General features: G+C 50.5%; 1 protein-coding gene and 1 long non-coding RNA gene across 3 annotated transcripts in view; both read right to left on the bottom strand.

Annotated features, from left to right (window-relative positions):
* Positions 1-375: 375 nt before the first annotated feature.
* On the bottom strand, positions 376-27,295 carry FHL2 (four and a half LIM domains 2). Of its 2 annotated transcripts, none has more exons than XM_031691956.2 (6): positions 26,972-27,295; positions 17,676-17,857; positions 11,286-11,460; positions 5,376-5,545; positions 4,469-4,655; positions 376-2,937 (listed from the first exon to the last, which is right to left on the bottom strand). In XM_031691956.2, the coding sequence occupies exons 2-6, from the start codon at positions 17,829-17,831 to the stop codon at positions 2,786-2,788; spliced, it is 840 nt and encodes a 279-aa protein (XP_031547816.2). In that variant the 5' UTR covers positions 17,832-17,857; positions 26,972-27,295; the 3' UTR covers positions 376-2,785. The 2 variants fall into 2 exon arrangements, with proteins under 2 accessions (XP_031547816.2, XP_072807323.1); XM_072951222.1 differs by lacking the exon at positions 26,972-27,295 and adding an exon at positions 26,687-26,851.
* Positions 27,296-54,617: 27,322 nt separating this feature from the next.
* LOC140690134 (uncharacterized) overlaps positions 54,618-60,948 on the bottom strand; it is an 11,161-nt gene continuing 4,830 nt past the window's right edge. Inside the window, exons 3-4 of the long non-coding RNA XR_012065318.1 lie at positions 56,828-56,879; positions 54,618-54,911 (exon numbers count right to left, since the gene is read on the bottom strand). This is a non-coding gene — a long non-coding RNA (uncharacterized lncRNA). The remainder of the gene's footprint in view (positions 54,912-56,827; positions 56,880-60,948) is intronic.

Here is a 60,948-nt window from a genome sequence, read left to right as displayed (position 1 = left end):
GAAATGCTACTGCGGGTGAGATGCAGTGGAAGCGTCAGGTGGCAGACAACCTCAGAGTTTTCATGTAAATAATCAGGTAAAATCAAGCAAGTTGGCTTGCTATGTTCAGAGAAAAAAGGAAGCTTTTTTTTTTAACATTTTACAAAAAAATTTTTTATTGAAGTACAGATGATTTACAATGTGTTAGTTTCTGGTGCACAGCACAATGATTCAGTTACGCATACATACATTCTTTCTCAACACAAGTTATTACAAGATATTGAATATACTTCCCTGTGCTCTACAGTAGGACCTTGTCGTTTGTCTATTTTATACAAAATACTTTGTATGTGCTAATCTCAAACTCCTAATTTACCCTTCCTCCCCTCTTTGGCAACTGTAAGTTTTTTTCTATGTCTGTGAGTCTGTTTCTGTTTTGTAAATAAGTTCATTTGTATCATTTTTTTTTCAGATTCTACATACAAGTGACATAATATGATATTTGTCTGACTTACATCACTTAGTGCAATCAACTCCAGGTCCATCCATATTGCTGCACATGGCATTATTTCATTCTAAAAAAGACAAGCTTTCAAATGACTGTTCAGTATAGGCAACTATAAAAAGTGTAACACATTTTAAGTTTTTTTTATTTTTATGAAGATATCACAAAATACTATAAAGCTTAAAAAGTCTTCTGCAGCTCAGTGACTTTACATTTATATGACTATATATTCATATATATATATATATAAAACAACTCCCCAAGTCAAGATACAGAGAAAAGTTGGCAAACTTCCCATAAAGGGCCAGATGGTAAAAGTTTTAGGGCTTGTGGGTCACGCCGTGCGTAAATGAGTGGGCGTGGCTGTGTTCCAATATAACCATTGTTAAAAACTCAGGCGGCGGGCAGGATTTAGCCCATGGGCCACAGTGTGCTAACCACACACAGAACATTTCCAGCAACCCAGAAGGTTCCCTCAGGTCCCTTCCCAGCCGGGGGGTAACCACAGTTCTGGCTTCCATCTCCATTGCTTAGTTTTACCCACCGACATTCATCTTGTGCACTTTTATGGGTGTTTTATTTCACAACTTAATTAAAGAGTTGCTTAATGACAAGGACTATCATAGAACTGTGTTACTTTAGAGCCAGCCAGAAATACCGTGTGCTGTGATGATCCCACGATCCCACCTGCAGACGCCTGGGGAGACGTGGGGAGAGGCAGGGGCACGTTCCGTGGGTGGTTGGACCTGGGGGGGTGTGACAGCCTGAACCTCAGCTCACTTCTCTCAAGATTTCTCCTTCTCTCTTTGGCTTTCCCCATTTTGACTGTGATGTGTCTGGGTGTGGATCTCTTTGCATTTTTCCTACTTTGAATTTGTCCTGCTTCTTGGATGCGTGTTCTTAGATAAATGTTTTTCATCAAATTGGGGGAAGTTCCCAGCCCTTAATTCTTAAAATATTTCTTCTGTCCCTTTTCTCTCTCCTCTGCTGGGACTCCCATTAGGCATATGTTGGTACACTTAGTGATGTCCCACATTCCTCTGAGGCTCTGTTCATTTTCCTTCCTTTTTCTCTGTTTCTCAATTTCATAGTCTTTATTGATCTGTCTTCACTCATTTTTTTCCTTCTCTCAACTCAAATCTACCATTGACCTCTCTGGTGAATATTTTCATCCCATTGTAGTTTTTGACTCCAGAATTTCCACTTGATTCTTTTTTGTCATGTTTATCGCCTTATCGGTTAGTCTCTGTCTGATGAGCCATTGTTCTCACCCATGTCCCTTCAACTCTACATGTGGTTTCCTCTAGTTATCTGAACACGTGTATAACACACGTTCAGCAGTGTTTGTTGGGTGGATCTGTGCGCCCAGTAAGCCCACTGCTCTCGGCCGAGGATCTGGTATGGCCTGGAGAATGCTTTCAAGTCTGTGCACATCCCACTCTGATTAAGCCTGCGCCCACAGCCTCCTGGACCCCAGGGATAAGTGGGGTCCCAGGAGGGCTCTTCTCGGCTCTTTCCTCAGTTCTCTGTGTTAGACTTTGGACTGGTCTGCCATTTTGATTTCGCTGTTAGCATCATGGAGCCACTAGCCCTCTCTTAACTGCTTGCCTCTAAGATCTTCATTGTTTTTGACAACCCTCTCAGGGACAGATCTTTTGGTACCAAATAAAGTCAGTGGCCTCAGGCAGAGCTGCTAGTTCACAGCCAGGGAGGTGCTGACGCCTCCTTTTAAGTAACAGTTGTGATGCAAACTCAGTTAACAGGGACCCAGCTCATTTACCTGCAATAACGTGTTGTTTACATTTAGACCCCTAATATTTCATCATTTCATACACCGTGCCTGACAAAAGATTTTGTTCTGATAACTTTATTATAAGCCATGTAATCTTGCTTTTGGACCTGTAGGACTGGAAGTCACACCACTGTAAATACCAACTCTTCGTTACCTTCCATAGCTTGGAAACGTTCAAGTTCATGGTACGTTAACTGCGCTTAAAAATCAAATACACGGTGAAAGAAAGATATGTTTGTAAAGAAATCATTCAAAAGGGTTTGGACACTTGGATTTGCCTTACTTGATTACAAAGACTGAAAACCATCTTCCCACCCCAGGTTACACGGGGTCTCCGCCTTCCCTGGGATTGACCGAGCACGGGGGTTGATTAAAGGGTTTACACAAATGTGAGCATCGCTGAGAAGCAGAGAGGAGAGTCTCAAGGTGGCCGGTGGAACCGGGACATGGCATGGCCAGGGGGAGGGGGGGTCCGTCTCTCACAGCACAGGCAGTGACCGCCGGGGACCTCAGATGTCCTTCCCGCAGTCCGGGCACAGGATGTCGTCCCTCTCCGTGAGGAAGCCCCGGCCCACCAGCGACAGGGAGCACTTCTTGCAGTTGAAGCAGTCGTTGTGCCACTGCCGCTCCTCAAAGGAGATGTACTTGGTGCCACCTAGCCCTGCCAACCGAGGACCAGACAGACAGGGGTGGACAGAGGAGGGAGGAGGGCGGTTAGAGCCAGGGGACTGGGAGGAGAAAGGGGCTCAGGCTGGACCCATTTCAAGGGCTGGCTTGTATAACACGGACAGTATGAGCTTCCACTGACCTGGTGCCGGGGCTCCACTTTTTTGTTATTGTTTTTTAGTGGAGGGACTGGGGATTGGATCCAGTACCTCATGCATGCTAAGCACATGCTCTACCACTGAGCCACACCCTCCCCCTGATGACTACTTCTTATCAAATATCTAAGGTATGTAAACAGCCTACTGCAGTACCGTGGGAGTGTCCTGCCACCAAGCCCCCAAAATAAAACGGAATCAAATACACAGAGTTATCTTTAATGAAACATGGATAACGAATTCCAATGACAAGTTCTTTCTGGAGGTAACGGTCCAGCCTACCACGTTAGGAGCAGGCTAACCACACTGCCTACTCCATTCATCAAGGTTTAGGGTCTCAGACTAGCACGTGACGTCACTGACTCCCCCAACAGTTCTTCCTTTTGTCAGTTCATTACTTGGGCTGACATCTGGCATTAAATCTGTTCACAAGGGGGAGGTCTCTGAGCTCATCCTCTGGGCTAGAGAGAGAGAGGGCCGGGCGGGCACCCAGGCCTCCAAGGCAAGTTCTCTTCAACCCTTAACCCTCTGCCACTGCTGGGGCTGCGCTAGCAAAGCTCCCCCTCCTTCCCTGAACACCTTCGATACTAAAACGCTGACTCCCCTCACCAATCCTAGACTCGCAAGGACCAGGAGACACCCTCGGGTCACACAGCCCAGGCTCTGGCTCCAAGGCAGAACCAAACCAGTAATTCAGGCCTGAGAGTCTCAAAGTTTTCTGCACAGTTGAATCACCTAGGAAGCTTTTAAAAATTCTAACACACAGATCACAGCCCAAAGCAATTAGATCATAGCCCAGGCAGCAGACAGGTCTAAAACTCCCCAGGTGTTTTGAATGTGAGCATTTCCAGGGCTGGAGTCTGGCCAGTCCGCTGCTCTCCACACTGAATTTTCAGCACAAGCTGTAGTTCAACCAGACTGGGGCCCTCACTCCGCCCAACCCTTGGGGGATGCAAAGGAACTACCCAGCGTGGGACCCCCTCCCTCCTAGAGCCGGACCTCAGGGGGAAAGTCTCTGTAAGATGCCGGGGAGCATCTTCCAGAGCCCCGCACAGCTGCTGAGCCTGGACATGCCGGTTCCCTGGGCCAAAGGGTCATCACAGACTCACAGCCTCCAGCCTGGGAGAGAATCCGACCGAAAGCAGAAATCAGCCTCTTGAGGACAGACCGCAGGGTTTGCAGGGACCAGGTGAGTGAGAGGGGAAGTTGTGACCTGCGGAAGTACTCCGGGTGTGACAAGGGGGAAAGCTGGCTGTTCCCAGCCTCGGTCGGGGGCCCTGAGAGTCAAAATCCATCAACAGACTCACAGCTAAAACCTCACCCCCGGGTCGACCTGCAAGGGCCCGTGGCACTGGGCGGGCGGACACTCACCGCTGATGGGGTTAGCGCACCCGGCACACTTCTTGGCGTACAGGTCGCAGAAGCAGCCCAGGCAGTAGGCGAACTCGTCCCGGGAAGTGAAGCGCTGGCCGGACAGCGGCTTCTTGCAGGCGGCGCACACGAAGCACTCCTTGTGCCAGGGCTGCTCGCGGTAGGTGACGCCCCCGCTGGTGATGGGCTGGGGGGCAAAGGGGGACGGTCAGTGGCCACAGTGGCCCCTCCTCACCTGGGCGGTCGCCTCTGGAGGATGAAGGTCCTGCTCATGTTCAAAGCCCCTGAGAAACTGCGGCCACCCTTCTGCGCCCCTTCCCCAATCTCCCCCGGCCTCTGATGGGACGTGGTGTCAGGACTCAGACGTCTGCTGGGTGTTGGGGCAGCACTGCCTCCTTGCTGGCCGGAGGGTGAGGGGTGGGGAGACTGCAGCTCAGAGACTGGGATCTGATCCTTCCCCTGCCAAGGGACGAAGGGATGAGGTGCAGATAAATGCACGCAGAGGAGGGGGACTCAGGAGCAACAGAATTCTAAACAGTAAAGAAAAGTGGAGCTGAGAGAGGAGACCAGGGAGAAAGCCTGGAGGAAAATCAGCAGCACGGCGCCCTGGGAAAGGTGTGCGCGGCAGGGCACCCCAGGCGCAGCTCAGGAGGTGCAGGGGACACAGCCCGGCCGGGTCCCTACAGTGACCCAGCGAGTCCTGCAGCTGCAGGGCCCAGAAGGTATGAGGGAGGGGACACTCTGGAGGGCGCGATGGGGACAGGTAGGCAGGAGGGAGATGCCTTCCCCGCCATCCCCGCCCCGGAGTTGGACCTTTCCTTTCTTTAACCCAACGGCCCCCTGGCAGTCGACTGGACGGATGGACGGCAGACAGACGTGCGAGGCCCGGGGAGGACGAGACACCCACCTTCTGGCACTGGACACACTGTAGGGCGTGCTGCTCCTCGTAGCAGGGCACGCAGAAGTTCTGGCCGTCCTTGGGGATGAAGCTCTTGGTTCCGATGGGCAGCTGGCAGCCGTGGCAGACGAAGCAGGTCTCGTGCCAGCTGCTGCCCCTGTACTCCATCTTGCGGGTGCCTGGCCGAGTTGGGGGAAGAGAGAGGCGTTAACCACTGGCGGGAGGCGGGGAGAACCTGTGGGAGCTCAGAGCGCTCCTGGGTGCTCCTCTCTGTGGGAATCATCCCTGTTCTGTGCGGGGCGGGGACTGGTCCTCGTGGGGCCCTGCCACACACCAGCTCCTGGGACTGCATCTGAACTTCCGCGGTATTTATTTGTTGGCCAGGGTGATCTCGGACATTAAATGAGGAAATATTTGTCTCTCCCTCAGCACTGCAAAATTACAAGGAGGCATCTGGCAGAGATGGTACTAATCCTGTGGAGCGTGAATTTGGAGCGCAGGGACCTGTGGATAAACACCCATCTGGTTCTCAGCGGGAGGGAAATGGGGGGTATACCTGAACCCAGAGTCTCACGCCTGCTTTAGCGTCACTCGCCTGACGCAGCCAACTGTGTGGACCATGCTGAGATGTGGACCCAGCTGGGCACTTGTGACAGACTGCTCAGCCTACTGAGCCCCAAATATTACCTGGCTCCTTACGGGAAAGTGTGGCCACCCCCTGGGCACACTTAAGGGACGGGTTACAGCAGGAGGGGCACAGAAGTCAGACTCAGCTCAGATCAGGGAGCGAGGGGGATGAGACCAGAAGCAGGGCTGAGGCCAGGTTGGCCTCGTGCTGGGACAGCTCAGGATGCATAGCACAGGCATCTGTACGCTAGTCTTCAGCGCCAAGACCGCGACTGAAAGGTAGAAACGACAGGCCAATGGCTGCATTTCCGCTGGTTGGAAGGCTGGTGAGGTGACGTCCGTCTCTCCAGGGTCATGACATGGTTGTTTCAGCAGATGTCACTTTGGGGTCACTTTGCCAGCTTCACGGATTTGCTGTTGCCAGTCACCACCTCCCACCGAGTATACAGAACACTCAGGGTATGTGTGCAGGTGCTGGGGGTGCGTCGGGGCGTTGGGGGGGCACACAGTGATCTTCAAAACTATGGAATTCAATCATGGGGCGATGAATCCTGAAAATGAGATAAACTTACACTGGGCAATTCAATTTCAAGTAAAACCGGTGGAAGGATTTTGATATAAATCCTAGAGTGATTTTCCTTGGTCTCCGGGGCTTGGTTCTCCCAGGCACACCTTGGTCAGTTGCTCTTTTAACCTCCGACCCCTCTGATCACGCAGCCCAGAAACCGAAGGATTTGTCAGCGAATACAGGACGATCGTGATTGTCACTAAAACCCCAAGCCAGATCACGTAAGTGCCTTCTGCATGTCCTAGATGACAGTCTTCTGTCGACCGCAGCGCTCAGGGATCGGTTCCGTCCTGGGGAGGGCGTGGGGCGCACACCTGAGGCGCCGTAGACCATGAGGTCATTGCGCAGCGTGGCCAGCAGGGGGCGGCAAAGCTCCTCCTTCTAACGACCTGCGGCTTCGGAGCCTCCCAGGAGTCCGCCTCCTGGAGTAAGGGGTGTCTTCTGATGTAGAGAAGCAAGTGAGGAGCCAGAAGCCCGGTGCAGGGCTGGTGGCAGCTGAGCCTGCTGGGGGCAGCGGGGCACCTGCGCGCAGGGCTCAGTGTCCGTAGGCGAGGACGGCGCGCGATGATGTGGGGGTGTGCGCGGCGGGCCAGCTGTCCCCTCCGTACCTGCGCCTGGGCCTCATCTAAACGCATCGCGCCAACGGTCAGCACTGCTTTCCACTCGGTTTGGTTGCAGCACCTTCGAAAATCAAACCAAGGAAGGAAGCTAGTGCTCTGGTCTAGCCTTTGTTCCTTTTTTGGTTTTAAAAAAGCATCTCGTGCTTGCATGCTTTTCCTTCTTCGTCGTCATCTTCTGCACACACCAGGCCTTCTCCTGACACCCTGCCTCTGGTCCACTCCCCTGGCCAGAAGTGCCCTCTCCTGACTCTCCACCCCGGGGTTGAAATCAGCTCATCCTCCGATGTGATCTCCCAAGGGCCCCGTTCCTGGCTGCGGGCTCTGAGCTCTGACTCCCTCCCAGCAGGTCCCAGCCAGGCTTCTCCACCGTTTGTACCTAAAAATCCCAAAGGCAGAGACCTTGCGACGCACATCCCTGGGGTGGAGGCCCGGTGTTGCCAGAATCAAGAAACATCTTGGAAATCTCAAGGATTTTAGGAAAATTTCACGTTCTACTCTAAGATATATTTGTCTTCGTCAAAAATGCCAGTTAACATTTTTCTTCCCAAACTGGGATTTCCAGACTGTTGGCCTGGGAAGCTGTACCTGTCCCCACACGCGGGGCCCACCACCCGGGGGCTGCGGTCAGTCTCCCCGCAGGCGCTGGTGCTGCAGAGGGGGGGCCCTGTCTGGCCCGACCGTCCACACCTGACAGCGTGTGTGGTTGAGCTGACTCTCCCCAAACGTTACCTCAAGAGGTTACCCCCTGGACCATCCGGTCATCTAAAGGGGCTCCCTGGGGCTCCTCGCTCAGTGACAGCGTCCAGGACTGATGTCTGCTGAACTGTGGGGCTGCAGCACCCAGCCACCATTTCCCAGACTCACAGACAACAGAGAGCAGGACTTCCTCGGCACAGGGACCTGGCAGCTGGAGACCCCTGCCTGCAGCCCGCCCAGCACCCTGCCCTCACTGTTGTCCCCCCACAAGGAGCCTCGTGCCCCAGTGTGTCTCAGCCCGTGACCTCACCGTGCCCCTGGCCGCTCCTGGCTCCAGGTCTGCCGTCTGCAGGCCACCCCATTCTAGGACACTATGCAGGTGGGAAGTTCACAGGTCCAGGAAACATGCCTGTTTCCACATAGTGGTCTCCTCGCCAGAAAGATGAGAGAAGGCAGTCCTCAAGACCCTCCCCAGTGATGACCCCCCCGCCCCAGGCCGACTTACTTTGAGTCCAAAAAGGTCCAGCAAACGAGACATCACGGGTTTCTCCCAATCTGTGTGCCTGTAGGACCACCTCCCCTCGGGGGTCCGAATTACCATCCTCTGCTTTGGTCCTGTGGCTGATGGCTCCACTGCGGTAGGGATGTGGGGCGACCTGGTTTGTTTCCCCGACGTCTCCTTCACTTGGCTCCACCCCTGCACCCCCACTTCTCCAGGAAAAGTGAGAAACACACGAGTTTTTCTTCCTGGCTTTCCTGTTTTGAGACTCTGATGCTTCACTGGTTCCTGATCCAGAGGGAGGAAGAGGCCCACATCTCAGAAGTTGGTCTGACAGTGACTCATGGAAATGACTTTGCCATCTCAGTCCAGGGCTGCTCAAGACTTGCCACACTTAGCACTGCCGTCCGCACCCCACCTGGGAGCCGTTGAGACCCATCCGGGAAGTCTCAGCCCTCGGCCCTCCGCCTGCCACCTTCAAAACCCCTGCTGTCACCGGCGGGCACTGAGGCCTGGTCCAGAGGCCCCTGGCTCAGAGCTGGAGCTGCGGGTTGGCTATTTAAACTTGTGGTTCTTCACCGGTGAGGTGAGTCAGGCAAACCTCAAGGTCATTTGGCTCCACACTGTTGATGCTTTTACAGTTTCCTGTTGTGGGTCTGAGCCCCGTTCTCCTCACAAGTGCCCGGGCTGGGCTCTCCTCGTGCAGGGCTTGTCACCAGACGCACAGCCACCCCCTTGGAGCCTCAGCGCTTCCCCTGCAGGTGTGCCATCCACCAGTGCCTGGGGCTCTAGTGGGCCTTGAGGCCTGGTCCTCAGCCCACTACCCCACCACCAGGAAGGATCCCGAGAAGCAAAGGGGGCAGGACCCCACACAGAGGGCAGGACACAGCTCAGGAGCGAACCAGCCACCCCGGAGGGGGGACACGGAGGGCTGGGGGGAGCAGGACCAGAGCCCGCCTGCGCTGCAGACGGGAAGTCCGTGTGCTGGGAGGCCGGTGGGAGAGAGGCTTGAAGTCACCAATAGAACTTTCCTGGGCTCTTCTCATGAAAAGCTGGAAAGATTTCATTTGTTTTTCAATTAATTTTGCGGTTCCTGTCCTGCCAGGACTGCCGGCCAGTCCAGCACTGTGTGGCTTTAGTTCTCACCATGCTGTGGCCACATCTGGCCCCCCGTTTCGAACACGCTCTGCATTAACCTGACTCTGGAAGAGACCTTCCCGCCTGGTCTCCAGCCCCGTCTTCCCCACACGCCCAGCAGCCCGCGAGACCTCGTCTGGGTTTTTCAGTGTGGCTGTTACTTTTCCGATGTATTAACCAGAGCAACGTCGTAGTGATAAGAAACCACTTACTGAAGGCCTAATGATCTCCCTGCCTTTGTAAAAATTATTATTTCTCATTTAATATATCTTCCTAAAATAACACTTCCCACGTGTCTGTCCAGTATCTCTTCCCTGCCAAAAACAAAGCAAACCAAAAATAAAATAAAACTCCGGAGCTTGGCAGTCAGTCTTCCACTGACGAGTCAGGAGTCTGCCTCTAAATTAGCCCTGAAGCCTCGCTCCTTCTCGGTGTGACCCAGCCCCTGCGTGCGGTGTGGGGACTCAGTGAGGTACCCCAGCTTCTAGAAACTGACGGTCCCTCTATTGAAGTCAAAAATTCAAAACTCTCACCTGAAGTCCCTCCTGCACACCTTGTCAGTGCCTTCACAAATACAGAGAATTTTAAAAATCGTTTTTAAGGGGCATTTCTTTGTATCCAGCTCCGTTCACCAACATAGTGAAATGAACTCCTTTAAAAGTACATTTGAAAACTTGATGTATTTGACATTCCTTTTAAGCACCTCAATAAAAAACCGGACCTCCGGTTCTTAAGGAATTGTTGCTGGAGTGAATTAAACTTATAAACACGATGAATCATGACATATCGTAACTGTCAAAACAGTTGACAGAGAAAGAAAATTCCAGTGTAAAACCACAAGCCTAGATCGCTTATTCAATAGCACACTTTCAGTCAGAATCGTAAGGTTAATTTACTCTTTAGACCAATGTTTTTTAAACTTCACTCATACTTTTATCAGATTATTTAACATAATATTATTGCTCTGGGTTGGATCCGCTATAAAATGTGCATCCTTAATTCTAAACCTCCCTGGGATTAAAGGAAGTGTATCTACCAGAGAAGTTGCCTTGAGGTTGGACACCTTCCCTGCGCAGCTGCGTCAAGCTTCCTGAGAGCTGGGGGCCCGGCCTGTGCCCCCCACCCCCTGGCCAGCCTGAGCCTAACTCAGGGTCTACAGCCCCAGAGACTGTCAGTGGTTTTAGGTGGCTCTCCAGTGGGGATGCCAGACTAAAGAGGCCCCAGATCAGACAGACACTAAAAAATGAGCTGAAATTCTGATTTACCTGGAAATCCTGAATTTTATTTGCTAAATCTGGCAAGTCCAAGGTCCGGGCACCCCTCACTGGTCACGCAGAGGACGTCCCTGACCCTGTGTGGCCAGTGAGCATCCAGGGTCCAAATCTTAGGTTCTTCTCATTGGTTACCCTTCTTGCCCTCACTCTGTGTCTAACAGGGTTTATTTTTTAAATCCCACCTAGTATTTTTGTCCACTCTGTTTTTTAAAATAAAACACTCCTCTCTCAAACCAACAAACTAAGGACCCCCCCCCGAAAAAAGCAGCCCCATCCTCCCCATCAGCAGACACGTCCCCATCCTTGGCACCCGCCCCGGCTGTGGCCAAGTCTTCAGGAACAGAGCCTGCAGCAGGGCAGAGGGCCCGCTGGGTCTCCGGCTCACTGCTCCCCAGCGCCCAGCCCAGCGCCTGCTCGCAGGAATTCCAGGAGTAGGGATCACACGGTGGTGCGGGGGGCGGGGCGGCCGCGGTCCCCACCTGGCGTGATGGTCCCCACCTGGCATGATGGCCTTCTTGCACTCCTGGCACCTGGACGAGTACTCCTGTGAGTAGCAGTCCGTGCAGAGCAGCTGGTCCTCCCTGGCGGCGAACGGCTTGTCCACGAGGGAGCCCCTGCAGCGCGAGCAGTGGAAGCAGGCCTCGTGCCAGTGTCGGTCCTTGTAGGACAGGTCCTGCGGCCCAGAGCACAAGAGACGGTGAGGGGGACCAGACCTGCCGCCCGCCCGCCCTCCCCGCCGTGCGCTTTCCCTGTGTGCATGTCTGTGTATGAGAGAGATGCTTCTGAAAAACAAGTGGTTTTCCCTCAGGGATGGTCTGTAAGACAGGGAAACAGCACATGGAACTCATCAGCACGTGTCCAGCACACAGACCCCAGGAGCCCTGTGACCTCGAGGAAGCTCAGCAAACCCAGCCGACCCGGCAGGGTGGCCGTGACCCCCGGGTGAGACACCAGCTGCAGGAACGAGCCTCAGGATGGGGCCCTGGTCCGCCTGGTGGGAAGCGGGTCCAGACGGACATCCACTAGGTGCCACCAGCTGAACACTGACCTGTAGGGGCAGTGAGCTAGGCAGAGGAAGCAGAGGCCTTGGCGGGGGGCAGGGGGCTGAGCCTGTGCAAGGGAGGGGGGCCAAGACCAAGGCCAGGGGGCAAGAGTTCCCGTCGGGCCAGACCAGGAGGCCCGCTGTCCGCAGGGAGGGCAAGTGCATCCTGGAGGCCGTGGAGGGAGGACGGACCTTAAACGGAGACAAGGGGACAGGGCATGGGAGGAGGGAGGAGAGGGCAGATGGAAGATGACACAGAAGCCCCTGCAGGGACGGGGACGGGGACATGGGAACAGGCACCAGATGGCGGACGAACTGAGGAGACGGAGTCCACGCCTCTTAGCGCAGGGTGAACCCAGGAGAGGAAATCACGCTGGCTCGATGCCACCGTGGGTCCCACCTGAGGAGTAACAGGAAATCTCGCTCTTGTCTTTTTAAAGGGCAGTTTCTGTGTGGGCGAGGGCACAGCTCAGGGGTAGAGTGTGTGCTGAGCACCCATGAGGTCCTGGGTTCAGTCTCCAGTACATCCATTAATATAAATAAATAAATAAAATAAAAAACAAAAACAAATTTTTAACGAAAATTTCAAAATAAGGGCAGTTTGAAAGTGCCGGTGTGGAAGCGTACTCACTATTTACCCCAGCTCTGTCTTGGACAGGGTTACTGATCTACTGCTCTTTGTCCTCCCAGCTCTGACCTGCGACAGTCACCCATCTGTGGCCGAGGCAGAAACAGCACTGCGGGCCCCCGCGTGGTCTCCCGGGCCGGCTTCCGGCTCCCAGGTGGCCTGAGCACCCGCTGCTCCCGCAGACGGTGGGGAGAACACCCTCTGCACCCCCGGGCACCCCTGGTCCCGAAACCGACCCCGGAGCTGGCGCGATGCCCGGGGCGGGCTCTGAGAGCACACGTCCTGGACCGGATGAGAGAGCCCCCAACCCAGCTCATCCCGGAATCCAAGCTGGAACACCAGTTCTCGCCCTGACACATCGTGTGTGTGTGTGTGTATGTTCCCAGGGCCTCAACCCAAACCACAGTTACCTGAGCCAGTGATCTGCTGGCAACTCAACTCAGTTCAGGGAATTTAAAAAAAAAATACGAACCACAAACACGGAAACACTGGGGACACTGTGGAGGGTGAGTGTCTGTGAGAAGCCTGCTTCGTTAAGTGTCTGGGAGCGGAACTCTGGCCGAGCACAGAACCTTCTCAGCGCAGGACTGAGGATCCCAGCCCTGCCCAGGGCCGCTGGTTGCTGTCCTCCCCAGATGTCAGCTCAGTTGAGTCACCAGCCACCCCTTTCCTTCAGGGCAGTGTCTCCATCCCTGGGGCTCACAGCTCCGAGCAGATTTCCAATTCTGGGTTTTAATACCACACTAGTCTCATCTGGCTTAATTCTGTTATGTGCGAGTCCACCATGTGGTCCCCAAAGCCCCCATTTAGATGCTGGAGGCACAACGTTGGGAAGTATAGACTTGCTGACTTACTTTAAGAACTTTGAAATGTCCTAGAAATATCCTGGTTTTAAGGTTCTCTAGAGAGACAGTGAAGGGGAGAGGGAGAAAGAAAAAAATCTTCTGACGTGTCCCAGAAAAAATACCAAGGCAGATCATGTGCACAGAAATGTCATAAATCGCAGGAAAATGTTGATAAACAATGCAAGCCGAGGCCCAAGCACTTCCTTTCTGATTTGATAGTTTTCCGGCTCAGAAACGCTCCTAATATGGGAAGGCTCCTGCTTTGCCCCAAAAGTGCCCTTGGGGAGACTCGGCTGAGCTGCGGGTGACTTGGTGGCCTGGAGGGACCCAGGGCCCTCCTCCAGTTAACGATGGCAGTTCCGGGCAGCGGGGTCACTCATCCCCGTCTACATCCTGTCCCTCCTGGGCCGGGAGAAGTTCAATTCCCAAACCAAACATTCCTCAAATCCACGAGATTCCACCCCATACATGGATTCGCCATGTCATTGCGCTCAGCCCTTTGCGAAGATGTCCTTCACTTTAAGACCATCAGGGTGTCATGTTTCCAAATGCACCTACTTCCAGATCCTCCAAGATCAACACTGGCAGAAGCAGCAGCAATCACTCCACGCGGCCCCCTTGACGGTGAGCCGTTTAATTCCCACGCAGTCCCGTGAGGTCGGCAGACCCAGTTCTCAGATGTGGGGACTGAAGCCTGTAGGTGGCGTGACTCACCTACATCTCACCGCCGGTTGAGGGTGGGCCCAGGCTGCCCAGCTGAGCCCTACCTGAGCGGGCATGGTGTCACCGCTGAAGGCTGTCCGCCTTTGTGTCCTGCCTGCAGGTGACCCCGTGGTTTTCATGCACTGGGTTTTTCCTGTATTGCCCACTTGGTCAGCTTTGTTGTAGGATCTGAGGATCCTGCTTTATTCAATTCCCTTCAGAAAAGATTTTTCCACTTACAGGAGTTTGTCTAAATAAATATGTGTATTTTCAGGGCTCGTTACAAACTCTGTGGACAAATTACACGGAGGCGCTAAAAAGGTGATTCACTCATTAAACACTTAAAAATCACCTGAACAAATAAAGAAGGGCCGAGCTGGCGTGCTGGACTCTGAGAACGTGTTGGGAACAGCAGCTCTTCCCAGAAGGGCCCAGGAAGGCCAGCGGGAGAGGCCTGTGTCCTGCTTGAGGGAAGGACAACCAGGTTTTCCAATCCGTCCTATGTCTCCTAAACCAGCCTTGGCTGGGAGCCTCTAAAACGGTGACAAGGCCACCCGGACTTAACCTGGGCGTGTGGACACCTTCGTCTATTTCAGGGTCTCCCAGCTGCTTTCTGCCCAAAGACCAGCAAACCCTTCTGTCTTCCTTCCAAACGTTGGCTGAGAGACTTACTGATCACAGACTCGATGTTTCCCACTTAATTCCTAGGAGGCTGGAGGAGCGGCAGACACCAACAGAGCGGCTTTTCTGGGCACAGTCCTCCCCGTCCCACGGGGCCCGGGAGACAGCAGGAGGCAGATGCCTCTTACCCACAGCACTGACCACTGATCAGACCCGTGTCTGACCTGAGAGCCCGGGCCAGGGTCCCCGAGGCTGTGGGGACTGTCAGGACCCACCGCACTGCCTCTCCGCCTCCTGACTCCGTAACCCTGGAAAGACCTCCCGCCACTCGAACCTTAGTCGCTGCTCCATAGAATGGGATGGAAGGGGCTCCTCCCCGGAGGACGTCACCTGGCGTCTGGGTCGTGCGGTTAGGGCATCTTCACGGGCCTAGGACACAGCCATCGCCAGTGTGCAGCAGCATTTATAGCTACGCTTGGAGCCAAGCCTGAACACTAGGTTAGGACCTGCAGCTGGTCCTTTGTCCGTTACTACCTCTTCCTCCTTGGAGCCCTCTCCGGACACATGGGTGGGTGGCTTTGGTGGCCCATCTGACTTCACAGCCCTGCCCACAGAGACGCAGAAGACCCAAAGTCTGTGCCAGGCACACGGCTCAGCGTTTGCTAAAGGCCCTGATCCGTGGATGCCGGGACCACCTCTGAGCACTGGCCCAGCCTGTCTTCTCTTTACTTTCTTGGCTTTTTGAAGCCCAGGACTTAGGTAGACCCATCCCCCAAAACGTCTATAATTGGGCTAATAATATATTTCACTAGTATCCACAGGGATCTAAGAAAAATTTCAGGAACAGCAGAAGGACAGAGAATCATGACATTTTGTTTGTATGACCTGTCGTCAACTAGTCCACTGGCCAGAAACATGAGTGACTTCTATCGCCAGAGATTACAGCATCTCCTTGGAGAAACTAAACAGAATTACAGCACGGAACGGAGAGTCTGCATAAAAATGAGACTTCAACATAGGTGAGCTGACCACGGGAGCAGGTCCTGAACTCCCGCCAGCACCCACAGAATCAGCCTGGTCCCCACAGGCTTGCTGGGATGTTAACTGACACACACACATCCTTCAGGGAGAGACCCGCATGGGGCGGGGGCGCCCCTGCCCTTCTCAGACAAGAGAGGGGCCCCGGACCCGCCAGCTCACTCGCTCTTCCAGGCCTCGGATTCACTTTCCGAAACAGGCACGACTGTCCTGCCGTGGCTTCCTGAAAGCCAAGAAAACCGTTCCAGATATTCAAAAGCCCCAGAGGGCAGGCTCTAACTTCAAGTTCACATCTTTTTTCCTTCAAAAATGGAGAAAAAAACCCATGGAAACCCCACAGACAGTGAACCGTTACCCGGGTTGAAAAGTTCAGCGTGATTAATGCCCGGCTGTGCAGGAGTCTTGTTGATTTTGGCCCCGTTTGGGGGCTTCTTGTTTATTTGCCCATAAAACATGTGCTGGAGGAAAACTCGTTTGAAGGGTCTTTACACGAAACCACGTGGAAGAAATGATCGGTGACTTCGGTTTTGCCTTTCCATTAGCCCCCAGCCGAGGATGACGACCTCCACATGTCCAAATGTCTCCCTTAACCCTGAGCTGTTCTTTGTCAGAACGGTATCTAAACCTCTCGCCAACTGATGCCTTTTGCAAGTAAAACTTTAATAAAATAACTTTTTTTTCCTGCCTCTTGGTTCTTCCTTGAAGTGGACTTTTTTTTTTTTGATGTTCCTCCAATGAAAAGTGGTAAATAGAGAGGGTGACGCGTGGAGAGGCATGGGGAGGGGGCCTGCTGCGGAAAGCAGGAGGCAGCAAAAGAGGAGGGGGCTGGAGTTCATGACACCATCAGCCACTCGTTCGAGAGCCGAGCCCTTTGTATCTACACACCCTGAGAACCCTACGAAGCCGGGTCCCGTGTTGTAGCTCCGTTTTATAAACATGCAGCTGGGCACAGAGGGGTCAAGCCATCGGCCCAAGATCACACAGCCAGGGAGATACACAGGCAGACTGAGACGGGGCAGTTGGGTGTCTGAGCTCTGAAGTATGGCCCAGGGGATGAGTGCAGAGGGACTAACCACACGTTGGGCAGGGCTGGAGGTCAGAAGGTGGGCACCTTTCAAATGAGCAAGATTAGCCTTTTTTTTCTTTTTTAAATGGAGGTACCGGGGATTGAACCCAGGACCTCGCGCATGCTAAGCACGTGCTCTACCACTGGGCTCTACCCTCCCCACTAGACCAGCTCCTTGTGGTTGTCCAAATCTCTGGATGTCTTACAGCCGACACGGGACGACCTGGGTCCCATTCCATGACACGTGGCTGCAGCTTGGGCTCAAGCGGCAGCCTCACACCCCCTTCATCTCTGCTTGGAGCCAAGGCTTCCTTCCTCACAGGATGGAAATTATCGCTTGACTGTCCTAGACACCAAGCAGAAACTGATGGTGTGGCCAGCTGCTGACTGCCTGTCCTCAGAGGGATGGGAGGAAAGACAGAGACAGAGGGGACAGGCCTTGGACTAGTCAGAACCGCCCCACGGCAGACCTGGACCCCACTCTGCCCACAGCCACAAATTCTGATTCTCCCACCAAGAGGAAAAGAGCCCCTATCGCTCCATGAGACCATCGGCCTGGGGGCTGCGCCGGGTGCCTCGTGCACAGTCACTCTGCAAATATTTACCGCACAGCTCCTGCCGGGTGAGTCAGCCCGGGAGCGGGAGCCCTGCCCTCGGGAAGCGCGGGACTGGGCGGCAGGTGGCTGCTGAGATTAGGACCCCGATCCTGGGACTATGAGAAGCGGACTGAGGACGCTCAGCACCCACATCCGGGGAAAGCCCTAACCAAGGGCAGCGAACTGGGATGGGCAGAGACCAAGCCAGCGGGGAGGGGGCGGGGAACGGCCCACTGCAGGCTCCCAGCCCAGCAGCCGGGGGTGTCCACAGGTGATGGGGACCGGGACTCAAGCACAGACCACGCAGGGAAGCACATGGTTCTTGGGGAGCCCGGTGGGGGGAAAGGTACCTTGCAGTCGCAGCCAATCAGCTTCCCGCACTCCTCACACGTGCTGGCGAAGAGGTCCTCGAAGCAGGCCACGCAGTAGGGCTGCTCCTCCCTCAGGACGTACTTCCTGCCGAAGAGGGAGCCCTCACAGTGGTAGCAGTCGAAGCGTTCAGTCATCTTGGCGCCACCGGCTTCTCAGCCACCTGCCGGGACAGAGAGAAAGGACCAGCTCCAGGCGAGCAATTAACACTCACCCAGGAAACAGTTGTAATTTTCAATGACCCTTTTCAAAAACTTAGTTGGGGGTAGTTTTGCGTTTAAGGGCATTCTACTCCTTTAAAAACCCCAATCCCTGGTGATTGTCAGAAAGTCATCTCGGTTCTGTACACAAGGCGGAGTTCGCATCACAGCCCTCAGCCCGTGGGGGCACCTGCCTGCTTCGAACAGGGGACGTAACCTCCCAGCTTCCACTCTCACGCGTTCCCCAGAATAGCAAGGCAACATGTTCGTGTCTGTAAAAAGACTTTCCGTGAGCTTTCTGTCGGTTACGACTCATGAATTCGATTAAGAAACTGCAGAGGCCCCGGAAGGGGGATGTCGGAGCTGCTTAATCGAGGCCAAAGGACCATTGTCATCTAGACGCCAGCCTCCCTGGGAGGCACACCCGCCTGGCACGAGGAGAGATTCCCCAGGGCCTCGTTCCTCCCTGATGATGAGATCGTCCATCCTTCCTCCGCCCAGGTATCCAGAGAGCAGGATAAAGGGAAAGGCTGCCTTCCAGGAACCAGGATTAGCCCAACGGGAAGAGCAGTGACTGTGGTCACCCATCTCTCCAGGCAACACCTCGCGCTGCATTTTTCCAGGATGAGTGTGGGCTGTGTTTGAGCAGGTGTGAGCAGGGCCAGAGGGAGACCGGAGGTTCCCCTCCCCTCTCCTCCTGTGCCGTCCCCACATGTCAGAACTGCCCCAGGAAGAAGTCCGCCCTGGGAAGACTAGGTGTGGGGGATGCGCCTCCCGGCCATGAGAAACACAGTCCACCTTCTGGAGAAATGTCTTCTCGGCTGGCAATATTCAATTTGCTCAAAGTGAAAAGTTCTATACACTGAAATCTGTAGACAGGCTGCCTCTGTAACTCTGAGCAGTGTTTCACAAACTCCAATTAAACTTGATTCCACTTTCAGTCATTTCCACCCACTTAAGAGTGAAATTCCTCAGTGATTCCCTGTGAAGCAAATAAAATATTGCTGCCTGGTTTAGGAGGACAGCGATTGAGTGTTTATTCATGTTGTACTCTTGTGTACACAAGGCCCTGACAACTGTAAGCAAAGAAATGAACAACTTTCAAGCATCCATACGTGGCTGCTTCTTTGTTTACAGGACGATTGTTTTCCGGTAAGTATTAAACATGCAGCTGGGCACGCGTGGCAAGACCCGTCCTTCTCAATCGCTCTGCCTGGAGTGAAGGAAAACACTGTCTGGACAGTCCTGCGATAACATCGCAAGACGAGGCTCTCGAGTGTTTGAATTATTGTTCTGAAACCCAACATATAAACATCCCTTATCCTAAGACCAAATCAGATCACAGAGGCAGAAGATTCAATGCTTTCCTGTCATTAATTCCTCTGTTATCGCCCTTGAAAGTGGCTACCGTTGAGTTCACCCCGATGGAGCGATGCCCTTCCAACATGCAGATTTTTCCAGTAAAGCTGCCATTTCCCTGTGGAACCAGAGGCTTCCTGCCTATTCGGGTCCCACAGATTTAAGAAAAATGAGGATTTGAAATAAGAACAAGGAAAGGAGAGAGGACCATCGCCATACGATTTTAAAAGCTGGAAACAACTCAGCATTTGATCTATGATTGTCTACCTCATTTTACGGATGGAAAAATGAGAGACCAGAAATATTAATGAAAACGGAAGATTCCCAGACGCGTTTCCAAACAGCCAGCTCACTTAGGAAAAACAAGCCCTGGATCTAAATGGAAAAGTGGTTCCTGGTGGGTTCGGACAAGCACAGGGCAGGCTGGGGAGAGGAAAGGCACCCAGGCTGCACCCGCCACCCCCACAGAGCACCTTCCGCTGTTCTCGAGAAAGGACCGGGGTGAGCTGTTCTCCGAGGTGATGCCTTACGGTGCTCGTGTACCTGGCGGGTGCTTGCTGCCTCCTCCAATTCCGCAGAACCGGAGCAGCAGTCATCTAAGAGAGTGAGAACAGGCAGGGCTCGGCCGGCCAAAGCAGGACCGAGGCAGCCCCCAGACAGCGCCCTCATCACCGACACCGACTCCTGGCAGGACCAGCAGAGCTGCGACCTGCCTGGAGGGTCCGATGCTCCCATTTCTGCAGCATCAGTTCTGATGCCGGTGAACCTCCCTCCCACCTCGTTTCTTATCTTCTCCAAGAAGTCACGGCAGTTGTAGGGATTAGGTGAGCACTTCTGCCTAACCCAGCAGGTGGGGGTGAGAGTGGAAGCAGAGCACACAGACACGACCTGAGCGGATTTCCAGAGACTTGCAAGAAACACAAGCCTGGAGAGTCAGAATAAGAAGCCCGAGGCTAATGAGGAAACGAAGCGGCTCCCTTCTACCGCAAAGGGCTTAAGACCAATTCTTCTTTCATCAAATGCTACCAAATAGAAAATTCTTTTACAAAACCATGTATTTAAAGATATACTATCACTCTTAAACCTCTTTCTAATAGGAAAAATTTAGCCACAGCCTTGCATCAGACGCCCCCAATAAGTCCATTTTTAATCTTAAAAAATGCCTGATTATTCATTTACTCAAGAAGCATCTGTTGAGCGGGAACTGTTATGTAAAATGCTGGAGGCACAAAGATGAGTGAGATCCAACCCCACCCCCCCCCCCAGGCAGGACTGCAGTCTAGTAAGAACAGATACACAGTGCATATCAAGCAGGCATTGGGCTCCACGCTCGGGGCAGGGATGGGAGCCTCACATGGCATCTCAGGGAGCCAGAGGAGGAGCTCAGGCTGCCTGGGGAGGTGTCATCAGTGCCGGGGAGGGTCCTCCAGGTAATGCTGTGGCAGAGAGCAGAGGCCCGGAGACGGGAAACGGTGGGGAAAGCAGACACCCCAGGAAGACGGGAGGGACCGCGGCCACTCCAAGAGCAAAGGTGAAGCTGAAAAGACAGAGGCCAAGGAAAGGCAGGCCCGTGGCCGTGAGGTAGACATGGATGAGTCCTGCGGGCAGTGAGTTGTGCATGATACAGTCCGCAGTGACGGAGATTTACCACGAGACAGCCTGGCCTCGTTACGTGGGGCTAGGGGAGACAAAACCAGGAGGCAATGACTCTGAAAATGTTTTCAGGGTGTCCAAGGCCATTTCTGAATCACGTCTTCAAATAAAAACAGGACACCTTGGTTCTGTAAGGATTTTTTTTTTTTACCTAATTGTGCACAGTGTGCCTCCCCTTTCGGACCCTCCGGACCCCTCCTGACGGGTTACAGGTCAGCTCTGCCCATCACCTGGTGCAGACGCTGACAGCGCTCTGGAGCTGCAGGCAAGGAGACACGTGGACTGAACCCAAACCCTGGCGTCTGGGAGTTGTGACCCTTCGCCCAGCTCAGAACAACCAGGGTATGTGAATGTGGGTGATTTTCATCTTGGGAGATTTAAGACCTGTCAAACAAATGGAACAAACGAACGGGAGGAATAAAGGAAGTAGAGAGGGAGGAGAAGGTAGCTGGTGGCTGATGGAGAGGTAGGCGTTGAAAGCCAGGAATTGCATGCATTTTTGTTTTTTTTAAACCGGAAACATTTCTCGGGAATTGAGGGAGGACGGAGCTCCAGGCCTTTGGCTTGCCCTTGCTGAACAGGAGGCCAGTGAAGCCACGCGGAGTCTCGGTGAAGCATCCTTCTCAATGCTCCCTTTTTTCAACCACCTGCTCGAACCCCCAATGTCACTTTCCTCCCCGCCTCCTCGAAACCCAAGCCTTTTTCCCCATCAGCGAGCCTTTAGGAAACTCCCCGGAAAGTCGAGCCCTCAAGAGAAATCTGCAAAAATCCCCAAAGCCTGTCCCCCCCCCCCGCCCCGGGAAGCAGCCTCGGTCAGTCAATCCCCGAAAAAGCCACCCCCATCTTTCAGTGCCACCCACTTACCTCTTATCAACAACCAGAGCTTTTTAGAGAAAGTGGCCTGTGGCATGTGGGCTCTTTCACAGAATGTATTTGAAAATGCAGTGTTTTCAGGACCACAGGACACTGTGACCACCTGCGCACCCCCATCCCCAGACCATCAGTGCTGCAAAAGTGGGCCCCAGGATTCCTGCGGCCTCACCAGGTGACGGATTCTTATAAATACCCAGAGAATGACTGAATGAGCGAGTAGACGGACAGCAGTGAATGCAAACATCTCAGAGCACAAACACACGGCGGCTTCCAGAGTGGAAAGAGCAAGGTTTTAGGTGAACAGCCCACTTTGCACAGCAAACCCAAAGTGTACCCAGGTCTGGCGTCCGAGGCCATTACAGTTTCTAAGGCAACAGATCCGAGCTCCAGTCTCTCCCCTCTGCCTCTGGCCTCTTCTCCCCTTCCAGATAAACTGCTGCTTCCACAGCGGGTAGAATTTTTCTGACTGTGTTTGGATCTGAACCCATGTGGACCCATAGCAGAGTCCAGGATGAGGTCTGGTCAGGTTGAGGACCACGAGCCAGCCAGAGACACCCCCAGCATCTCTGCATGGACCTGCTCACACTCAACTCAGGCTCCAGGTACCAGTGAGGCTGGCGTGTCCTGCATGGACCCGACAGCCAGGGAATCAGGGATGCGCCATCCAAAGGCAGGGCCTCTCGCACCCGGAAGGGAAACCAAGGGAACACTCTGAACCCGTTTGTTTTTCTGTGGACAGAAGGGTCAAAACGCAGACCAGCTCATACCAATGCTCTTTCCTTTAGTCCAGCTGAACTGCTTCTTTTAAATAAAAATTTTGGTGAAAGGGGGCAGGGCGCCAGCTCAGGGGATGTGCTATTTTAAGAAATATGATCATGTACTTAGAATCCATTTGAAATCAATCTGGGGGTCGTTGTTAAGAATGACAATGCCCCCTGCCATATGTTCACGGGCGGATTTAATGAGCCTTTACTGAGTGTACAGGCAGAGGATCGATTATAATTTGATATATAAACCGGTGACTTTCAAAAACTTTCAGGAAGCCTGATTTGTCTATGATCGTTTTAGAAAATGTTTTATATGAGAGACAATGGTTGAAGGTGAAGTGCTGTCTCTGGAATTATCTTTTGGATACTGAATAATGAAAAGACAGGGGAATGGCAAATGTTAGATTTCCAACCTTAAGACCATAAAATAAGAGGAGTGAGACTTGTTTTGATGTCCAGTAGACTTTTAAATCCAGTCAACAAAAATGTATTAAGTAAGCTCTATTTTCAGGCCCCGGGAAACTGAGATAAAACACAGTCTCTCAAGGAGTTTAGTCTAGTTCTGCCTCTGAAGAATTTAAATCAGCTTTAAGATACTATCTTGTAATTTGATCTCAAAACGTGTTACTTCCGTCTATGCAGGACGAGCCTAATTACGCAGGCGAGAGCGGGGGATGGCCTCAGGTCCACACTCACACGGATGTGGTGGGGTGGGGGACCCCACCCTCTCTCTTCTGCCTCCCTAGGAACGTGTGTTCCAGTTACTCTTGCTCTGTTTCCACAGGGACAAAAGGAAAAGCCCTCACTATACTTCATCCGTCTCCTCCCATCCTCCCATCTCCAAAAGGTGGCTCACTCTTTGCTCTTGTCTGCCGCCTTCCATCTGCCCTGACCCCTACTTCCACCAAAGACCAGCCCCACCCTATCCTCAAAATCCTGTTCCCCGCGGTGTTTCTCTAGCGCAACCATCAGGAACCCGTCACGACAGGTGTGCACATCTCCTGCCGCTCCCTTCACTGACCTGCTAATTAGGTCCAAAAGTTGTACCATCAAACACAGACAGAACTGTTTTCTTGAAACCAAAATATGTACAAACTTCAAGGGTGCCCTCTGACACTGGCTTCATTTACCCATAAAGACAGGGCAGCCGCTGCTCTGATTGGCACAAACATCACCTGCCTCTCTTAGTACCACACACCTAAAGGAGATGTTTAGGTCACAGACTGAATCAGGGCAGGACAGGTGTGGGCTACAGAGGACGAGGAGGGTGACACGTGATGTCCAAGTTCAGAGGAGCCCATGAGAACTGGAAGAGTGATGGAGAGACCAGGGGCTGCCCCAAACCTGTCCTCAGAGATCGGAGAGGGCCCCCAGATTTACAGTGAAAGGACAGGAGGGACCACCAGGAGCAAAGGAGCAATGGAAACTTCAAAAAGCAAGACGGGGAGGCGGTGGGGAGGAGTCTGAAGCAAAATTACTGGGGAGCCGTAGTAGTCAGGCTTCTTCAGAGAAACAGAATGAGTAAGATATATATATCTTATTATATATTATATATATAATAAGATATAATCTGTATAATAAGAAGAGGTTTACTATCAGGAATTGGCTCATATCTGAGATCTGGACTCTGGAAGCCCAAGAGAGCTACCCTGTGGTTCGAGTCTGAGTCTCAGGGCCTGAGCACTGGGGGCCAGCACTGGAAGTTCTACTCCAGAAGCTGACAGGCTCAAGACCCAAGATGCGCTGGTGTTTCTGTCTGCGTCCGGAGCTGGGAAAGGACATGTCCCAGCTCCACAGTCAGGGAGGCGGAATTCCCGCCTCTCAGCCCTTTGATTTCACTCAGGTCTTCAGTGGACGCTGGGAAGGGGGACTCGGTCTACGGATTAAAATGCTCATCACACCCAGAAGCACCTTCACAGACACACCCAGAGATAACATCTGTGTCTTGGCACCTTGGAGCCCAGTGGGGTTGACACAAAATTAACCATCACAGGGGCTCACATCGAAAGCCACCATTCAGGAAAAGAAGGGCCGTTCATGTGACTCACCCTGAGATCTCAGTGCCAGCTTGGTCTCCAGAAGACCGGGCTCTCGGCCACTAGAGAAGGGACCGTGCATCTGATTCAAGGTGGTCATTTTCAGGAAGTGGCCTCTCAGCCTAAACGCACGTGACAAATGTGGCTCTGATAAAACTCGCATAATAAACCACACAGGAAGTATCCTATGTCCCTGTTCGCCGGAGCTCAGAGAACTTGGTATCTCAGGGTGCTGAGTCAGAGCAGCTCACCTACCCGGCCCCATCGCTGATAACGCACCCTCAGTGCAGGAAAGGCAGAGGACCCAGGCCTCCTGAGCCCAGTCTGACTTTTTAAAATAACCTGCTGAGCCCTTTTGTCTACAGCTCAGATTCCTTTCAGCACTGGAAGCTTTTTAACCAGAATCTTGGGTGAAAGTAGGCAGCAAAAGGCCTCACTAAAATGTTCAGTTGAGGACCCCCCCCCCACAGCTTAATGGTTAGAACTCAGGCTCTCGAGTTAGTCTGTCTGGGGCCAGATATCGGGGCCAACATTCATAGGCCGGGAAACCTTGAGAAAAGCTTCTTTGATCTCTCTGTGTGGCAGTTTATCTATAAAAACAAGGCTCATACCAGATCTGCATCCCCAGCTTGTGATGTGCAGTCTTCACAGCGACCCTGCCAGGAAGCCAGCATCCCTACCTGTACTCTCCGGCAGTACAAACTGAGGCACCACAAGATGAGGTGACTTGGCCAAGACTGCACGGCTCGTGGCTGAGGGACATGGACGTGAGTCCAGCCCAAGCACGCTGGCTGGCAGGTCACGCCTGCCTCCAGGAGCGTAGGGAAACAAGGCAGCCATCTCGGTGCCTGGAAGTGCCTGGCCAGTCAGAAACCAACGTAGCCCTGATGAATACACAGCTGTGCAGAAGCGTGGGAAACATGCCACGGTGATAAACACTGTGGAAACCCAATTCTATACATTAGTTGATAATTCTGAAAAATTCAGGGTGAAAAACACTATGAAAAAATATATATAAATGCACAATGAAATGTCCTTCACTGTTTGGTTTCATGTGAGTTTCACTGTCAGAATTCCTGTACTTCCAGACTTGCCTCAAGTGTGTTTAAGTCTAAATCACTTCAGGAGACCAAACCTCCTCACTCTAACATATTATTACAAAGCTCACATAAGCAGGGTGAGCGCCAAAGTGAGGAGAAGTATTGGACACTGTGTCCTGATCGGGTTCTCTGGATTAGAAGCCCCAGTGGTGATTTACTGCCTTCCCAGTGCCTGCTGCAGCATCTCATTTAACCGGGTTATTCAGACTAGTGGGAATGGAAACCCAGATGGGGATCTGAAAGTAAATAGAACTGATTTTCATTTAAAGCCTAAACATTAACTCTTTCTGCGATTTCAAATATGCTATCACACGAGTGCAAAAGTGCAATTTAAGATGTGCACTTTTTTTTTGTTTAAAATACCCCCCCCTTTTTATCACGGTGGCTCAATTTTTTAATTTCCCTAGCGGTCCACGCCTGAGGCTACCGCAAGCTCACTCCTTTCTACTGCGGGGAAATGCCTGGGCGCCCACTGCGACCCGCGGCCAGTGCACGGGGACCGCTGGCCTGGACCCTCCTCTCCAGATGCCTATCAGACGTCTCTCCAGGATGGGGCGAGGGGAGGGGGCGGAGTCCCTCCCACCTAAGGTACCCCTGTGGTGCAGCTCCCCTCTCCTGGGTCCTCCTACAGCTCTGCTTCCCTGGCCCCAGGTGTCCCCCCCACCCACTGCCGGACTCCCTTTCCCACTCCCACCCCCCAAAGCCTGGCTCCCCCACTTCAGTCTAACCCACTGCCAGACTCCCCTCTCCTGGGTGTCCCCCTCACTGCACAGCTTCTCAGGTTCCGCACAGCCTGCTTCCCTGTCCCCTGGTCCCCCACCTCCAGGCTCCCCGGCCCCCTGGTCCCCCCACCCCCAGGCTCCCCGGCCCCTGTTCTCTCCCCTTCCTCCCTCCCCAGTCCCCGGAGGCCCCTGCCCCTCGCTCCCCTGTCCCCGAGCTCCCCCTCCCCGGCTCCGCTGTCCGGGCCTGGGCGGCGGGTCCCAGCCGGGCTGGAGCGCACTCACCGCGCGGCTCTCTCTCGGACGGACGGCGGCAGCGGCGGCGGGCGGCCCGCAGGGACAGGCGCGCCCCGCCCCGGAGAACCCCGCGTGTCATTTGACCAAATAAGGAGACGCTCGCTCCAGGCGCGGGCGGGCGCCCGGGGCTCCGGTCGGCGCTGGGACCCCGGCCCGGCCTTTGTCTGCCGCGGGCGTTCCCTGCGTCCCCGCGGCTTCCTGGGCGCGGGTCCGGGGCTCCGCGGGTCGGGTCGGCCGGACGTGCGGGCGCGGCGGGGGAGGGAGGCCACTTACCGGGTCTGCGGGAGCGGGTTGTGCGCCCGGGGTGGGTGTGCGCGGGGCGTTTCCGCGGACCCTCCCTGCAGCCCTCGGCCCAAGTGAACCGGCAGATGCAGGAAGAATGGGTAAGGCCAGGTCTTTGTCCCGCTGCGGAGGGGACAGAGAAGGTCCAGCCCCCCGCACTCCAGGCCAGAGGGCTCTCTGGGCGTTCTGCTGTCCCCTCCAGGGCGGGAGAACCCAGCTGAGGCGGAGAAAGCGCCTCCCACACGCAGAGCTCAGGCCCCGAGCCCCGAGCCCTGCCTGGTGGATGAGGGCACCGCCCGGCCGGGCTCGCGGCTGGGGGAGGGCGGCGGGGAGGGAATCGCTGCTCCGGAGTGGGTGGCCAGCCTCCACGTGCAGCCGGGGTGCGGATGGGCAGGTAGGCCGCGGGCAGGGGTGTCACGGCCAACATCAGCCGGCCTCTGAAAAGGAGCAGCTGTTCGATCGCTTTCTCTGGGTGTTTCGGAGGCTCCGCGTAGGTCTCTGTGATGGAGTCACAGAACCTGAGGGCCGTCCTGTTAGGTACCACCCACTGAGATCTAGCTCTCAGGGCGTCTCACTCCATCCTCGCCCCTTGAAGGAAAGGATTACTACCTCGGTTTTATGGTGAAGAAATTTCAGCTCAGCGAGGTCTGCTCAAGGCCCCTGAGCAATGGTTATGCAGCTGCGATTTGGCCTGGAGTCCGTCCAAGGCAAAGCCCTGCATCTCACAGGGCAGAAAAGGCCCCTGGCCCCATCAGTCACTCCAGGGCCCTCAGGGGGCTGACACCTAAGCCCCCAGAACTGGGTGTGGTGAAGCCAGGTCTCCCTCCGTGGTGCCCTCCCTGCACCTCGCAGAAAGGAAGTGTGGGCTCTGGGCCTGATTCCCCACCCGCAGTCAAATCAGCCCCACCGTGAAATTGAGAGCAAACTGTCGAAAAGCCTTTCCCCATTGACAGTGAGCTGGATTTGCTGTCTGTATGGCTGCAAATTACAAAATGGTCTTGTTCTCACGTGCTGAGCCTACTGCTTCAGTCTGTGAAAACAAGCTGAAAAAATAATGAAATATTAACTTCTGCATTTGTCTTCTTTCTGCTTTCTTTTGGCTTACTTGATTTCATTTTTTTAGCTTTCTGAATTGAATATTTAATTCATTAATTTTAATTTTATTTTTATTGATACAGTTATTTAGTTCTATATGTTTTCTTCTAATAACTATTTTAGTTGTGTCACACCGATTCTAGTGTGTTGTGTTTTCTTTATTATTATTTTAAGAAATCCTACAATTTAATTTTGCGTATTTCCTTTGACCTAAAAGATAGAGGAACATATTAAATGACCCTTTAAGGATGTAATCAGCAAAATCCAGACACTGGAAGCAAATTCACTGAGTCTCTACAATAATATTGCTAAAAAAAAAAAAGAAAAATCAAAAACAGAGAGGTGGAGGAGGAAACTAACCGATTAAAAGGACTTAACTAACTGCAGTGAATGGCTGGACCTTAGAATCTGAGTCAAAGAACATAATACTGAAAAAAATAAATTTTCATGAGACAATCTGGGGAAATGTGACAATAACAAATGATGACATTGAGAAATTAATATTAATTTATTTTAGGTATGATAATGAAATTACACACATATTTTTAAAGCCCTTACTTTTCAGAATAATACCAAAATATTTACCTATGTAGAAACACTATGTCTGGGGTTCTTTCAAAATAATTTGGGGTTGGGGGAATAGGAAATATGTATATTATACTATTAATTATACTATATTATGTATTATACTATATCTACAAATTATACTATTTATTATAAATATAAATTATGTAATTATTATATTATTTTATGTACATACCACATATATATGAAATAGTATCAGCATTATGTGTTATATTTCTGATGATGGTGACCACTGAAAGGGGCTGACAGGTAGGCAGAAATTCCTTATACTATTCTCTTTCCTGTTACAATGCTTGAAAAGTTCTGTAACGAAAATGATTTTAAATGACAATGCACGTATCACTTGCCCTTAACCCAGCATCTCCCCTTATAGGGAATCATCTTACAGGGGATCTTGCTCGTGTGTAAATGGATATACACACAAGAGTGAGTTGTCATTGCAGAACTATTTGTAATGGCAAAATATTGGACCATGTTATATGTTTGGCAACAGGGCCTAATTAAATATCACATGGTCCATTTTAGAATGATTTCTAAATGCAGCTGTTAAAAAGAACGAGGTAACTGTATTTATGGATTTGGCACTTTGTAAACAGTAACCAACTATTTGTGTTAATAAGGAAAGGAAGAGGGAAGACACACATGTAACAGTGGTTGCCTCTGGGGAGATCAGGGTGACTGGGGGTCAGGAGTGGAGGGGGGACAAATTTCACTCAATGTCCTCTGTTTTTTTGAATTTTGAGCTGTACAAATGTCCATTCAAAATAAAATATTTTAGAAGTTAAAGTAACACATGCTTCTTTTTTAAGAAAACAGGAAACAAATTTGTTAAACTGGGTTTTTAGAAAGTCAAAGATGGTTTGCTAGAAAACAAATAAGAGGAAAGAGGAATGCATTCTGCGCTTAATGACATAGGTTTTTTTCTGAACAATTTTAATTAAAGGACAAACTTTTAAAAAATAAATTTTCACTGGACATTCTAGGAAAACAGATTTTAAAAAGTTCTGTTTGTACAACATCGTGCATTCATCTCTCGGTATCCCAGGGGGACTGGTTCCAGGACCCCTGAGGGCACCAAACGCAAGGATGCTCAAGTCGCATATATAAAATGGTGTAGTGTTTGTATATAACCTATGCACATCCCCGGCATACTTTAAATCATCTCTAGATTACTTAGAATCTCTAATACAATAGAAATGCTATCTAAATAGTGGCCAGCGTGGCAAATTCAAGTTTTGCTTTGGGGAACTTTCTGGAACTTTTAAAAAATATTTTCCATCTGAGGTTGAATTCTCAGATGTGGCGCAGAACCCACTGTTCCAGAGGGCAGACGGCATTCCCAGGACCGGACTGTAGTGCAGGGCACAGAGAATGGGCTTAGTGCCTGTGGACATTGAATGAATGGATGGGCCCCAGAAGAACTGCTTAATATGTGACAAGTCTTTCATTTTGTCACTGATTATTTCCTAGTGGAGCAGATGGAATATTATAGAAAATATAACACTGTCTGCAGCGGTAGAGCTGATCTCTGGATTGAATCCCTGTCCTACCTGTGACCAGCTTTGTGGCCTCGGGAAACCACAGAACCTCCCTCTGTTTGCTCATATGTAAAATGGGCCGATGACGTAGAGCTCGCAAAATTGTTAGGATGGTCCTTGGACTTGACGCATGTAAACCGCTTATCACCAGTACACACTTGGCACATAGTAGGCCCTCATGAAATACCAGCTTTTATTCTTTGGGTAACAGGGAGATGAATCCAGAAGAAGAAGAAAATGGGAAGGTGGTTAAATGGTACAAACTTTTTTTCCCCCAGTTATAAGGTAAGTAAGCCCTGGGGATGTAATGGCCAATGTGGGACTCTAGTTAACAATACTGGTTTGTACACTTGACAGTCTCTGAGACAGAAGATCCAAAAAGTTCTCTTCACAAGAAAAAAAAAAGTTCTCAACTATGCAAGGTGATGGATGTTAACTAAACTCACTGTGCTCATCAGTTCACAGTACATACAAATCGCGAATCGTGCTGCACCCCTGTAGCTAACAAAATGTTCTATGTCAATTATATCTCAAGTAGCAAAAGGCAGGAAACAGACTTAATTCTCATCCGAAGGGAAGATTCAGGTTTAAGTCCTGTTCTGAAAAGAAAAGACTGCCTTTTTGAGAGAAAAATTCTCTGCTGTAGATAAAAGGTTAGTTCACAGAAGGAAAAAAAAATGAAGAAATTGTATTTCGCGAGAGAGGGATGGAGTGGGAACTCTAGCGGGTTATTCAGGTCTTCTCTGGTTGAGTTCAGACCTCCTGCACCAGCCAGCACTGCCCTACACCTCCTTCCTGCCTGGTTGGGGTTTTGGGAAGAGGGTCAGCTGGGAACAAGGAAAGAGAGGGAAGGCTTTATGGTGTCGGCCAGTGGTTCTCAACCTGAGATCTGGAACCAGAAGCCTTAGGGTCACCCAGGACTCATTAGAAGAAAATACCCTGGGGCTGGCTCCATGTTTGAACAAGCCCTCCAGGTGGTGCCGATGACTGATAGAGCTTCCAGTGAAATGCCGCCCTGGAGTCTACCTTTGGACTCCACCTCTGGACTCCGTAATTTACCAGAATCCCAGGGAATGTCAGTTTCTTTGAGGGAAGGGATAGACTAAGCACAGACCAGGCCCGGGGGCTCGAAAATGCACCTGATGGCACTTCTGAGGGGAGCACAAGGTGGGACCCTCACGGGCAAGAAGTCCCAGACTGCGTCTCAGTGATACAAACGCTGAACTGTAATTCTCTCCTCCCAACCCTGGAGGAAGGCCATCTTCCAGGAGTGGGGGCCCAACTGCAGACCCTGGATGGGTGGTGGGGGGAGGCCATCCTCCAGCACGGGGGCCCTCACACCACCGGGAAGAGAGGGTCCTGGGAGCAGACTTCCCAGTGACAGTTATCCTACCTGCCCATCTCAGCCGCGATCTTCAGAACACTTTTCCCCCGATTCCAGAAAGGCTTTCTCACTGCCAGTTAGTTCTGCCCACTCCAGCCTAGGGCAGGAAACTGGTGGATGGTTTGCCCTTGATTCAGAGGTAATCATTGGTAATTGCCTCGTGGTTGGAGAGTGAGTAAATGTCTCAGATCATAAAAGCTGGCGGGGAGAGGGTGAGTTCTCGCTGGGAGGGGAGGAGAGGGGAGGGTGGGGGAGCTGGCTTAGGAGGCAGGAGCCCACGTGGTGGCTCAGACACCTGGGCTCCCTTTTTTTTGAAAGCGCCTTGCTCCTATTAAGCAGGAATCCCTCTATGGGAGATGGCCCCGCAGGGCAGGAAGGGTGCTCACCCCTCCCCGTGCCCCTGAGCTTGGGGAGCAAATGGGAAGGACGTGGTCTGGTTACAACTAGATCCATCGTGAAGGACCTGGGTGTTGCCCCTTGGCCTGGGAGACTTTCAGGAGAAGCTCAGCCCTCACAAAAGGCAGAGCCTTCTTTCCCTGCCCCTCCCCTGGCCATGCTCTGGTTAGGAGGGCAATGCCTGGCTCTTCCTTAAGATGCAGAGTTCCCGTACCCCCAGCTTTGCTCTCTCTTTTTCAAAAACTGACTTACTGGGTGCAAACGGTCAGTGTCTACAGCCTCCAAACACGCCTGACTTGCAGCAAATCCACCAGCAGCTCCAGGACCCTGACTGCTGTCGCTGGGTTCTGCGTATGTGAGCATTTGACCCAAGTTTCCAGGGTGCCTTTGCTAAGTCAGTAAGAACATGCTGTCGCGGGGTTAACGCCCAAGGAAGGAAGCTGTTCACACTGTGGTTCCTTTGGGTCCGTTTCGGATGAGGAAGAGCTGGATTTCTTCAGATGAAACTGGACCCAGAAGAAGTCGTCTCCTGCTGCTTCTCTGAGATCACTTTGTCTCTGGTGTCAGTCCTCTTCCGCAGCAATCCACCCACTTCTCTGCTTGCCAGCAGTCGTGTGTTCTTTCGTTCCTGTCAGCTATTCCCAAGTCCGGCTGAAAGGAGTGTACGTGTCTGAGGTCTGTGCAAACCTGGCTGAAGCCTGTTCTGAAGGAACTCTGTTTGCACCCCTAAAATTCCCGAAGAACTTCAGCCTCTGACAGTCCTTCCCGGCATCTCCGCGAAGGGAGCTCTCCACGCCTCACTTGTTTCTCAGAATGTTGATTTTAAACCACGCTGAAATCGCAGTTACTCTTTGTCAAGGAACTTTCCGAGTCAACACTGCAACATTAAAATCCCAACATCTCTCCCTACTACCACCAAAGGCCTTTTGCACTATTTCCGCCTTGAATCAGGGCCATTAACAGAAAACCCAGTGGTCCAGCCAGAAAGAGCCTGGGAGCCAGGCCCCAGGAGGGAGAGGCTGGGCTCCGGGCCAGGAACTGCCAGGACAGGTAACAAACACCCTCAGACTCCCCTCACCTGTGAGACACAGGCTGAACCACCTCCCTTCTGACCTTGAAGTGTTAATTTTCTAGTTTTTCTTCAAGTCGTTTTTATGGCTAATGAATAGTGGAAAGATTTCTGGAATGTCTCCTGTGGACGTTTCTTCATCGTGGTGTGGATTTACGTGTGACGAAAGCTGTATTTCAAGTTGATTTAGGTTCTTCTAAAAATCAAGTGAAGGGCTACCTTCCACCTATTTCAGAAAGTGCACTGACACCAGACCTGCGGGTCATGACAGAGCTTTCTAGAACAGCTGGGCTTCCTTCTACGTCGTGGCAATGGTAGTGGACTGTTGAGATGCCAGGAAAAGATGTTCTGAAAGGTCCGACCTCAGCATCTCCTGGCAGCACGCTCTGCCTCCCAAAACATCTTTTAGAATTCTGGGCCATCCTCACTGCACAAATATTTTTGGAAACTTCTGCACAGTTAGATGCTGAGATCAGTCATGCGCCTCCAGCAGGATGGAGGGGGCTCCGGGCACAGATTACTGTCAGGTGTCCAAAACGTTCATCTCGCTGTCCTTAAATGCAAGATGTCTGTCCTTCCTTCCTTCCTTCCCTCCTTCCTTCTTCCTTCCTTTCGCCTTCTTTTCAGCAGTTTGTAATTCTGTGTTCACCTGGCAGGTGGCCCTCCTATCACCCAGCTCCCTAACCTCGTTAATATTCCATGGACTCAGCTCTCTCTCCCATCCTTGTGTGTGTGTGTGTGTGTGTATGTCTATTTCCCTATGTCAATATTGGTGCCTTGAGCTCTCTGGACGCGCTAAAAGCAGATGAAGGAAACGCATGAGAGGTGCCTTTTCCTAAGAATGTGTGTGGAGAGTTATCAGGTCAGGGGGCGGGAACTGCGCCCCTCAGCTCGGAGGTCTCTGAGACCCCTCCCACCTGTTCCTGCGGCCAGCGAGCAAGGCTGTCTCATCCTGTGGCTCCTGGAAGTCCTCTCCTCACTCTCTTCTGCCTGCAAACTCCCGTGCGTCCTTTAAAATGCAGGTAAAGCGTCCTGCCTAGGGCGGCTGTTGGGGGCGCGTCCAGAGCCTTGGTTCTGGTCATTCCACCCCGTCTCATCTCTCTTTCACGTGTACAACTAAGCATAGAGTGTGAGCTTCCTACGGGCAGGTACTGCGACGTGTATTTCTGAATCTCAGTATCTGCTGAGTTCAGTGCAGGTCTCCTGAAAAGGCCCAGGGCCGCGGCTTGCAGGCTCCTATGGGCAATCAGGCTCTGGTCCAGTAGGCCAGTTCCGGTATCAGGGCTCTGCGCTGACATCCAATTTGCAAACCACTAGAATCAAAGCGAAGCAGTCGGGCCTGCCCTTCCAGATTCTGCGTCACGTCACACGGAGGAAGCCCTGGGGTGTGTCATCTGCAGGGAGGTAGGAGGCTGCAGGGGCCACCCGTGGATGTCCTGGGGCAGCACTGTGACTGCGAGAGTCTGGCCCCGCCTGCCCTGCTCCTACCCCCACCCCTGCCATATTCCAGTTTTTTAATAATGCTTAGATTTCTTTACCTAATCATCTTTCAATGAACAGACTCACAGACAAAGAAAACAAACTTATGGCTACCAAAGGGGACGGGGCGGGGATAAATTGTGAGCTTGAGATTTACAGACACAAACTACTACGTATAAAATAGATAGTGGGGGAGGTTGGGAATGGATAGACAGGGTTTCAAAACTGTAGAATAGATAAACAAGATTATACTGTAAAGCACAGGGAAATATACACAAGATCTTATAGTAGCTCACAGAGAAAAAAATGTGACAATGAATATATATATGTTCATGTATGGCTGAAGGATTGTGCTCTACACTGGAATTTGACACAACATTGTAAAATGATTATAAATCAATAAAAAATGTTAAAAAAATAAAAAATAGATAAACAACAAGGTCCCACTGTACAGCCAAGGGAACTCTATTCAATACCTTGTAATAACCTATAAGGAAAAGAATATGAAAAAGAATATATGTATGTATAAAATAGATAAACAAGTTTATACTGTATAGCACAGGGAACTATATTCGATATCTTATAGTAGCTCATGATGAAAAAGAATATGAAAATGAATATGTTATGTTCATGCATGACTGAAGCAATGTGCTGTACCCCAGAAATTGACACAACATTGTAAATCGACTATACTTCAATTAAAAAAAAAGAGAAAAACAGGAAAAAAATCCCACCCTACAGCACCCCATGTCTGTCCTCCCCCCGGGTCCAGAGCGCCCATGGGTGGGACTGGAGGAGCACGGGCCGGGCTTGTCCCCGGGTAAGGAAGCCATGGCTCACAGGGCCTCCTGGGCAGGTCTGCTGTGAAGACAAGCTGACTCCTGCCTGGCTCCTGCCACAGGGCCCGAGGCCAAGTTAGCCCTGAGGAAGGGACATTCCAGAGGGGGAGGAATACCCGGAGCCCAGCCAGATGGATACCAGGCTGGGGTGGGGACCCGGACCACCCTCTGCCCTACGTGGAGCAGAGCCTGGGACTTGGGGGGCAGGACCCCCCAGGTGGGACAGGACAGCAGAAATGTGGCAGGAGGGCATCATCCCCCAGGTGGAGGCAGCTTGCCAGCTGGCAGGGGACCCAGGGTAACTTCACAGCAAAGCCTCCACCTCCTGGAAGGGTCTGCCTCCTTTCATCACCCTCGTGCTAAGCAGACACGTGCTCCAGTAAGGGAAATAACCTCCTAAACTGCAAAATGAATGATTTCCTCCTCTCTGCACCTGGAGGGTCCAGGGCCGATCTCAGCAGATGGACAGGAGAGGGTTAAGCTAAGTGTCAGCCTGCTTGAGTCCCTGCAGTGTCACAGCCCCGTAACTGAGAGTCCCCAGCAGGCCAGTCCTCAGTAGACACTGCTCTGAATGTCTGCGAGCCACCTGCCAGCGGACGTATCAGGGCGGTGCCTTTTGAAGTCATCTGACTGCTCATCTCTGGGGAATGCGTCATCTATTAGGTGGCGAGTTGATGCCGGTGTCTAACACAGCACTCTGGATGGGCTCACCCAGGCCAGCGGGAGTTCTCAGCCCTGGCAGCCGGAGGGGAGCGTGGGGTGCGCACATCTCCTTGAGTCAGCTTGTGTCCCCTCAGTAGAGGGGTCCACACAAGCGGAAAGACGCACCAAAGACTCCCCTGCAGAGCAGCGAAACGAAGGATCCTCTCCGGTGGGATTTAACAGCTTCAAAGCTAGAGACAGGAGGCGGCAGTCCTAGCTGTGTGCACTTAGGAACTGTCGGTGACAAAAGTGTGCTGAGCTGTGTCAGGAGGTGGCACACTAAATAGCAAACCAGCCTCAGGTGAGATGTCCCGGGAACAGTATGCAGGGTTTTATTTTAATTATTCCCAAGTTCCATTTCATCATTTACCAAGCGTTCACCGGTTTGGCCCTGAACCTGTGGCTTGTTAAATAAATCCTCACCAAATGTGAAGGACGGGGCAGGGCAGGCGAGAAGGAAGGTGAATCAACCCAAAAGAATTCCAAGTGGGCCTCTTGGGGCTCATGTGTTCACATTAATATCATCACTTTAGCTATTCAGACTCATTCATTTCAGTCAATAAAACCGGTCCAATAAACAACAAGGACCTACTGCATAGCACAGGGAAATAAATTCAATTTCATAACATATAACAGAAAAGAATCTGAAAAAATACATATATGTACCTAAAAAGCAAAATAAATAAAGCTGATCCTAAAGCTAAGGCAGACTCACACCCAGTCTATCCTAAACTGCAGGCAAAATTAAAGGGCAGAGCGTAACTTCCCTTTAATTTATCTTTGAATTAAAGTTTTAAAATGTAACTTTAAAATTTAAACACAAGTGGCACCTGTAGAAAGAGGATTATCAAAGATCCATGCTGCCACACTGGGAGCAAGTTTTTAAAGAAAACTGAGTATAACGCGTGACATTTCTTTCTCATTCTTTTCAAGCACAGCTTAATAGCCCTGGTCTCTTATTCCTGGCTTGAGTTAGAATCTTTTTTCCCTACTCGCCCAGAATTCTGATCTTTGAAATGAGACATTTGTGAACGGCCCTGGAACTTAGAGCTATGTTGATGTTAAAGGCTCAGATGACATCCTTGTGACAACAGCTGGTTTGGAGGGGTGGGAGCAAGAAGAAGCTGTACTGAGCAGGAAATTGCTGTTTGCTGAGTGAGTCATCCTCGCCATGCCACTAAGATACGAAACGCTCAGGCCACCTCCTCCAGAGCTTAAAGTCCAGTGTGACTGGGAGGGAGGCGGTCAGCCCGGTAAAGATGAAGTGCCAGTGAGAGCTGCTCAGGGTTAAGCTATGCAAAGAGTATCCCACCATATTCAAAAGAGTTGAAAGCAGAGTCTCAAAGAAATATTTGCCCTTGCATGTTTACAGCAGCATAATTCACACCAGCCGAGAGGCGGAAGCAACCAAAGTACTCATCAGTGAAGGAACAGAGAAACAAAGTATGGTATATGTGAGCAATGGACTGTTACTCAGTCTTAAAAAGGAAGGGAGTCCTGTCACGCGCTCCAGCACGGGTGAGCCCTGAGGACGTCATGCCCAAGAAATAAGCCAGTCACAAAAGACAGATGCTGAATGATGCCACTCATATGAGGTCCCTAGGGTGGCCCCATTTATAGACACAGAGTGTAGATGGTGGGTGCACAGGCTGGGGGAGGGGAGGGGGAGTTGTTTGATGAGTAGAGAGTTTCAGTTTTGCAAGATAGAAGCACTGTGGAGGTCAGTTGTCAACAACGTGAATACCCTTACCACCAATCATGGTTACACTTGGACACCCAGGTGGCGACAATGTATCTCTGTGGAGGAAGTTATGGGGACAGAAGGACGGCACTGAGCCCCACCTGGGGGTCTGTGATTTTACAGGTCAAGTTGCCTGGGCCACAGCGGGGTAGGGGCAGATACTTGGTTAATCACTGTTCTGGGTGTTTTGTGAGGGTGGTTGTGGATACCACCAGCTCATCAATCTGTAGACCCAGTAAAGTGGACAGCCCTCCCTCACAGGGGACGGAGGGGAAGCTTCCATCCAATCAAGTGAAGGTCTGAATAGAACAAAAAGGCTGACCTCCCCCCACCCGCCGCCCCTCACGTAGGAGAGAATTCCTTCCATCTGGTGCCTTCAAGCCCCGGGATCAATTTTTTTCCTGCTTTTGGACTGGAATGGAAGCCTGGGCTCTCCTGGGTGTCTCGCGTGCCCACTCACCCTGCAGAGTTTGGGACCCCTCGGTCTCCATAATCACACGAGATATTTCCTTATAATAAATCCCTTGAGATACATTTCTCTGGAGAACACTGACTGCCCGAGACAGGGTCCTAGGAAGACTTCCTGGAGGGGATGCCGTCTGACCAGAGCCTCGACAGACAGGCAAGACGTGGCTGGTTGGCCAACATGAACAGGGCACAGAGGCCCCCGTGCCACGCCAAGGCCTGATCAGGGCTTGGCACACATTTCAGGATTACTCGAGCCAGGGATGGGGCGGAGGAGCTGCGGCCAGGCCAGGGAGAACCTTGTGTGCCTGTAGGTTAGCGTCTGCCGCTCAGGCGTGCAGCCAGCAGTGTGTAAGGGGCGCCTCGCAGACTCACAGGAGCTGGCACACGAGGCTGAGCTGGGAGGGGCTGGCCGGTCCCAGGCTGAACAAGTTTATACGTTTCTTTCCCGCAGGATTTTTCAGAGCCTTTCAAGGAGCCAGTGTCCAGCACAGATCTTCAGGAGAGGATGTATTTTAACCCAGATCCCTCCCCCGTCTACCTCTGATTCCTCTTATGATGGGGAAGGATGCCAGTTTCCACAGAGTGCTGCAGGGACCCCGGAGCCCAGGGAAAGGGCCAAGGTGGGAAACAGCCCGGGCTGGCTCTGATTGGTGGGTGGCTTTGGCTCAAGTGTAGACATCTACCAGGGCTCATTCAGAAGGCGTAGGAGATCCTCTGCCAGGACCCCTGAGGTCCCATTAGGTCCCCAGGTGCAAGGGAGGATCATGGCTCCATCACAGGCATCAGGCAGCTTGTGGAAGGACCGGAAGTTGTAGTTTGACTTTCAGTTATTCAGAAGCCACTTGACATCAAAGGCATATTTCATGACCCTTGACAAGTAGAAGGATCGGCCTGTTACAGAAGAGATGGTGGGACAGAGAGAGGAAGGACTTGGGGAGCCCACGGTGAGCCCGCCGCTCCCTGCGGCTGGAAGGTGTTTATCTGCACGTCCGGCCCCTCCGGGGAGAAGGGCTACTTCCTCTGCGTTTTGTCACCGGGGCTCTTCCACAGTGGAGGCCGTGTGGTGCCACCTGCCTCTGTCAAAGTGCTCTGGGCTCTTGGAAACCGAGTCCTCTAGTGCCGTAGGAAAGAGAGAAATTCCCAGCCTTCTGAAAGGTGATATGCTGTCTGTCTTAGCCGCTGACCGCCATCCCAGCCCCGCCTTGAAAAAGTCAGCATTCACTTTTGATGCATAAAAGTCACTATCGAAGTTACCTTAACCAAGAGTCAGTGTTCCATAATTCAAGTCAAAAGTAAACAAACCCGAATGAAAAACACATGGCCAAGAATGGAAACAGTGTGTCTATTAAAATACCTTGGCCAGTTTGCTTTATCGCTCCTTCCAGGCATCCTGCTCCCTTCTGCTCTGCGCCGGGGCCCTCTTGGCCCTTCCCCTAGCCGGCAGTCACCAAAGGCAGCCTTTGATGTGGGGGGAACCAGTGAACCGCCCCCCACAACAAGGCCTTCTGCCAAATTACAGGAAGAGGCTGGGAGCCCAGCACAGCACAGAGAGGCTGAGACAAAGCAGAAGGGGCCTCAGGCTGTGGTGTTTCTCCTTATTTCGGGGCACGGAAGGGAGTTAGAACGCACACACAAACACGGGGACCTGGACACCAGACACAGTGGTGCTGGAGGAGATGCTGGGCCAGCGGGGTTCTAGGCTCCTCTGAGACCCTGCTCACAGGGCCTGCTCCCTCGTGGGTGAATGGCCAACGGTGCTTTGTTTTGCTTTTGTGTTTTCCTTTTCCTTTTTCTGGGAAGACTCGCATTTCTAGAGCTGATAAGAAGGAAACCATTTATTGCATTGGCTCCCGCCTAAAGGATCGCACTGAGCCGCCTGCAGAGAGAGAAGTGTCTGGGGGCTCCTAGGAGGAGGTAAGGACCCGGGCAAAGGGAAATCCCACACAGATTTCCGGCAGTGTCTCGAACGCTGACACCATCACAAACTAGGAAGTCCATGTTTCCGTCCCAGCCACTTCCCACGGCCCCACGTGCAGTGCAGACACACTGTCGTGTTGAGACAGGAGACAATTCTTGTCTCTATTATGTGAGATGCTTTCTGTTCTTTTTTATTTCATCTGTCCCCTAGTCAATTTCATCTTATTGTTAAACATGTGCAGGTCTCCATCCACTAGGTGGATTTTGTGGCTCCCTAAGAACTATGAAACGGACCCCGAGTTGGAAAAGCTTGAGTTTAGGGGAGATTCAGGCAAAGAAGAACTTCTGGCAAGTTCACGTTCCTTACGCACATGGGGAGAGAATGCAGAGAAGCCAAGCACCCGATTCAGGAAAACGTCTCAAAGGTCAACAGTCTGTTGGAGAAAGAAGGACACCGGACTTTAACATGGTGGCCACGGTAAGGGCCACATCCCAGATGTCCCTTATGAGAAACTAGACTTCTGGCTTCTTATCCTTGTGAAAGGAATAAAAATGTCTGCAAGAAGCTTATGGGGTGGGGAGGCAGGAGGGAGGGGTGTGATTTTCTTGAGGGAGAGCCTGACCTAGTGCACCAACAAGTGCAAAGGCCCTGGGGCAGGGTGGGTCTTGGCACCTTGGGGAGGAGCAGAGTGACTGGAGCTTCCTGGATGGAGGGGAGAAAGCAAGGAGATGAGGTCCGGTTTTGAGGACCGGATCGTGGAGGGCCCTGCAGGTTATGAAGTGTCAGGCTTTATTCTGACTTGGGAAGGGATTGGGGAATTTTGAGCAGAAGAGAGGTGGGTCTAATATCAGTTGGAATATGACATCAAAATTTAAAGAGACTTATAGTAAAATCAAGCTCATTTTGGCCTCTGGGGCTGCCCGGCTGCTCCTGCCTGAGGCTGGCTCGGATTTGCTGAGCTCCCCAGGAAAGAGACATGCAACCTCAAAGGCAGAAGCAGCTCTGGGCGGGTGCCAGGACTCCCTGAGCTCATCCACAGGGGCTGGAGGGCATGCGCCTTGCTTATCTTGGTGGTGAAGGACTTAACCGTCCTTCTGTCCAAAGTACATTATTTGCATGGTGTGGAACCTGCCACTGTGAATTCTGACTTGCAGAGAATTATGTTTTAATTAGAAGATGCTCACTTCACCCTCCTTGCTACCCTGAGAGTTTTCCGACAGTATTTTCCACATGGAACTGTGGTCGTGAATATTTCTCCCCTCACTTGGAGGGCTGCTCATGTTGGTGAATTTGATGCCAGCAAGTGTGCCAACAACCTGTTCATAGGATTTTTGCATTTTTCAACTTGCAGGAGGCGAGAGAGAGAGAGGTGCCTAAAGGGAGTTTCTCTCATGCACTTTCAGCATCTCTTTGCTGTCTGGGTGCTACACACACCTTGTTATTTTCTCGGGGAGCCTAACTGATTGGAAAGTCTTGTTGTCCTCTGTCTTGATTTAGGGGTTGGAAGGCATAACATCTGGTCTATAATTCAGTGTAATTAGTATCTCCATTCCTTCCCCATCCCCCATCACATACACACCTCCCCCCCCACATACAACACCCACTACACCCTCACATACAACACACATACCTACATCCAACACACACACCCACATACACACACACCACACCTCCGCACGCCACACACACACATTCATACCCACTGACTGTGGTGAATGAGAACTTCCAAGCCAGAGAATTTACTCCCTGGGGATACATTACTATCACATGTTAGTATTACTCGCCCAATAAAAATTCATTAAAAACACTATTACGATCATGAACCATGACCTTGTGTACCAAAGGGCGGGGAGTGAGTACCCAACCCGTTTCCAGGCCGGTAGTGCAGGAGGGAAAAGTACTGGCCACAAGGAAAACCTCCAGCCCCTTCCTTTGGATCTTAGCACTTCTCAGCCTGATTAAACCCCACGACCCGGCTCAGGAAGCGCTTCTGAGGCAGCTGCTGTGGGAAGGCCCTGCTGGCTCCTGGGGCTGTGACTAGGGGGCTGACGCCCGCCCCAGGCTTTGAGAGGGTGCTGGAAATGAGGGGAGAGTTAAACAAGCGCAGTGAAGGGCACATGGAAAGCCCTCAGTCCCCTTGCGGTGAGCTGTCCCTGGTCCCCCTCTGGTGGTCCCAGGGTGGCACTGCCCAGGCCCACATCCCTGCTGTCCGGGCCGCCTGAGCCCCTTCACTCCTCACCAACGCGAATGAAGAATGTTGCCTGTTACGTCAGCAAGCAGAGGGCGTCGCAGTGGTCAAGCTGTCACACTGCAGCTGCCCCGAGGGGACACAGGACGGGAAAGCACAGGACGCTGGCCCTGGAGAGCTAGGCGCATATCACAGGGCCGATTTCAATGAGCCCTGACACTTGCATCTTCCCAGAGAAAAGCGCTAAACTCCTTAACTTGGGATGTCTGGTTTTCTTTCTCTAGCGTTAATCTTTGGATGCTCCCACCTGGTCTTTGCTGCAAGAGCTCTTCATCCCGGCCCCTCCCTAACCTCTGCGGAGCTGTCCCTCAGAGCCACCTGAGAGGCTGCGTCCCAGGCTCGAGTCCTCAGAGAGTCCGCCGGCTAAAACACAACTCTCGACGTTCAGGTTGTGCATCTTTCTCAGTCAACACGTACAAACCAGAGGCAGTCCTCACGGAGCTGCTGTGTGCACACCCGAGTGTGTGTGCATGCGCGCGTGTGGCACTCAGAGCGGGGCCAGCCTCCCAAGCTCTCAAACACCAGCCACTGCTACCCTGGAACCCGGAGTTGCACGGTTCACATTCGGAGTTCGAAGCAGTCCTGACAGATCTTTGTGGGAGGTGTCGTCCCTGCTTCACTCTGGGGAGCCGGGACACCTCTGCATTTCCTCTTATAAAATCCTGGTGTTTAGAAACATCTCAAAGAGACCAGAGAGGAGCAAAGCGACCCTGTCCCTGAGTCGTCAGGGCTCCCCTCCCCAGCACACATGGGCACACACACGCACGCACGCACACACACACAGAGCATCTCTGCTCCCCAGGGCCACCCCCTCTACCTGGCCGGACAACCAGTCTACCTCCAGCTCCGTACTGTTCACGCTTTCCCCTGCCTCTCCACAATTCCTTAGCCTCCACACCGCTGTCTATGCAGCCTTTTCCCCAAGTCCTTCCTTCTCGTTCCCAGCGACACTCCTGCAGGAACACCAGCCGCATTTCCCGCAGCATTCCCGCAGGCGCTCAGACCCGCCTTACAGTTCCCTTCTTCTGATGCCAGCTGGGTCACCAAAGCTGAAACCAGACCTTGCCTTTCCCTGTGGCATCCGCTGGGGTGATGACACTTTTCTAAGCCTGTTTCTTAATATAATAATAATACCACCTACCTGTAGGGCAGTTGTGTGTTAAGTGAGCTGACACCAGCCTCCTGGATTTTGTGATCGATCTGATACATTTTTACCTCCTGCTTTAAGAAGCAAGCCATTCTGAGAGGCTACTTCCCGTTTTTCTAGTTGGCGGCGATAATTAGAATGCTTTATATTCGCATGGAGCTTTGCCGTAAAAATTTTTCATGATTAGTCTCAGCATAGGAAATTCATCCAACTATTTAAAATGTAGAGAAAATATAAAATTACTACTCATCTTTTTCCTTAAACACAATAATTTTGTGTATTTTGATTTCTCTTTTCAGCATTTATGTATTATATAAGTTAAGATTATTAATGATAAGCATATGGATGGCTTGATACCTGATTTTTGGAAAGTAAAAATTCCATGCAAACTTTCCTTTGGATGACGATACACGGTACACCATGGCTCTGCCACGATTTATTTAACCGCCTTCTAATGTGGCGTGACCTCACTGCTCATCACTTTAGTTATTATGTATAATGTGTTGTCAAATAAGCATTTGTACCTTCATATCATACACTTTATCTTCCTACAAAGGCCACAAATTAGACAGAAGTAGAATAATCAACACCCTTTATTTTTCTGTTTTACTTTCATGCTGACATTTTGAAATCAGTCTGGATTTATCACACAGACCCGAACCCAGGCAGGAAGTGCTCTGGTGGCCTTAACTTTCCTTGAAGGCAGCCGGTCCCCTCGCCCTTTAGATACACCAACCCCACCCCCGACCCCTTCATGCTGAGCAGACAGGTCCCAGGCAGAGAAAGAAGGCTCATGTCTTAAAAACCAATTCCTACACTTTCCTTTAAAACCTAATTATGCACGCCTTTGTAATAACATTCCTGCAGCATATTTTGTGTGTTGTTGGCTTGATGTGGTTTCACTCCAGTTTAACTTTTCCGTATTACTTTTTAACTACAACAAAACCTTCTGCTAAAATGAATTTTTATTCCTCTTCTATCTAAAATGTATCTTTTAAATTTAAACAAAGCCCCCAAATTGTAAAAATATCCTCAAAGTTAAACTGGATTTTATTTTTATAGACTTACACTTAACATTTAGTGATATTTATGAAATAGATCTGTTAAATATCCAATTGCTCAGAACTCATGTTCCTTTCTATTTTTTCATCCTTATTTTGGTATACTGGAGACTAAGTATGAAAGACTGACAGATCAATAATAATGAAGAAAATCAGTAAAACGAAATTTGGAGGGGACACAGATCCAGGTCCTAGGTGGCTGAGCTGTTTCTCTATTCAGTAGGTAGCATCAATAGTGTAAAAATCAGCAGATCATACTTGGAAACACGTTATATTTTGATAAAAGTTTCTTATCTATCTTATCTCATTTTATGATTTTTTTATTTCCCATTTATCTCACCATTATGGATATTTTAATGTTCTGGCTAAATGGAAAATGTCATATGTAGTATATATAAAAATTGAAAACCAGTTGTCAAAGAATGAGAGTTTGAATACACAGTAAAAATATACTGACTATAAATTGGACAAAAAGCAGATCACCAAATAACCTGTCATACATTTAGATATTTATTTCCTTAATTACAATTTATATTTCATATTAATCTGTACAACATAGGGGGAATTTTTTCCCTCTTTTAAAGCTGGTGTTAAATTAATGGTTGATGTTGCAATCAAGAACCTCTTAGAATCGAGAGATAAGACAAATCATGAAATGCTTAAAGTTGTTATTCCTGCGTAGTAGGACTACACATAATTTTCCATTTTCTTCTCTCTGCTGGTTTGTATTTTCTATGGTGAACACATCTTTGTATAGTAAGAAAAAAAACAAAAGAAAATATAAACTCTATGAATGTAATTTCTCCTCTTTCTTTTGTGGTGTTAAAAACAACAGGCCCAAAATGGAGTCGTGCATGCTAAGCCCCCTGTCACAAAACTGAGACTTAATTACAGGTTCAGCCCTCCTGGAAATGGAGTCTTAAACCAGTCAATCAGGAATCGCTTGACCAGGACTGGTGAGGTCATCTGCCTGGCGGGCCCCTGCCGTACCCTAAAGGAAAGTGACCTTTCCGATAACCAAGTCGTTTTTTGCCAAGTATGACTTCCTTGTTCTGCTCCCTTCTGCCAATAAGAGTCTATCACTGCATCCAGCTCCTCGGAGCTCCCTTCTCTCTGCTGGATGGGATGCTGCTCAATTCATGAATTGCTGAAAAAACCAAGATCTTTAAAATGTACTCAGTTGAATCTCTTTTTTATCAGTGGGGAAAAGAGAATTTAAAATCAGTGTGTCCTGGCCATCTGTTCTTAAATATGGAGTTTTTAGAGAGCAGCAGAAGTTGTGCAGGTGCTGGGGCGGCAGAGGGGGGATGCACAGGGAGGGGCGTGGCCTGGCCTTAGGGGTCTGAAGTCAACACAAGCACTTCATGAAATCTCTAAGTGCATGATGTCCTCGGAGACAGGCAAGATGAGGGCGAGCAGTCAGGGTACACTTTATGGGAAAATAGGCAGCTTTTCATGGAAGTGATAAATTAGTATTTTCTTAATATTAGAAAAAGCCTCCAAAATGTAATGACTTGAGTCGATTAGCTGGCTACTCCATTAAAAGCAAAAACTTTTTACTGTAGAATGGATCGCCCAACCCAAAAGACTGTTATAGCACATTTTGCTGTTATCAACCCAGCAGTAAGAACAAGATTCAAATAACATTTCTCAAGAAACAGACAGCAACAAACAACCCAGAGAAAACATGTAATAAAATAGCATTAACCTGTAACACAAGTACTAATCGATCTTTTGACCTCAGAATTATTTTTTTAAAAACTGATCTGATGGTTTTTTTCCTTTTCGACTGGATTTGGTAAACGCCCTGCATGGAGCCTGGCAGGAGGATGTTTAGACGTACGGTGCCCATTAGCACATATGCGTCATTCCATCAATATTAACATTATTACGCAGCTGGCCCGAGCATGAGGGCATTACTCGGGACTGTGTCTCTGGCGTATATCCTGCTCTAGAAATTAGTAAAATATTAATGCATTTCCTTTTGAAAGCTCGCAGCAGAGATCTGTACTTTTGAACCACCAGCCGTGACAGGTCATCCTGTGTGAACATACTTCCCCGGAGCGATCAGGCTCGCCAGTCATCTGCCTTTTACCCCAGGCCATCCGGAAAGCCCACGAGCGAGGAAAACTCAAGGGCACTGTGTTTTTCCCCACTTCCAGTGTTGATCTTATAATTTCTTTTCCTTGCCTTTTTTTTTTAAAGTTTTTTCCCCAGTGTCAAAAACTCAGTGTAAATTCCTGATTCCCACTGAGAGAGGGCAAGATGAACGAGGGTGCCCTGGGTTCCCAGTGTCCCTGTGGGTTCCTGCTGTAGCTTTGGGGACGTCAGGGGCTTTGCTGCTGGTGGGAGCCAGCCGCCCATGCCACCTGGGTCCCCGTCTGGGGTCTGAGTCCACAGTGCCAGAGAGCTCTCTCCGAGGGCTGGGACACCCCTCTGCACCACTGGAGGCAAGTCTGTGCAGACACGGGAGGGAAGATGGCAGGGAGAAGCAAGGAAGGGAGAAACTAGAGCCTTACCTGTCCCGCTTCTGCCTCCAGCCCAACCAGAGGGGACAGCAGACGGCAACCACCCCGGGGGTTCACCAACGTGTGAGCAGCTGTCGGCCAGTTGGACTATAAATAAGGTGCGTCCAGAGCATGGGAGATAAGAACCCAGGCCCTTGCTCCTGCAGGCCTTTTAAGGTATGCAAATTAAAGGCGTTCAGCCGTTCAGCCCCCGGATGGGAAGGGGCTGCCAGCTCCCCATCTGGCTGGCCTGCCTCAAGGACATCCTGGGCCTGGCCTGGAGCATTTTTTCCAGTGACGGAGGAGGAGCAGCGGAAGGAGGGGAGAGCAGGGCGCCAGGAAGTGTCAGGCAGAGCCCTGAGGTTAGATGCTGGTCATGGAGACGCAGAAGCCGGAGGAAACTTTCCAGGACAAACAGCACCTCTGTGGCTGGAGTGGATTTTCAGCTGACATCCCCCCTCACCCCCTCTTGGCTTCAGGAGCTTTTGTTTGGGTGAAGATTCTGGGGAGACCAGGGGATCTGCAAGCTAGGGTTGGGGGTACTTACAGAACATCCTCTCTCGCCACCCTCCCTGCTCCCGCCTGGCAATGAGGGTTTCTACAGCCTCAAGTCAGTTCCTCTAAAGAAAATGAGGTCTTACTGGAGCCGTTAAAACCTGCGTGCAAGACGGGGCAAGGGCTCCTGGTCGGCCTTAGATTCCTCACTTACCACACTTCTTTCGAAAGGCGTCTCCTCCCAGGGCCCCCCATCTGTGTAATCGCGGCAATTCCAGGTCTGGGAATGGATTCTAAGGAGAGAGTCGTGGATGTGGGCAGAGATGCAGCTGCGGGGACATTTCTTGCTGCTCTCTGCATCATTGGGAGAAGCTAGACACAACCTGAATGGCGAACCACAGAGGGCTGGTTAAAGAGGAAAAGTATGTCCATAAAGGAAATGCCCTGACACCTTCGGAAACGACACAGAAGAGGGTTTAATGATATAGAAACAGTATCATGATAACTGGGGACAAGAACGCCCCTACTTTAAGGGGAAGATGGGGGACTGGTAGTAAGTTACTGCACAGTCATATGTGCACCAAATGCGAAAATGTGGTTACGTCTGGATGACAGAATTATAGCTGATGTCATTTTCTTCTTTGGCTTATACACAAGCTCTTAATCATCTTGTATTGCTTTTGTATCAAGAAACTTCATTTCATGTAAAATCTACGTTTCTGAGGATCAGAGCCCTCCGTGTCTCTGCACTAAGGAACCCACATTTATTCCAGGATGACAGAACTCCCTGGGGTCTCCCTGGCCTGTGGGGAGGCTCAGACAGCGGTCAGCAGCCTTTCTTCACAGCAGTATCAGCACGTGATGTGGCAAGGCCAGCAGAGCCCCCAGGAGCCCCAGCCAAGGAGAAGGTGAGTCAAGAGGACAGAGAGGAAAGAACAAGAGAGCAAAGCACACTAGGAGAAAGAGGGCTGAGAAGGTGAGAGTGTAGGTGATGGGGTGACGGAAAACCCCCGCTCGCCCCTGTCGGACCTAACACGTCCCACCCCCACTTCTGCTCTGACCAGGACGTGACCGAGGCCGCTCTGTCCTTCTATGTGTAGGACTTGTATGTTCTGATGACTTCCTTTTTCATTGATTTTGACTGAAGTAGTCGAACCTGTATGGCAGAGCACATCTCAATGACAGGTGTGCCTGGGAGGGGCTCCCGGGGTCAGGGGTACAGAGGGGCCCCATCCTCTGACGGCCTTCCTCCAGCTGCAGAAGCCAGAGTGGGGCCGCCCCCTCTGTGGACAGGCCCTGGTCTATGGCAGAGAGCGGGTAGTTTCAAAGCACTTGTGTTGAGCTGCTGTCACGGGAGGAGAGTGCCCTATAACAGACTCCCCCCACCGCCTCAGGGCCAGAGCCTGGAGGCTGTGGCTGAGCAACCTTCCGAACTGCTCTTTGGAGCTTTCTGGGCCCAAGCCCCACTCGGACGGTCCCCCTGTCATCTACCTGACAGCCTGCCTCAGACTTCAGTGCTTCCTCGTGGGGTGGGGGGGCCTGGTGGGAAGGGGCAACTCCAGCCTCAGGCTGGTTTCCCAAACAAGGGGAGAGATCAGCGCAGGGACGGGCTGAAGTGGGGCTCCTCTTGGAGGGACCCAGGGCCACGCAACGGGTGACCTCTGTAAGGGCTGGTTTCACGGCCCTTCTGAGCTCCAGGGGCAGCGCTGGGAAGAATCTGGTGTGACATTTGCCCATCCACTCCGACTTACTCCCCTCCAGGGGGACACATGTGCACACACAGTCCTGGAGGTGGGGGGGAGGTGACAGACTGCTGCCCACCTCCACCCTGGAGCAGACCCGTGTCAGGGCTGTGGCCCGGGATCTTGGGGTGTGGCCAGGACTGGGGGTGCCGCGTGTGGGTGGGCACTCCCTCTCTTCCACAAGGTCACAGAGGCAAGGCCAACCAGGATATCTTGGTCCCCTGTTCAAAGCTCGGAGACCAAAACTAAAGGCCATCCAGGCCTGGGACATTCTGATTCTACCCAGCAGTCATGTGCTGAGCCCCCACCAGGAACCAGAAAAGGTGGGCATGAAGACAGAGAGGTGATGGAGACCCCCGTCCCAGGACCTTCAGGGCTCTGCCCCCGGCCACCACCACGGCCAGCATCTCGGCTGTCCGGCCCACCCTTTTAAGCCCTTTGCCACGAGGTCCTGAAATCCCCGTTAAGCCAGCTGTACTATTCGCTCTTTTTTTTTTCCCCAATAAACACTCATCGTGCTTCGTCCATGTGTCAGGCACAGGGCAGATCCAAGAGCCTTGGCCCTGAACAAAATAAATGACTCTCCCGTGTGCTGTGGTCACAGCTGGAGCCTCTCACCTTGAACCTGGAACATCTTTCTCCCCGCTCACTGTCGATGCCGTTTGCCACTGTGCCGCCACTGTCACCTTTCTGCGGGGTCACTGTCCCTGGTGCTCCCCGCTCTGGGGTGGGCAGCCCTCGTCTTTCTGTGGACCTGGTCCCTCTGCCCCTCCCACCTATCAGGGCTGAGCCTCCCCCAGCCACCTGACTGCAGCCCGGCCCTCCCTCTGAGTTTGGGTGTCACCAGAGCCCACCCCGCCTTTCTGGGGACAGCCTTGCCCCCGCCCTCCTGAGTGGGAAGGTGAGGGGACTAATGCACTTGGCCCTAGCGGGAGGGGACTAGTCTCTTCCACCCTCGTGGGCATAGCAGAGTCCCTGACAGATGAGCTGACCAGACGGGGAAGGACCAGCAGGGGCAGGAGGAGGGGCACCTGGTGAGGAGCGAGAGCCCGCAGAGAGCAGCTTCATGCCAGAGACACAAGGAATGGGGTCAACTCTTGCAGACTGAGGGGGCGAGGAGGAAGGGGGCCCTGCTCTTCCACGCCAGGAAGTCCTGGTGCAGCCAGCGTGTCGGGGCGCACAGGGCAGAGGTTCACGAAGTGGGGCGTCCGCTGACTGTCCATCCCCAGAGCCGGAAGGCCAGGCCCGGCATTTGCTGCTGTGTCCTGGTTTTCGTGGTCTGCTCTGTGTGCTAGGACCAAAATCTCTCCATAAACATTCCTTCCGCGCTTCCCAGAACAATAAACAGGCGAGCAGGGCTGCATAAACGTCCCACAGTGTAAATACGGCTGTGAGCAGCTCTGCAAAGTTTCAGCCTGGAAAACAGCATCACCATTTGTGGCTGAGACAGAACCCAGGCGCCCGTCCCGTGAACTCGCTGGGGTGTTGAAATGAACCACGTTCCCGAGTTAGAGCGCTAACTCGGGTCCTGTGAGCCACCACACTTGCAGGAAGAAAGCACGTGTGTACGCCCAGGACTGGACTAAGCTCTCCTCACTTTAAAGCCCCGGGATCCGACACGTGCCTCTGCTTCAAGTCACATGCCAAAGACAACCAAAAAACGCCACACAGGACAGAAGGCGTCACTCCTCCCCTCCACACACTGTGTGCTCTGCTGCTCTTGACCCCGATTCCCTGTCACAGTGCTGATAACACGCGGCGATCCTCTGCCTAAGGTTAGCCCCTGCTGTCGCTCTCAGCTACTGGCTGGGTTTGGCCAGAGGAAGGGACCAGCAGGGAGCAGAGACAGGAGAGAGGGGTCAGGTCCACAGTGCTCCCTCCTCCCTGCGGTCCGCTCTGCACCTCTGGGGAAGTCCTCTCTGGTCTGGTGACAGCTCCTTCTGGACCCTGAGGGCTGCAAGTGGGATGACTTCCACGGTCCCCAGCTCCGGGGTCCTGCATTCTCCCTTACTGATTTCTCCAAGTGCCCATACCTTTGGAGAGAGTGCCTTTGTTAAAACTCTCCTCCAGGTACCTGGGTGGGGAGTGGCGTCTCTCCTGCCCAGACCCAGACGGATGCAGAGGAGGAAGATGGAGTATCTTTAGGAGCAGTTAGAGAGTGGGTCCCTTGCCCCCCAGCCCTCACCCCACGGGGCTGTGAATGAAAGGGAGGGGTGGGGATGTGGCCGGGAGATTGTGTCCAGTGACGGGATTGCCTCACCCCTTGTATGGGGCGGCACTGGCTTCCGGATTCTAGAACAGCAAATGTCAGGAGGGAACCCAGTACTGGCTGGGGGAGACTTTCCTACTATGCTGGGGGAGTGGGCCCCCACGGTCCTCATTAAATTGTTTTAAGGGAAGCAGTATTTCCTGCACAGCCGTGTTTTCAGATGGGGATGCACGCTGCTCTAACGGCCAGTCCCCCGCCACTCATGGGGCTCCCACGACACGCAAGGCCCTGTTCTGGGGCCCGGCCGGCACGCCGCACCCCGCACCCACCAGCTGCACCGTCCTACTTAAGAGGCCAAGCCATCGGTCCCTCCCCTGGATGGGAAGCTGGAGAGGAAGCTCGGGCAGTGCGGGGAACGGCTGACGTTAGAACCCCGCGGTCCCGCCTCCCCAGAGGTGGGCGAGGGGACCTCCAGGCTGCAGGAGCGGAGGACCCAGCTGGTGCCCAAAGAAAGAGGGGCGTCCACCAGCAGGAGGCCCTGGTTCTCAGCCATCTGAGTGGGCTGACATCCTGGAGCCAGACTAAAGAAAGATGGGAAAGACTGCGGGAGAAGCTCACCCCGAACTGGAACGCCCGGAGCAAGAGAGGAAACACCGACTGTCTCCTGCTGGCCACGCTGTCAGGTGCGAGGCGCCCCTCACTCCTTCCCCGGGGAATAAAGTGTTTACTGACTCTGCTCTGATGACCCCTCTCTCAACGGAAGTCCTTCCAGCTACCTGCTCTAGGCCGGCCTGCCTGGCTCAGAGCCCAGCCTAGCGGCACCTTATTGCAAAAGGCCAAAGTGTCCCACTGATTGTAAGCAAGAGTTCTGTGAGTCACTCAAGGCACAGCTCCGTGACTCATCCTGCACCTGCAAAGGTACCTTCAAGTGTCCTAGACACCCAGATGTACGGGTACAGCTTGGGAGGAGAACCACAAGGTAAATATTTTTAAATGTTCATATTTTTCATTATGGTAGAATATATAGACATACAATTTACCATTTACCCATGTCAAGTGGACAGTTTGGTGGCATTAAGGACAGTCACACTGTGTGCAGCAGTTACCACCATCCATGCCAGAACTTTCCAACCGGAAACTCTGCACCAATTAAATGTTAACTTCCCCTCCTCCCCCGGCCCCTGGCAACCACCATTCTACTCTGTCTCTACAGTTTTGATCACCTTAGTTTCCTCACATGAGTGGAATCACACAGGATGGGTCCTTTTGTGACTAAAGGGAACAAAACTGTTTTTCCTTCATGCTCTCACACTTCACTTCTGACACCAGACCTGTGTTTCTCCTCCATCAACCAACTCTCCACTTCTCTGTGGACGCTGAGTGTCCGACAACTCCCTTCGGTTCTGACACTGTCTAGCTGGCTTGGCATCAGACCCCACAGGTGGAGGGCTCAGTCCCACAAGGCTGCCCCCACCTCGGACCCCAACCGCGAGTCTGGGCCCCCTTCTGACTTCTGACCAACCGGTTCTGATCAGTGGTTCCCACGACCCTCTCCTTGGAGGCTGTACTTTGCTAGAACGGCTCAGAGAACTCAAGAAAAACATTTATGCCTGCATCATACAAGGGCTGCAGCTCAGGACCAGCCAGACAGAGAGCTGTCCGGGCCAGGGCCTAGGGAGGGGCAGGTGCACCGCCTCCCAGCACCTCCCGGCTCTCCCAGCACCCATCCTTTGGGCGTTTTATGGAGGCCTCATCACATACGCGATTGAGTAAATCACTAGAAAAAGTCAATCTCCACTCTCTCCTGCCCTGAGGTCGGGAGTGGGGCTGAAGGTTCCAGCCCTCTAATCGCTAGGTTGGTTCCCTTGGCAACCAGCCCCCCCATTCTGGGGGGCTTTCCAAAAAGTCACCTCATTAACATAAACTCAGGTGTGGCTGAAAGTGCCTTGTCACGAGTAACAGGACCCGCCTCTCACCTTTACCCTCTGGAGCTATTTCAGGACCTGGGACAAAACCCAAGTATTAGAACAAAAGATAAGCTCTTTGTTCTCCTCACTGAGGAGACACAGGGGTTTCTGGCGATCAAGCTGGGGACAGCACACGTGACTGGACACCTCACCCGGGCTTACTTCAGGTAGTGCTCTGTCTCCAAGGCTCACCCACGCTACAGTTTGTGCCAGAATTTCCTTCCTTTAAGGCTGAATCATGCTCCATTGTATGCATATCCTGTTAGAAAGAAACCACTGGCCCCAAATGGACTCATTTGCCCCCAGGATGGCAACTGAGCCTTAACTGTAGTTTCAACCTCTCCCCAGAACTGGACCTTTAGATAGATAATCTGAAGTTTCCTGGTCAGCACTGGTGAGGTCGCCTGCAAAGTAAGACCTCTGCCCTCCCCCCAAGGGAAGGTGACCCTGCCTGAGACAGCCCTTTTCTTCTCTTCTGCTTCTTGCCCCCACCCCCCTTCCACCTATAAAAACCTTCCCTTTTTTTCACTCCTCTGAGGGTCCACTGGATAAAGCCAACTCCATCTTCCAATGACCTCCCTTGAAGCTTGTTTTCTAATATCCCTCTATCGGTTGAGGGACACTTGGGTGGCACAGGTAAATATCTGCTTTCTTCATTAGGTCACCTTGAACTCTTTAGAATAAATATATACAAGCATAGTTTAAGAATTGGAACAGCTTGGCCCGTGTGACTCAGTTAGGAGACACATCATGAGAGTGAGTGTTTCATGAATGTTTCCCTGCCTCAAAGTCGCCAGCACCAGTTTGGGAATCTAAGCTGCTTTGTTCAAAGAGACCCCTTGAGAGGCCCTATGGGAAGCCCCAGCCAGAGCAATCAGGCAAGAAAAAGAAAAAGCATCCAAATTGGAAGGAAGAAGTAAAACTGTCTCTGTTTGCAAATGACATGATCTTATGTACAGAAAACCAAAAAACTATTAGAACTAATAAGCAAATTCGGCAAAGTTGCAGAACATAAAATCAATAGGCAAAAGTGAGTTGAGTTTTCCATTTCATTTTGATCCCCCAGCTTCTGACAACTATCATCAGGGCCGTTCACCCTCTTCCTATATTTTTCTTTGTTTCCAACTAGAGTGCAGCACCATGGGCGAGAGACACGAGGGGCAGGGAGCCGCCAAGCACCAGGAAAAGGCTCTCAAAACTTTCAGGAAACAAATGCCAACAATGAACCATTAACATGAATGATTTTCCCCTGAATCAGTGAGCGAATCCCAGCGCTCTCCAGCCTTTGCCTTTCCTGTTCTTTCCGATGACTGCTTCAGAGGACAGAGGTTTGGCTGTTGGCTGAACCATAAAGGTGAGATTAGAGCACAAGAATGATCTTTGGGTTATCAAGTCAAAACCACCTGGGGATTGCCCTGGGCCCCAGGTCACACAGTAAAATTCCTTTCTTAAGATTGGAATGGTTGTGCTAGAAGTTACCCTTTAAAGTCAGCTTTGGGCCGTTTTGGGGTGGGAGTGAAAGTCATGTTGGGTTCAGGGATATGTGGGCGTAAACAGAAAAGTTCTACATGATGTGTGTTTGTGCCCGGGGCTGTGAGTGAGTGAGTGAGTGAGTGAGTGAGTGAGTGAGTGAGTGAGTGTGTGTGTGTGTGTGTGTGTGTGTGTGTGTGTCTGTCTACACTTGCAGAGAACCAAGGGATGCTCAGGAATTAAGAATGAACACTTTTGTAAGTGTGTTGTTGGTACACACGGAAAAGGAACATTTTGACCAGAATCACTTTCCACACATCTGGCAGCTGAGTGATCCTGGCAGGAAAACGTATCACTGGAGTAGCGCTAGAATCTTCTGGGTGGGCTTAGCTGCGGATACTCTGCCCTGTCCTAGCTCAGAGACCAGGTACCGATGGATGAACCATTTGGTCAGCTGGGTAATTTTTTTTTTAAATGGTAAAGATTGGATTCAGGTGTCTGAGGACATGGTAACACCCACCTCTACTTGGACTAGATGCACAGAAAGGCTCCAATTAAATTCCATATTTAAGAGAGCAAAGGACCACCAAGAGGTAGACTGGATGGATTGCTTCAGGGCTTTTCTCAAGGTCTGTGTATTTGATAATACATCTGCCTTTTCCTAATTATGCTTTTCATATTCTTTAAATACACCATGAAGGTTGAAATGGGGGTGGACATTTTTTGGACTAAGATCTGTATATCCAAGCATGAAAATAGTTAATTTGAGGTTTTAGGTACGTTAAGTGTTAAGTAACACTAACACGTTTAACAGGATCTAGGAAACACTGTGCAGAGACAGCGCTGAGCTTCGGAGCCTGCAAGGACTGACAGAGTGGACCCCTCGGCCCGCACATGGTCACTTACATTCTGCGGGGCGGCCCAGCCTAGCTGGAGGGAAAGTAACCAGTTTTATGAGGGCAGCAGGCATATGGCAAATGAGTTTTCGCAAAGCATTCAGACCATAAAAACCAATTTCATTAACCCAGTGGAGCAATTAGCTATAAAGATCTGTGAATGATATTCAAATGGAGGGGACTGGACACAGAGTGTCAGAATTTAGACAGCAATGAGGTCTAAGCACTGGACGTGAGAAGGCTTCAGAGCCTTCCAAGTTAGGCAATTCCTGATTTAAATGTTAAAATCTTACCACGTGTAATGCAAAACTCTTTATTAAATATGTTTGTATGCAGATTAAAGAACTATTCCTAGACCTTAGCATCAGAACTCAGAAGAAAGTATTCACCTAAAGGTATATAGTGCATTTATACCATATATTGATCATCTTATTATATATATGTAAGATTATAAACTTGTTAGGAATTTCATATCTACGCACTTTTGAACCAGAAGAAACAGAGATTTTGCCAAATTTAGGAGCCTCTTTAATCATGCTGGGCGCTTGGCGTGGAGCCACACTTGAACTTTGGAAACTGTAAAATCTGTTTATCCTTAGTAAAATACAATTTCCTGTTTAGGGGCCTGGGAGGAAGAAAGCCTTTCAAAAGAGGCTTGTTGAAATCTCTCAAAGTGTTTTTGGACATTAAGAAAACAAGAGCCGGTTGTATTAAGGGCCAATGTAGTGGAAACAGGGGTTATATTTCACCTAAAGTACACATGAATCTGAAAGTCCAGGAAGGGAGAGATTTGGTTTTGCTGAACTCACATAGTTGAAAAATAGTTGGTGACATTTGACAAAATCAAGATGTTACCATATTTGTCAACTTCCCCTTGAAATGAACTCTTACCTGCCTAAAACAAGGGGACTTGTCCTTTAAATTACTTCACGGTCCTGGGTCACTGTAATTTATGGAAACATGGTAGGTGTTAGGGCAACACAAATTTACCAGTAAGACTCTCCAGACACACAGGGAGGGACTCAATATTAACTGATTCTTTGAGGATCCGCTGGTGCTACAGTGAAGACATTTTAACAGAGGCACAAAGACTGACCCTCGAGGAGTCGTCGAGGTTAAGGGTGGTGAAAAGAGGTTAGCAACCCTTAGAGGCTGGAATCCTACCATCAGGCGGGGAGCCATGGGCTTAGGTTCTAAGGAGGAGGCAGGGGAGGGCCAAGAAAGGCTGCGGGAGGAGGAAGCAAGTGGGAGAGCTGGAGAGGAGGAGGGGCTGGGAGAGAGGGAGGGAGCTAGAAAAGAAAGAAATGAAAGATGTGCAAGCAGGAGGAAGGGGGTCAGAGCCCTCTCTTCCTGATTTAAAGATGCCCAGAAAATACAGAACTGGTGAAAATGCTACAAACTCTCCAACAGTTACCTTGGCAAGCAGATAGGGCTGCTCCTCCAAGAAAAAGTCAAAGAGAGAAAGTAGGTAACAAAACCTTCCTTCAGAAGCAAACAGAGAGGAGCTGAGCCAAGCGGCCCCTTCCCCGCCACGCACACGTATTTCCTTACACGTGGGTTTTGTACTGTCTCGGAAACAAAGATGGCAGCTGTGGAAGAGGTGATACCTGCTGTGACACCTGCATTCTTAAAATGTACAGTTTTTGCCCTGTTTTTCCATCGTCAGGGACAATCAAGAGGAAAAAGGCCTCCCAAATTACCCTTCTATTTTGGGAGGAATCAGAGAGGGCTTTGAGCAAGGAGTCAAAATCTGTCTTCTATCGTGAAGATATTTATTGATTTTAAAACAGTTAAGGTGTGCAGGAAGTAGGAAAAGATCAGATAAAAGCCAAAAAACAACAATGAAACTTCATGCCTGCTGACTAGTGACCACACTTAACCCCTCCCTCCAGCCCCCGGCAACCACCGCTCCACTGGTTGATTCTATGAATTTGACTATTTTACGATCACTCAGATAAACAGAAACATGCAACACTTGTCTTTCCATGACTGGCTTATTTCACTTAGCAGAGTGCCCATGAGGCTCATCTACAATGTCTCATACTGCAAGACTTCCTTGTTTTTTTAAGGCTTAATAGCATTCCACTGTGTACGTGTATCACATTTCCTTTACCCATTCCTCTATTGGTGGACATTTAGTGACTGTGAATAGCACTGCAATGAACATGGGAGAGCTGATGTTTGAGATCCTGATTTCAATTCTTTGGATAAATAAATATTCATAGGAATACTAGATCATATGGTAGTTTTATTTTTAATTTTTTGAGGAACATCCATACGTTTTTATAGCAACTGTGCCATTTTGCATCCCCACCAACAGTGCATGAGAATTCCGTTTCTCCACATGCTTGCCGACACTTACTTTTTTTGCTGTTGTTGTCTATAGCCATCCTGACAGATGAAGGTGGTATCTCATTGTGATTTTGATTTGCATTTTCCTAGTGATTAGTGATGCTGAGCATTCTTACGTACCAGTTGGCTATTTGTATGTCTTCTTCAGAAAAATGTCTATTCAATCCTTAGCCCATTACTTAAATCAGGTTATTAGCTTTTTAAAAATTGAGTTGTAGGAGTCCTTTATGTATCTTGGATATTAACCTTTATGAGATACCGTTTGCAGATATTTGCTCCCGTTCTTTAGATGGCCTCATCACTCTGCTGACTTCTTCCTTTGCTGTGCAGCAGCTTTTTAATTTGATGTCCTACTTGTTTATTTTTGTTTTTGTTGCCTATATTTTTGATGTCATAATCATGAAATCATTGCCAAGACCAATGACATGGAGGTTTTTCCTTATGTTTTCTTCTAAATTTTTATGGTTTCAAGTCTTATAGTTAAGTCTTTAAGCCATTGAGTGTTGATTTCTGTCCAATTTCATTCTTTTGCAGGTGGCTATCCAGTTTTCTCAATACCATTTGTTCAAGACACTACCCTTTTCCCTTTGTGTATTCCTGGCACCCTCATCAAAGATGTGTCAACTATATATGCATGGGTTTATTTCCGGGTTCTCTATTCAGTTCCATGGTTCTATATGTCTGTCTTTATGCCGGTACCATATTGTTTTGGTTACTTTAGATTTATAATATAGTTTGAAATCAGGAGGTGTGATGCTTCTAGCTTTTCTCTTCTTCTTTTTTCAAACAGAAGAATCAAATAAAAGTTAATAACGTGTATACATGAGAATGACCCAGGAAAACATTAACTCACTAAAAAAGCCAAATTTCACATCTTAAATACTCTATTCTTAGTATTGATTTGGCTATTCGTGGTCTTTTGTAGTTCCAGATGAATTTTTGAATTGCTTTTTCTAGTTAAAAAATGCCATTGTAATTTGGATGGGGATTGCATTAAATCTATAGATTGCTTTGGGTAGTGTGGACATTTAACAATATTAAGTCTTGCAATCCATAAATACATGTTTTTCCACTTGTTTGTGTCTTGTATGTTTTTCATCCATGTTTTGTAGCTTTCAGTATACAAGTCTTTCGCCTCTTCAGTTTATTCCTAAATATTTTATTCTTTTTGATGCTATTGTAAATGGAATTATTTTCCTAATTTCCTTTCCAGATAGTTCTTTGTTAGTATATAGAAAACAAACTGATCTTTTAATGTTGCTTTTGTATCCTACAGCTTTACTGAATTTTAAAATTAATTTGAACAGATTTTTATGGAGTTTTCAGTTTTTTCTCTATATAACATCATGTCATCTGCAAATAGCGGGTTTTACTTCTTCAGTTCTGATTTGGAAGACTTTCATTTCTTTTTCCTTGCCTGATAGTTCTGGCTAGGAGTTCCAGTACTATGTTGATAAAAGTGGTGAGAGTGGGCATATTTGCCTTGTTCCTGGTCTAAGAGGAAAAGTTTTCAGCTTCTCACCATTGAGTATGATGTTAGCTGTGGGCTTTTCATGTGTCCTTTATTTTGTTGAGATAATTTCCTTCCAGTTTGTTTCCTTCCTAGTTGAGGATTTTTATCATGAAGAGTGTTGAATTTTGTCAAATGCTTTCTCTGCATCTATTAAAATAATCACGTGCTTTTCTTTCTTATTCTGTTAATGTGGCGTATCACATTAACGGATTTTTCTCATATTGGACCATTCTTGTATCCCAGGGATGTTACCCCACTTGGCCATAGTGTATAATCCTTTTAATGTGCTGTCGGATTAGATTTCCTAGTATTATAATGAGAATTTTTGCATCTATATTCATTAGGGATATTGACCTGTAGTTTTCATTTCTTGTGGCATCTTCTTCTGGTTTTGGTATCAGGATAACGCTGGCCTCATAAAATGAGTTTGGAAGTATTACCTCCTCTTCAATTTTTTTTGGCAAGAGTTTGAGAAGAACTGATGCTATAAAGATCGTAAGTGACTACTATGAAAAATTACATGCCATCAAATTGGATGACATCAACAATATGGATAAATTCCTAAAAACGGATGACCTATGAAGGCCAATACACCAAGAAATAAAAAGCCTGAACAGACCTATAACTAGCCTAGAATCAAAACTTGAAAGCCTCCCAAGAAAGACCAGATGGTTTCACTAATGAATTCTATCAATTAATTCTTTTTTCTAGAACTTTCTCTCTCTCTCTGTAACCTCCAACTGCACCAGCAAATCATGGGTGTGTAGTAGAAGGTATCATGACCTTTCCTTCTTTAATCTTTTGTTCTGACCTATTTAAGTAAAGCCAGAAAGAGGATTTTTAATCCTGTGTCATTAATTCCACATTCTTTATGTGAATAATAACTTTTCTGCTTACTTCTGTCAGTGGGTCTGAAAGGATCATTGACAGCGAACAGCCAAAGAGCAAAATCTTTTGGCTTAAGGAATTCCGGTCAAGACTCCAAAACTAATGTGCAGATCCGAAAAGACTGTGCACACTGGATAATTATGTCCCCAAGAAAGTCAAACAAACAAAAGCAAATTAGAAATGTCTGCAGTTTTCCTGTTATCGTGCCCCTCATTTATAAATTGGTGTATTTATGGAAAGTACGCTTTTCTGAGTAAGC

The sequence above is a fragment of the Vicugna pacos genome, chromosome 28 (genome assembly GCF_048564905.1).
Source record: "Vicugna pacos chromosome 28, VicPac4, whole genome shotgun sequence".
NCBI classification, from domain to species: domain Eukaryota; kingdom Metazoa; phylum Chordata; class Mammalia; order Artiodactyla; family Camelidae; genus Vicugna; species Vicugna pacos.
Note: the sequence above shows the minus strand (reverse complement) of the source record. Positions and strands in the feature narration are given on the sequence as shown.

Excerpts from the sequence above, each read along its gene's own strand:
- FHL2 (XM_031691956.2), bottom strand. The coding sequence starts at position 17,831 with ATGACTGAACGCTTCGACTGCTACCACTGTGAGGGCTCCCTCTTCGGC. Across the intron at positions 5,546-11,285 it reads CAAGAAGGCCATCATGCCAG|GCACCCGCAAGATGGAGTAC; the intron begins GTGGGGACCATC and ends CAACTCGGCCAG. Across the intron at positions 2,938-4,468 it reads GTGCGCTAACCCCATCAGCG|GGCTAGGTGGCACCAAGTAC; the intron begins GTGAGTGTCCGC and ends CTCGGTTGGCAG.